The 72,089-nt window shown below is 40.4% G+C and overlaps 1 protein-coding gene across 1 annotated transcript; it reads right to left on the bottom strand.

Annotated features, from left to right (window-relative positions):
- Positions 1-30,103: 30,103 nt before the first annotated feature.
- On the bottom strand, positions 30,104-68,863 carry LOC127102536 (uncharacterized). Its single transcript, XM_051039894.1, has 4 exons — positions 66,251-68,863; positions 36,254-36,512; positions 35,751-36,085; positions 30,104-30,199 (listed from the first exon to the last, which is right to left on the bottom strand). Exons 1-4 carry the CDS (start codon positions 68,861-68,863, stop codon positions 30,104-30,106), a joined length of 3,303 nt encoding a protein of 1,100 aa, XP_050895851.1.
- Between the last annotated feature and the right edge of the window lie 3,226 nt (positions 68,864-72,089).

Raw genomic sequence — 72,089 nt, 5'->3', positions numbered from 1 at the left:
TCACAGAATCATATCATATCATGCCAAATAATAAATCACAGTATTAGCACACTCTACTAATACCTATACTGCTCAAAACAACGGGAAATGATCCCTACTATATCATACATCAGCTAATTTACATCACTCAGCTGAAACGACCAAAAACTGCACAACAACAGCTCAGAAAAATCCCACTTCTGCCCATACGCGTATGCCTCATGCCCATACGCGTATGGCCCATTTCCTAGCCAACCCATACGCGTATTGCCTGTCTCATACGCGTATCCTACGCATACCACCTCTCCCATACGCGTACCAACAGGGACAAAACTACGTTAGAATCATCGTCTTCTTCATCCATACGCGTATGCCTCACCCCATACGCGTACCAGGTCATCTCATACGCGTATGGCCTAGTGTCATACGCGTATGACCAGAAACCAATTTCCAGATCTGCTATGGGTTTCTCTGCTACGAGATTTCTCAGATCCAACCTCCCACAGTCCAATTTTTACACAGCATTCGTTCATATTATCTAATACAGATCATACCCATTCAATTTCACAATTTCTAACCTTATTACATCTAATTCCTACGAATTTTCTTCAGTTATACTCATATCTCACTCATCCAAAAGTTCATCAATTTCATCATGCATCATTCTGATTAGAGTTGATTCAATGGCTTATTACTACCCATTACATGTTAACCCATAATATCCATTAAACGACGAGAAACCCCCTTACCTGAGTTAATCCGGCAATCCTTTAGCTTCAAGCTTCTCCTTTTCTTCAACCCTTGTTCTCTTGCTCTTCCTTTTTTCCCTTTTCCACTTTTCTGTCGCTTCTCCCTTTTTACGTGAAAAAACCCTTTTACCAAAATGGGACTTTTTACTGATTCCAACTTTATATTCCAATAATAATAATTCCAATAATAATCCAATTATTTAATTAAATTAATAAATATACTATTAACTTAAATTAAATAATTATCATATTTTTATCGGGGTGTTACATGGGGCACCTATGTCCTTGTTGAAAGATGCTCAGAAGATTGTTGAAGAAGGTACTGTTGATCAGTGGGGTACATGGTAGAGGTCTCCGACAACAAGGGCAGAACCGGTTTGGGGTTCCAGAAAGGCTCATCAATTGCGAGATCTAAAGATATGCAGCTCAACTTCCATAGCGGAGTGTTCATTCATGGCAATGAACAACACTTAGCCGATGTGCTAGAGGATAGCGAAGAGGAAGACTGCACCAACTTTGTTACGCATGGAAAGACGTGCAACAATTGGACTGATGTTGATATTCCTTTTGTTTTGCATCGATCTAAGTAATTGCTTTTATATTTTAAATTCCTTCTCCTATGCCTAAGGGAGAAGTGAGCATTGTTTGGGCATTTTGAATTGATCATTAATAAAATTAATTCTATTCATCCATATCTTTGATGTTTATTTTGCTTTTTGCTTTATTCTGAAAATGGTAATCACAAAAAACATAAATAAACAATATAATTGTCCATCTGCATAATATTTGGTCACAAATTCACTTCTCTAAAATCAAACTACCAAATCATTATGCATGTTGGTTTCTAACCCCATTGAATACAATGATCCTTCTCCTTCTCCAAATTTTGAATTCCCTGTGTTTGAGGCCGAAGAGGAAAGTGATGTAGAAGTGAGTGATGAATTGACTCATCTTCTTGAGCAAGATGAAAAGATTTTTCAGCCGTTTGAAGAGCAGATTGAGCTAGTCAACTTGGGTTCCGAATATGATGTGAAGGAAGTCAAGATTGGGTCTCGACTGTGTCTAGATGCTAAGAAGGGGTTGATTGATCTTCTTCGAGAGTATTCAGATGTGTTTGCTTGGTCCTATCAAGACATGCCTGGTTTGGATTCTGAGATTGTGGAGCATAGATTGCTGTTGAAGCCAGAACGCCCGCCAGTCAAGCAGAAGTTGAGAAGAACGCATCCTGATATGGCTGTGAAGATCAAAGAGGAAGTGCAGAAGCATATTGATGCAGGTTTCCTTGTAACAGCTGAGTATCCGTAATGGGTGGCCAATATTGTGCCTATGTCGAAGAAAGATGGAAAAGTCCACATGTGTGTCGACTATAGAGAATTGAATAAAGCCAGTCTAAAAGATGATTTCCCTCTGCCACACATTGATGTGTTGGTAGACAATACTGCTAAATTCAAAGTCTTTTCGTTTATGGATGGATTTTCTGGATATAATCAAATCAAGATGGCACCCGGAGATATGGAGAAGATCACATTCATTACACCCTGGGGAACATTCTGTTATAGAGGGATGCCTTTCGGTGTAAAGAATGCTGGTGCAACTTACCAGAGAGCAACGACTACTCTTTTTCATAATATGATGCATAAAGAGATTGAAGTCTATGTCGATGACCTGATTGCTAAATCAATTGATGAAGAGGAACATGTTGAGCATTTGTTGAAGCTATTCCAGCGTTTGAGGAAGTATAAACTCCGTTTGAATCTCAATAAGTGTACTTTTGGTGTTCGTTCTGGTAAGTTGTTGGGCTTTATTGTCAGCGAGAAGGGTATTGAAGTTGATCCTGCCAAGGTCAAAGCAATACAAGAGATGCCTGCGCCCAAAACTGGGAAGCAAGTTAGAGGTTTTCTCGGCCGCTTGAATTATATTTCCAGATTCATTTCCCACATGACTGCCACATGTGCGCCTAAATTCAAGTTTCTTCAGAAGGATCAGTCTTGTGATTGGACCGAAGATTGCCAAAAAGCTTTTGACAGTATCAAAGAATATTTGCTTGAACCTCCGATTTTCTCTCCCCTTGTTGAAGGAAAACCATTGATCATGTATTTGACTGTGCTCGAAGATAGCGTGGGTTGTGTTCTTGGTCAGCAAGATGAGACTGGAAAGAAAGAATTTGCAATTTACTACCTCAGTAAGAAGTTCACCGAATGTGAGACTCAGTATTAGATGCTTGAGAAGACTTGTTGCGCATTGGCTTGGGCTTTTAAGCGTCTACGTTAGTATATGTTGAATCATACCACTTGGTTGATATCCAAAATGGATCCAATCAAGTATATATTTGAGAAGCCTGCTTTAACTAGGAGGATTTCCCGTTGGCATATGTTGTTGTCAGAGTATGATATCGAATACCAATCTCAGAAAGCAATCAAAGGTAGTATCTTGGCTGACCATTTGGCTCACCAACCAATTGAATATTACCAGTCAGCACAATATGACTTTCCTGATGAAGAGATTTTGTACTTGAAAATGAAAGATTTCAATGAACCATTGCTTGAAGAAGGGCCAGAACCTGGTTCCCGTTGGGGCATGGTGTTTGATGGAGCTGTTAATAAATATGGAAATGGCATTAGGGCAGTGATTATTACTCCTTAAGGCACACATCTACCATTTACAGCTAGATTGACTTTCAAGTGTACAAATAATATGGCAGAATATGAAGCTTGCATTATGGGGCTTGAAGAGGCCATGAATCTCAGGATCAAGTATTTAGATGTCTTTGGAGATTCCGCTTTGGTTGTGAATCAAATCCAAGGTGAATGGGAGATAAATCAACCCGGTTTAGTACCATATAGAGATTATGCGAGGAGGATTTCAACTTTCTTTACAAAGGTTGAGTTCCATCATATCCATCGAGATGAAAACCGGATAGCAGATGCTCTTGCAACGTTGGCATCAATGATTGTAGTGAAGTATTAGAATGAAGTTCCCAATTTATCTGTGATGTGTCTTGATAGGCCAACTCATGTGTTTGTTGTTGAAGAGATTAAAGACGAGAAGCAATGGTATTACGACATCAAATGTTTCCTCTAAAGTTAGATTTACCCGCCTGGGGCATCTTTGAAAGATAAGAAAACTTTGAGAAGATTAGCCGGAAATTTCTACTTGAATGGTGATATATTAAACAAGAGAAACTTCGACATGGTTTTGCTCAAATGCGTGGATAGACACGAAGCAGACTTGTTGATGACTGAAGTGCATGAAGGTTCCTTTGGTACTCATTCCAATGGACATGCAATGGTGAAAAAGATATTGCGAGCAGGTTACTATTGGTTGACAATGGAATCTGACTGTTTCAAATTTGTGAAGAAATGCCACAAGTGTCAAATTTATGCTGATAAGGTTCATGTTCCTCCGACACTATTGAATGTTATCTCTTCCCCCATGGCCCTTCTCCATGTGGGGAATTGATATGATTGGGATGATTGAGCCCAAAGCTTCGAATGGACATCGTTTCATTTTAGTGGCAATTGACTACTTCACAAAATGGGTTGAAGCGGTATCGTATGCAAATGTGACCAAGCAAGTTGTTGTAAGGTTTATCAAGAATCAGATCATATGCGGTTATGGTGTGCCAAGTAAGATCATTACTGATAATGGATCAAACTTGAATAACAATATGGTGGAAGCTCTTTGTAAAGACTTTAAGATTGCACATCATAATTCTTCTCCCTACAAGCCCCAGATGAATGGGGTTGTTGAAGCTGCGAATAAGAACATTAAGAAGATTATCCAGAAGATGGTTGTCACGTATAAGGATTGGCATGAGATGCTCCCTTTTGCTTTGCATGGGTATCGTACATCCATCCGCACTTCAACAGGGGCAACCCTTTTCTGTCTTGTTTATGGTATGGAAGCAGTTCTCCTCGTAGAGGTTGAGATTCCTTCATTGCGGGTGCTCATGGAAGCCAAGTTGATTGAGGCTGAATGGTGTCAGACTAGGTTTGATCAGCTAAATTTGATTGAAGAGAAAAGATTGACTACTATGTGTCATGATCAGTTGTATCAGCAAAGGATGAAGAAAGCTTTTGATAAGAAGGTCAGACCTCGGGTGTTCATAGAAGGTGACCTTGTGCTCAAGAAAATTTTGACGTTCAAGCCAGATTCTAGAGGAAAATGGACTTCTAATTATGAAGGCCCATATGTTGTTAAGAGAGCCTTTTCAGGCGACGCATTGATTCTTACAACAATGGATGGTGAAGAGTTCACTCGTCCTGTGAACGCAGATGCAGTCAAGAAATACTTCGCCTAAAAAAAATAAAAGAACAACTCGCTAAGTTGAAAACCCGAAAGGGCAACTTAGGCAAAAATGAGCGTCTCAGTGGATTGAAACCCCGAAAGGGCGATCCAGGCAAAAATTAGAGACATAAAACAGAAAGAATTTCTCGATAAGTTGAGTACCCCACCTTGGGGCAACTTATGCAAACATTAGAGATTATGGCAAGTAACTGCATTTTGCTGATCTTTAGGGATTTTGAAGACTTGTTTGAGCACAAGGGTTGACATCAGTTCGTCCCCAGTAGCGGTCAAGAGCACAGTGGATATCGAGAGTTGGTAAAAGGATTAAGAATCATTTGTATTCAATGTAACACTTTTCCATTGTAAATTACCATTTTAAACTTTGTAAAATCCACGGAGTCTTGTCATTTAGAGGGTACCATTCCATTAAATAAAGTTGAGCTTTTATCCAAATCATTTCTACTCTTATTTACTTCAGCCAATAGTTTTAAATTTTATTATGATAATTTTGAAATTAAATTTTTAAAGTCAAAATCAAGTGTTTTCTTAAATATATAAAAGCAAGAATTTTCAAAGCAAGTAAAAGGAATATCAACAACATTTCAATGGATAACAAGTCCTTAAGTGCGAAACATCAGAGGTTCCCTAAGCAGTTAACCTTTCGGGTATCCCAAGATATTTGTGTTCCTCGGCGAAGTGTTTGATCCTCAGTGGAATTCCTTTCCTCGTCCCCAGCTGATTTGGTTGATTCAGATACCCTGCGGCGTGTTGTTTTCCCCGACAAAGTTTCTGCCTTCCCCAGCGAAGTTCGTATTTCCTCAGCAGGGTTGATCTTCAAAGATGGTTGATCTTCCCCCAGTAGATCGCTTTGGTTTCCCCACCAATCACCATTAAACTTGCTCCCAGTCAGAGTTTCCTCTTGGTTTCTGAGCAACTTTTTATGATTTTTCTCTGTAGGGTTGTCTCCCATTTTTATGGTGTTGACCTAAAATTCCCCACAGATTGGATGTTCTGTCCTCAATAGATCTCCTCCTTCCCCGGCTAGGGTTAAGCCTTTGGGGTGTTGATCTCTCTGTTCTCCAGCAATTTTCTCCATATTTTATGGATTGACCGAGGATTGTACCGGTGGTTCAAATTCTTTACGACACCTTTGTATCCTTTGTGATCATTTTGTCAGCATAATCATCATATACACATATACATATACATTCATATAATTTCATAATTTGCATATCCTGCATCCTCATATTTTATTTGTTTGAGATTATTATTCTCTGTTATGGAAGTATTTTATCCCCATACCAAATCTGGTGTTTGTCCTCCTTCAATCGTAGAGTGTCAGCCCCTTAAGCAGAAAGACTTTAACGTTTCTCCGTTTCCCCACTGAGTCTGTTTCCTCGTGGATGGTTGTTATTTCAGTTTCCTCTTCGGTGGATTTTCTGGATGGAATTACTCCCCTTGAGTTATGTCCTCATTGGGTTGAGTCTTGATTAACTGTTTTCTTTCTAGCTCTTACCTAGATAGATACTTTGGTCCTCTAAGAGTCTATTACCTAGTAACTGGTAATATTCTTCTTAGTTTGCAGTTTGATACTTCTTGCCCAATACCCGACAAAAGTACCCTTATTTTTCTCCTTAGTAGAGTCCCCAGTGGATCTATTCCCCAGGAAGTATATCCTTGATATGTTCATCCTAACTGGTGACAGATATCTTTGTTTCCCCTGCCTGAGTCTATCCTGATATGTTCACTTTAACCAATGACGGATATTCTCATTTTTTGCTATTCTACCCAGTAAAAAGGTAGTTGTAATCCCTATATTGTTCCTCAGAGAGTTAATCCTTGATATGTTCATCTTAACTGATGACGGTTTTTCTTCTCCTTATGGTTTTCTACCTAGTAACCGGTAGTTGTAAATCCTATTTTGTCCCCTCGCAGAGTCTATCCTTGATATGTTCATCCTAACTAGTGACAGATTTTCTCTCCGACGGTTTTCTATCCAGCTTTCGATAGATCTAATTCCTACCCCTTTTGTTCAGTTGGTATATCCTTGATATGTTCATCCTAACTGATGACGGGTATCCTCCTTGGCATTTCCAAGCAAGTCTATCCTTGATATGTTCATCTTAACCGGTGACAAATTTTCTTCCCTGTTGAGTTTATCCTTGATATGTTCATCATAACTGATGACGGATACTCTCGCCCTTGCGGTCTTCTACCCAGTAACCGGTAGTTGTAAATCCTACTTTGTCCCCTCGCAGAGTCTATCCTTGATATCAGCCTAACCGGTGACAGATTTTCTCTCCGACGGTTTTCTATCCAGCTTTCGATAGATGTAATTCCTACCCCTTTTGTTCAGTTGGTATATCCTTGATATGTTCATCCTAACCGATGACGGGTATCCTCCTTGGCATTTCCAGGCAAGTCTATCCTTGATATGTTCATCTTAACCGGTGACTGATTTTCTTCCCTGTTGAGTTTATCCTTGACATGTTCATCATAACCGATGACGGATACTCTCACCATTGGTTTTCTACCCAGTAACTGGTAGTTGTAAATCCCATATTTTCTGCAATTTCCCCATCAAGGTTATTCTTACCTAGTAGCCGGTAATGAATTTCCTCTCCTAGAATCCTCAGCGAGTCATCCTTGATATGTTCATCTTAACCGATGACGGGTGTTCTCTCTGTCGGATATATATTATCTCCTTACCCAGTAACAGGTAGTAGATAATAGATTTCTGCTCCTCCTGTGTTGAAGTTTATTGCTTCCCCAATTGAGCTGAGTGTGCATTTTTCCTTAGTGAAATCGCTTTTCCCTCCATGATTCAAGTATTTCAGTTTCATCCTGACCTACTCGTATCTTCTGCAGATGTTGTTATTTCCCCGGCTGAGTCTTTCCATGTTTGTATGGATGTCCTCGCGTCCCCCAACAATTTTTAAGTCGTAGCCTGGCCTACGCATAACCCCTCTTACCCCCCCCCCAGAGTCTCTGTCTCCCTAGTGAGTTTTCCTTACAGAATGCATTGTGCTCCTACGGATTTTCGGTCTCTCTGATTCCTTTTTTCCTTTGTGGCAATATTTCCCATAGAGCATTAACTTTTACATTCATATCATATGCATCATGAGGTCTCTTAGGACCAAAATTTGTTTCTCTATGTTGTTATTTAAGCCCATTCTACTAAGTCGAGCCGAAGATTTTAACCTTCACCTCCTCAGTTAGAATGTCCTTAAATAGGGGCAGTTGTAAGACCCCAATTTTGACCCTATGATCCCTCATGCAATTTCATCATAAGCATTAGCATTGGGATCATATCTTGGCATTCTCCTTACCCATCCTTCATTGGGTTTGTTTTGGGAGAGATCACCAAGCACTTTGTGATTGTATCATACTTGTATTTTATTATTTCACTAACCAAAATATCAAAAATATGTCTTTGCATCTGCCTAACTCTTTTGTAGGAAGGGCATGATCTCCATTGATCTATCAAGTTCACATCTAGGGCTTGAGACCCTCAAGTACAAAGAGCACAACCAAGAATTGATCCAAGAATGGTTATGAGCATCATATATGAGTCTCAATATTCTCTACATGTTATATTGATCATGTTTTCTTCAAGAGTTTGAGGGTGATTTGCCTTGGAAAACCCTAGTTTGACTGGGTATCTTGAGTAACTTCTCCAACAAGCTATCTCACCAATTGATCAAATTTCTCAAGGGACACTTTAAAATTCATCATCTTATGAATATATGATCTACCATGAGCCTAGAAAGTCAAGAGAATTGAAAGTTAGCAAGTTGGTTGATGGTAGTTGGCCAGATGAATTCATTTGATCAAAACTGGGTCTCCCTGGACCCTATCTCCTACAATTTTCACCATATGAAAATTATTCCAAGAGAAAAATTACTCTAAATGACATTCCAAACAACTTTCATGTTGAGACATAAAGCTATTTTTTCTTGGAAAATCATTTTCTATGTTGAAACATTATAGGTCATTTTGTCTAAACCCTAATTTGAAAGTCAACTTCCCAAGGCCATAACTTGCTCATTTTTTAAGAGATGAAAGATTTCCAAGTTGCAAAATCAAATCCAATGTGTATAACTCAACTTTTATGTTTTGAGTGGGAGCTAATTCAACTTTTTTGAGCATGTGATATGAGGTTACATTATAGGTCACTTTTGACCTATACCATTGATCAAGTGATTTTTCCAAACTTCAAAAATGCATAAATCTATCCACCATTGATCAAGTGATCAAGTGATTTTGAATGTATTTGAGAGATATGCAACTTTTATGAAGACACTTTTCTCATTTTAAGCTCATATAAAAAGTTAAGCAAGGTGGAATATTGAGACATATGGCTTGACACTTAGAAAAAATTTGATATGTCAAAAATTTCCAAACTTCCACCTCAAATTTCTTCAAGTTACAAACTCCAAATGGAAAAGTGTTGAACATGAAAGTTATTCCTCTTGATCTCACCTTTCCAAAGAGCTCAAATTCATTCATTTTGGACAAGGAATGCATAGGCTGCGCATGGCATGAACATGGTGTCATCACTTGGCAAGGATCAAACTTCAAATCAAAATATACACTTGCCTTGCAATCCAAGACGAATTCAGACTATCTCACACTCATTTGTGGACTGATGGCAATGATTTTATGGGCCTATGCGTGCCCATGCACCCATGCATCATCAATGACCAAATTTGGAAAGTGAATTCAAGTTTGAAAAAACCAATGGATTCAGCTATAAATAGAGCCTCATATGCTCAGCATTTCACACACATTCGCGCCAACTTTGATCCCCTAACTCTAACCCTCACATTGCAAAGGATAAACCTGAGAAACTCACTTGAATTTGAGTTTGAATTTCCACTGTTTTGAAATTCAAATCTCTAGGAATCCACAACCTTTTGAGCATTCAATCCTTCCTCTACAAGCATTTGGAGTGAGATCAAGCACGAGCAAGAGCAAGATCAGTTGAATCCATACCTTCATTGAAGGTATTTTCCAGAAATTTTGATCACTTCGATCCTCTCTAGTTCTTGCTCAATTCTATTGATTCTTTGGTTGTCTGAAGTCCTACCAATGTAGGCAAGAAGATTGAGTTACTTAAAGGCCAAATTGAGACCAGATTCGAACTCAGTGTATCTCAAATTTCAACTCAAATTTCAACTCCATGTATCTCTAATTTCAACTCCATGTATCTCTCAATATACTTGGAGTTAGAGTGAATTGAGGCCAGATTCGAACTCAGTGCCATTTTTACTTTGAAATCATGTCCTTGTTTTTAATTTTGGTGATGGTTGAAGGTGGACCAAGCCGATGAGGTTCACCGGAGAAGAAGACCGGAGCTACAGCTCCGGCCATGCACTGGCATGTCTCATAGCCACATGATCATGTTATTTTGTTCTAATCTCACGCGTCCATTGTGATTACCAACTGTGTAGCACGCTGACTTGAGTCCATTGTGGATAACGCGTTTCTAGCCACTTGATATGCCACCTCAATTAATGAGGGAGATCAAGTGGTCCACGTTTTTCTGATATTTTAATTTTCATTTTAATTGCATTATTTTCAATAATTCATATTAAATTCAATATTGATCCAAAAAAATGGGACTTTCACCAAAAAATTTCAAATATTTTCCACTTTCATTTTTTGAATTAAAATTATTTTTTGGATCATTATTAATATTTTTCATGATTTAATTGATTTTTCATTTGTTTTTAATTGTTTAAAAATACTTTTAAATGTCCAAAAATTATGAACTTTTTTCTCCAAGGTCTTTTGACCTTGTTTGACCTATGATAAATCTCATGGCCATTTCTTTGGTGTTTTGATGAGGTTTTAGGAATTGGACAAACCATATTTAATTTAAATGCACTATTTTAGTATTTTAATTTGAATAAATGCCAAATAAATTTGTTGACCAATTGTGAAGACTTGTTTATATTTGACTCTTGTTGTTGTGCCTTGGTCAAGGTTGATTTGACTTTGTCAAATTAATATCATTGGATTTAGGGGATTGATGGAATGTACATTCCATCTCCCAAAATTAATGGATGATATTAATTTGGTAAAAGTCCTCCTTTGACCAATTTGTGTTTTGATCCATTCCCCTCCCATTTCATCTTATTCCCTTTCTTCATTCATTCATTCCATTTGGCCTATGATATCTCATAATCCTAAGGCTAGTTGATCGAAAAATTGACATGAGTATGGATGAGATTAGGCCATACCTTTTGCATATTCTTTTTTTGTGTGGTATGTTTCATAAGCATAGTCCATTATACTATGTCTCTAACATGCATTAACACCAAAATTTTATTGCCCGACCTCAAATAGTTGTCACTCCTACATAAGTCCAATTACGATTGATTAACATAGGGCTAAATTGGTGACATAAAAGGCATAAGTATTCTAGTTAGTGAGATTGTAAGTCTCCCCTCTTTCATGGTATTTTGTGGAAACTTGGCCTTTTTTCCTTCCTTTGGAAGATGTCTTGGTTCAAGGATCCATGCCTGTGATAAGTGGGTTGAGTGTTCTCCAAAGAATGACTTCAATTATAAAGCAAAAACAAAACAATACTAACTTCTAACACATTAACTACTAACTTTTAATTTCAAGCCCTTTACTTTAATGCCATTTAATTTTTGTTTCTATTCATTTTCCATTGTTCATATCATTCTAATTGTTTATGTTAATGCAATTTTCACTTTGTCCATTTGGACCATATTGTGTGATATATTTTGTTTGTGTATACTTTGCTTGTTTGTGTGGTATTTGACCATTAATGTACATAATAACAACAAAAGAAACCTAAAAAAATTTGTGTGGACTGTTGGTTTGATCTTGGACAAATGGACTTAGAATCTAGGCAACATTCCTATGCTAAAGGACTTGGCAAATGCCAACTTATTGAGAAACCAATTGCTTGCAATTTGAAACTTCATCTGATACATCATTCAAGATCCTTTTGATTTCATCTGCAACATGATCATTATGAAGTTGTTATTTTGAACCTGTGACTTGTGGAATTCATCTGTTACATGGGCTATTTTGGAGAAGATCATGGAATGGATAAGCTTGGATGTGGCCATCTTTATTTGATGCCTTGCTCTTCAAGATAATATAATTATGCATTTGTATGTTGCTTGATTCTAAAAGTCCAAGGGAATTCTGGGTTTCTATTGTCATTCTTGTCTAATGGATTGCTACCCATTTGGTCAGATCTTTTCAACTCTAAACTTTTAATTTTGTACATAGGATAGTCTTTTCATCTTCTCCCAATTTCTTTAATTTTAAAATCTCTCCCTCAATTTTTCAAAATCTTCATTGTGTGAACTACTTTTATTCTAAACTTTGACCACTTTGCCAAAAAAGGATAGAAACTTTGGCCTTATGTCATTGCATTTTCAAACTTCTTTTCTTAAATCAAACTTGTAAATAGACTTAACTATACTTGACTTAAACTTTCAAAAAGCCAAAAATAACTAACTCATTCAAACCATTTTTAGGCCTTTGTGCCTTTCAAACTTAATTTTTGTTAAAAATAATGCATCCACTTTGAAATTTGTATCACGAACTACGAGGTTTTGATCCCTCATTTTTTATGTTGGTACGTAGGCACAAACACAAATATATAATTAATGAATTCTTTTCTCATCCCCCCAATCTATTTGTTGTAAGCATCACTTCATACTAAGTACGTATGCATACAAAAAGGGCTCCCCAGGAGTACCTAGGACACTTTGGATGCTAACACCTTCCCTCTATGTAACCAACCCCCTTACCTGTAATCTCTGACATTTTATTAGTTTTGATTTGAAAACTTCTTACTTTTTGGGTTTTGTTCGTACTTTTTCCTTTTCCCTTGGAAACAATAAAAGCGTGGTGGCAACTCTTGTTATTTGATCTCTAGCTTGTCAATAGCTTGATGATCATGAATTTACCGCTACACAAATATCCTTATGCATTTGTACCAAGGATCTTAGGATAAAATGCACATCAAAAAGTTTAAACTCGCTAGGACAACCATCCACCATATTCATAGAAGAGTTCCCATGGGCGGGCAAAGGATTCGCTTTCACATTCGGCGCACGGTCCTCGAAGGACACCATTCCCCTCTTCATCAGCTTCTGAACCTCATACTTGAGCGGGCAACAGTCCTCTATATCATGTCCGGGTGCTCCTTGATAAAAAGCACAACCGAGCTCAGGCTTGTACCACCATGGAAGTGGTTCTGGAATCTGTGGCGGGTTTCTTAGTTGGATTAGGTTCTTGAGAACCAAGGACGGGTATAGTTCTGCATAAGACATAGGAATCAGGTCGAGAGAGACCTTTTTCCTCTCAAAGTTTTGTTGATGATGATTGTTGGTAGTATTGTTGTTGTTGTAGGTGTTTGTTCGTTGTTGCGGTTGTTGTTGTTGACATTGTGGTTGTTGAACCGGTGCTGATTGTTGATTAAAAAATACTGGGATAACAGAAGATACTTGATGACGATGTTGACGGGATGATTGATTCCTTCTGATCTGAGGCCTCCTCTACCTCCCACTGCTTATTGCATTCACTTCGTTGTCCTTTTTCTTGCTGAAACTGCTGTCATACCTCTTGCTCGTCGATGCCTCATCTTTCGACAAACGTCCCTCTCGGACTTCTTCCTCAAGCCTCATCCCCATGTTTACCATCTCGGTAAAGTAGCTGGGGGTGTAGCGGGGTTCGTTACCTTTAGATTTATTGACTAAATCAAAAGTAAGCATACAATTCGAGTCGCCACCGCACTTCTATTTATCCAAAGGAAAGGTTAGAAAGCGAACAAAAATCGAGAAGTTTTATCAAATCAAAAACTAATAAAAATGTCAGAGATCTGGGTAAGGGGGTTGGTTATGCAATGGGAAGGTTTTAAGCACCCAAAACATCCTTAGTACTCTAAGAGAGCCCTTTTTGCAAAGTTGTATGGTAGGTTGGTATTTGTGAAAATATTTGTGCAAACATGATTGGGGAGATGAGAAAAGAAGATACAAATTATTTACAATTTTGTTGTTTGAATGGATAAACCCATTGCCTACGTACCATCATAAAGGTAGGATCAAAACCTCGTAGTTCGGGGTAGAAATCTCAAAATATTGGTGAATTGATTTGACCAAAAGCCTTAAGGTCTTTTGTTATCAAAGGGAGAAAACTCAACCTAAACCAACAATCCACCATGTGAGGAGAGCTTCAACATACTAGTGAGGGATCTACCCTATAATAAGTATGGAAGACTTATAGTCTAATCACTAAGGATAAGGTGAGGTTTACATCAACCACTATGATAACTCAAACCTATGGCTAATGTTTATGAAAAAAGGTTTTAACAAAGGTGGTCATTGGAACCATAAAAATCACTTGAAGTAAGTTGTATTTACAAGTTAGAAGTATTTGCAAAATGGAGTCAAAGTTGACTTAAGATCAAATTCAAAATAAGTATTAATGAAAGAGTTTGAAAAATCAAAGGCATAATGCCTAGGTTTCTAGTTTGGAAAACAATGTCAATGTTTGCACAAAATGAGTTTGGCTTGGGTTAGCGTGGAGAGAAGAAGAGAAGGGCTAGTTCTAAACATGCAACGATGAGAGAAGAGATAAAACCCTTAGAGTTCCTTTATTGAGATCATAAAGATGATTCAAGATGCTCCTTTCCTTTGGACTTAGCAAGCAATAAGAAATCAAAACAATTAAACATTCAAGCTCCTAGGATCTCCATTTGGCTTGCCTTTCTCTTAACTTGGTTATTCATGACAATGGTCCTTCTAGCTATCTCAAGTTTGGAATCCCTATCACACAGGAACAAACAATCAAAAACTTCACAATGCAATAAGAGGAATGGACAAAGAGAGAGTTTAGATTAGGGGTCCTTTCAAGTCAACTTCAAGATGTAAGCATTCTAAAGGCATGAGGCCTAGTTGCTCTTGAACTCCATTAAGCATAGGTAAGGTCCTAATTCTAATTCCTTTCTCCTTTTGATATTGGGTTCACACAAACAAAGACAAAACAAGCACAAAGCACAATATATTTATATACAATAATAAGCTCAAATGAGCAAAAGGAAAATGGCATAACCGTAAACATGAGCTCAAATGAGCAAAGGGAAAAAACAATATGAATAAATGAGCAAGAAATTAAATTGAATTAAAGTAAATTGCAAGAATTAAATGCTTGAATTAAAATTTAGTAATTAGTAGTTAGTGTTAGTATGCCATGAGGCAATTTAGCGCTATGTTAAGCAATCGTAAGTGGACTAATGTAGTAGTCACACCTATCTGAGGCCGGTCAATAAAACTATAGGCAAATAAACACAAGTTAGAGATCATGACTAGTAAGCCAAGCTCCTACAACTTGCCATGCCAAAAAGAAAAAAAGAATGACCTTGTATGGATTTTAGGTTTTTTGCTTGACCAAGAAGCAACCTATCTTGGACACAAAGCAATTCACTTGATCTTTGATCAAGTTGAATTTGATTTGGATCAAAGAAGGTTAAGCCCCTCATATGTCAAGACTAACCACAAATCATTAACTCATTGGCCAAAAGAAAAAGAAGAAGATGAAGATGAAATGGAATGAATATAAAATGAGAATTCAAATGACATAATCAAAATAAAATGGTCAAATATGAATGGAATCAACATCAACCAATGATAAATAGAAGTGAAATGAAGATTAGAAGTCAAGAAAGGTCAAACATATTTTTGGTATTTTTTGGAATTAAAATAATACATAAAATAAAATGAACAAAATAAGGTCAAGCTTCAAATTCAATTCAAATCAACTTGGATAAGTCCAATCGAATCATCATAAGTCTAACATGGTCAAACAATGTTTGATAAATTTTCTCATCATTTTTTGAAAAGAGAAACTATTTTAAAATTAATTAAAAGCATTAAAATATAACACAAATGAATTAAAATCTCAAATAAATCTCAAATCAATTAAGAAATTGATGAGAATATTTTCATAGACTTATCATGATCCAAATGTGTTAAGAAAATATTTTTGGAATTTTTGAACATCAAAAAGTATTTAAAATGAATTAAAAACTATCAAAAACAAAATAATTCACAAAAAAATATTAAATGGAATTACAAAAATAATTAAAAATCAGATTATGAAACTAGATTTTAAAAGAATTTTTTTGCAATTGGTCCCATATTTTTGTGATTCCAAATAAAAGAGTTATGAATTTTTAAAGATAAAAGAACTAAAGATAATAAAACAGAAATTAAAAAAATCTGGAAAATCCACAGCGCTTGGATCATCATTCATTAATTGACGTGGATGATCCTAAGGCTCTCAGGCGCGCGCTCATTGTGTTCCACAGTCAACAACATCACATGTTGGATTTAAAACAGTCATAAAGAGCAAAGGCCAAGAATAGATCCTGTAATCACCATCCAACGGCTCAGAGTGGTTCCACGTGGGGACGGTGGTGGAAACCACCGTCTTCTCCGGTGAGCAAACGAATTCCGGCCACCAGTTGCAGGTTTTGCAACCTCAACCAAATCACACGTGCCTTATACCAAATTAAAGTTGGGGTGATGTACATCACCCCTGTAACCTTGGATTGTTCTCAAGATCTCTATAGAAGGAGAAATCTGAGATGGAAAATCCAGGTGTTCAATCTGAAATGCATCATTTCATGAAATTAAAGCCACCATTGGCTTGCCTCTCACACGAGGACTACAGAGAACCAAACAAACACAAGCATATCATAATATATGGTGAGATTCGAATCAAAATAGTTGAGATGTAAACCTTTGAAGTGCAGCTTTGGTGAGCACGATCCACTCCAATTCTTGCTTGCAGCTTGATCTTGAGGTATGGTATGAGTGCAAGGCTAAGGAATAAGTGTTGAAGATCAACTGATTTTGTTGAAATTCAAATTTGAAAAGAGAAATGAAAATTCAAAATTCCTTTGGTGTGAGGTTGGGTATGGATTCCAACAGAGTTTTAGGTGCCTTCAGGTTGATAATTGAATGAAGCAAGGTTCCTATTTATAGCTGAAAATGCAAGGCAGGGTGAATGGAATCCGTGTGCATGATCATTGGGTCCTCCATGCATGGGTATGTACAGGCGCATGTGAGGCCCAAAACCAATTGGAAATGCAAGCTGAAGTCACTTGGAGTTGAAATGGACGTGCATTCTGAGCTGCATTGGCTTGTACATCAAGTTACAAAGTGAAATGCATAATTGATCACAAATGTTCCCCTCTTCGAAAGTCCCATATGGAAAATCCAAACATAGGCATGTGAGTAATGGTTGGAAAGGTCTTGACATAAGGAACAAAAGTTATGTTGGATAAAAATCCATTTGGAGTTTGGAAATTTGTGAAAACTGGTCATGAAGTTTGATGTACAAAACATGCCTTTGAAAAATTTGTCAAAAGTGACCAACTTCAAGCCCTTCTATTTGAATGATGAAAGCTTATAATGGAAAAACCTCCAACATATAAGTTGTAAATATTTTCAAGATGATCAATTTGGAATTAAATTTTGCATCATTTGGATTTTGGATGAGAAAGTTATGGGCACTTGAAGTTGGACTTTTTCAAGACTCAATGGCTTTGGTCCAAAGTGACCTATAATGTTTTGTATTATCACATGTGTTTTTTTTAGGATTATGAAATTTTTTCCAACATAACATTTGAATTAGACATTTCAAACTTTCCAATGCAATTAGTCTCACCTAAAAATCATAAAAAATGAAGAAGTTAGGTCCTTGGGAAGTTGACCCAAAATTAGGGTTTCAATCAAAATGACCTATAATATTTTGAAATGAATGATGACCTTCCAAGTTTCAAATGAATTTTTGATGAACATGAAAGTTGTTCATATGGCACTTAAGAACATTTTTGTTATTGGGGTCATATTCATTTGACAAACACATTAAAAGTTAGGTCTCAGTGGATTTCAATTTAGTCAGATGATTTCACTGGTCAACTTCTCAAGTCCAAACTTCAAATCTTGATGAATGAATGATTAAGGATACTCACATAGGCTCATATATGCATAAAATGATGAATGAAAGAACTTCCCTTGATTAAATTTTATCATAGGTTGAGGTTGCTTCATGAGCAAGGCACAGTCAATGCACAATTGAATTAGGGTTTCCTTGGGAAACAATCCTCAAGCCCTTTGGTTTATCTTGATCAAATTGGCAAATTGAGATACTTGGGATATATATATATGATGATTGAGAGCTTTGTAAACCATTTTCATGCATGCTTTCATCTTCATCTAGCCACTTCATTGAGTATAAGAGCCTTCTAGGTGCCTTGGGTCACATGACTGCTTGAGCTTCAAAACAAAACAAGTTAGTGACATATTTTTGTGCTTTTGGTTAGTAGACAAAATAAGAAAAGCAATAATATACAATTCAAGCATGCTTGTTGGTTTCAAACCAAATCACACAAGTCCCAACCCAAGGGTTAAGGAGCCACACATGCTATGATCCTTGAGGCAATGCAATGAGCAATGATATGATGCCATGAGGGATCTTAGGGTCAAAATTAGGGTCTTACAGATGCCCCTATTTAAGGTCATTCTAGCCGGAGATATGAAGGTTAAAATCTTCGTCTCGACGAGGTAGAATGGGCTTAAATAATAACAAAGAGACGAATTTTGGTCCCTAAGAGACCTCATGATTCAAATGTATGCATGCAAAAGTTAATACTCTGTGGGGAATATATGGCCACAAAGAAAAAGAAATCAGAAGAAATTGGAAATCCAAAGGAGTAATGCGCTCACTAAGGAGACGAAGACTCTGGGAAAAAGAAGGGTAAAATGCGTGAGCAGGTCATGACTTGAAAACTTGCTGGGAGACACGAACAGATTCCATGAAAATAAAACAATGGAAAGACTCGAGCTGACGCAAAGATGCATGTATTGGGGAATATGCCAATACATCAAAACTATCCACGAAGGATACTTCGGATAAAAATTGGGACTTAGGTAGGGAAGTCCACAAAGGACCCAACTGAGGAGGAAAGAAACGAGATATTACCGATTACTGGGTAATAAACTCAAAGAGACATGTGATCAAATACACCGGTATAGGGGTGATAGAACAACACGCTCAGGGAGAAAGAATATCTAAGACCAGTATAAGGGTGAGAGATATCAATCATACAAAACATCTGAGGAGAACCTAAAAGGTATATCTCAACTCAGGAAAATCTGACTCCACAGGGGACAAACAATCATAATAAGGAATAAAAGAAAGGAACACCATGGATACCGGTTACTGGGCATATAATAGGTGACCAACCAGGCGTGAATTGGGAACATATATCCAAAACACTCATCATCCAAAAGGAGAGCTGACAAAGCAAACTCGATTTATAGGATGGACATTCGATTCCATAAGGAAAAATGAATCTTACTCAACTGGGGAAGAAAAAGACTTCGACTGAAGAGCGCATGAGATATATTATCTATTACCGTCAGAACGTAGATAACATACTCGCATGGAAGATTATCCACAACCGGTTACTGGGTTAATAAAGGATAAATCGACCGAAAAGAAAGGGCATTGGGATACCGGTTACTGGGTACAAAATGATGACCAATCCAAAGGAGAAACAATCATTACCAAAAAAAGGGTAAATGAAAGATGGCTCGCTGGGGATACATTGACAAAAGAAATGATCCAGGAGATATATCACCGGTTACTGGGTGATATACTCAAAAATGAAGGAATGTCAATATCGAATATTGGATAAAGATAACCAATAAAGAGGGGATTACATCTACCGGTTACTGGGTAGAAAACCACAGAAATAGGACTTACAACTACTGATTACTGGGTAGAAGGACATGACATCCGCTGGGGAGAGAATAAACAATTACTATTTTCTAAGTAATTGATCACCTGAACCACAGGGAAACTGCAGGGGAAATAACAAAACAGGAGTCAATCTAGGAACAAACTAGAGAGACACAATCAAACAAGACTCAACCCAATGAGGATATAACTCAGGGGAGTAATTCCATCTCAATACATAGTGAGGGAGGAAGCTGAAACAATAATCATCCACGAGGACATAACTCAGTGGGGAATATAGAAGGAAAGATAGACACTTTCTGCCTTTGGGGCTGACTCTAAACGGAGAGATCAGACACAAACATTTGCTTGGGGAAGAACATTTCACCAATAGCAGGAAATAACAAGCAAAGATATATGGAAAAAGATGCAACATGAATATCTGAATGATATGATTATGCATGTATATGCATGGTTTATGTATGATTAATGCTGACAAACAGACATATCTAACATAAACAGGTCCAAGAATCAATGGGCAGACATCTGGTATAACATCTCAAAAGAGAAGGCCAGGCCCACAGGAGAAAATCCAATATGGTGGGGAGCATCTAATACCAGGCAACACCAATCACCAGTTGGGGATCAGAGACCGCTGTTGGGGATAAGCAAAGGTCACAACTACCAAATACTGGGGATCTTCCAACAATTCTCGGGAACAGCTGAAGGAACATCTCTGCTACCGGGAGAAGGAACAAAAGATCCGATGTAGAGGACACTCTAACGGGGAGCTCAACACGGATAAGATTCTGTCATAGAAGAAACTCTACTGGGGAACTTATCAAGGGATGATTTGAAACTCTGAGGAACAACCACCAAACAGAAGTTCCAATAATCAACACACCTCCTCTTATCTGCTGGAGAGACATCTCTGATAAGGGGAGAGAGAACCAATGTTCCGCCGGGGAAGGACACAACACCTTCACCAACAACTCTGCTAGGAGGAAAATTTCCAAAAAGGAGGGGAAAACGATTATCAAGCTCTGATCATGCAACTCTACTAAGGAAGACTGAAGGCGATCATACCGGGGATAATCTGCTACGAGCAACCCTTACGGGGATGAGTTGTAGGCAACCTGCTGGGGAGAGACTACAAGCCTAACCTGCTGAAGATTTCCACTCATGCTGGGAATTCCTGCTCACTCTGCGGGAGATTTCCATTTACTGAGGGAAAAACAACTTCCTCGAAAATAGATAGCATATCAATTTTTATCGATCTATAAGGGATTTTAGGTCAGTCCACACAAGGGATGACAACCCAATAATTGATAAAACACAAATGCTAGACTCAGACTCACTGGGGATCTGAGGATGGAGGTGTACACATCTCCAAGAAGATCAAGGCCAAAACTCCAGATTCCTTGGGGACTTGATGATGTATCACCCTTCTCTACGCTCGCTGATGAGACAACCTGAAAGATGATGGAGAGAAAACAAATATGCTAGGAATATGAACAAATGTCTTACCCTTTTAGAAATCGTACTATCCTTGGGAGAGCATTGAAGATGTTCCACATATCTTTCCAGTCATTGTGAATGTTCACTTTGTTTAAAAACAGTTTTACAAAAACTTTATTTGTTGAAAACAATGATATTTATCAATTAAAACATGCAAACATTTGTTAAACGGAAACAAATAAGAGTGCAAAGAATTGGATAAAGGCTCAAATTTATTTGATGGAATGGTAGCCCGTAAATGACGAGACTCCATGGATCTTTACAAAATTGAAATTGGTGATATATATTGGAAAAAGGGCTACATTGAACATAATGACCGTTTCTCCACCAACTCTGAATCAAATGTATTTGAGGCTTCAGTTGACGAAGACTGAGCGAGAATTTTTTACAACCGACAGCAAAGTCTTGTCAGGATGCAGTTACTTGCCAAATCCCTAATTTTTGCCTAGATTGCCCCAGGGTGAGGTACTCAATCTAGCGGGATGTATATATTCATTTTTTTTCATATCTCTAACTTTTTCCTGGACCGGCCTTTCGGGTTTTTAATCCACTGAGACGCTCATTTTTGCCTAAGCCGCCCTTTCGGGTTTTCAAGTTAGCGAGCTATTCTGTTTTTATTTTAGGAGAAGTATTTCTTGACTGCATCTGAATTCACAGGACGAGTGAAATCCTCCCCATCCATAGTTGTAAGTATCAAAGCACCGCATGAAAAGGCTCTCTTAACAACATATGGACCTTCATGGTTTGGAGTCTACTTGCCCCTAGAATCGGGCGTGAAAGACAAAACTTTCTTGAGCACGAGGTCACCTTCTCGGAACACACGAGGCTTAACCTTCTTATCAAAGGCTTTCTTCATCCTTTGCTGATATAACTGACCATGGAACATGGCAGCCAATCTCTTCTCTTCAATCAAATTCAGTTGGTCATAACGACTCTGGACCCATTCAGCCTCAGTCAACTTGGCTTCCATCAAGACTCTCATTGATGGGATCTCAACCTCCACGGGGAGCACAACCTCCATGCCATATACAAGAGAGAAAGGGGTTTCCCCTGTTGAAGTGCGGATAGATGTACGATAGCCATGCAAAGCAAATGGAAGCATCTCTTGCCAATCTTTGTACATAACCACCATCTTCTGAATAATCTTCTTGATGTTCTTGCTAGCAGTTTCAACAACCCCATTCATCTTGGGTCTATAAGGAGAAGAATTATGATGTGCAATCTTGAACTCGCTACACAACTCTTTCATCATCTTGTTGTTCAAGTTAGATCCATTATCAATAATGATCTTGTCTTACACACTGTCGCATTACGCGAAAAACCGGCGGGAAACGAAGACAACAGAGCCGCCACTGTGCGTTATTTATCCCAAAAGAGGGAAAGGAAACGCTCGAAGTAAACCTGGAAAGAACATGGTCTCGAGACCAGAAAGAAATGGGATCGGGAGTCGGTTATGCGAAGGGAAGGTATTAGCACCCCTACGCATCCGTCGTACTCGACGGGATCCACGCACAAAAGGAAGGAATAAGGTTGCTAAAACTGCTCAAACATCAAACACTGGCTGAAAGAGACACAGAAAACAAAAGAAACTAAACTCGGCAGGATATCGCATCCTGGGCCTACGTAGTCTGTCAGGCACAGACATCAGAGTCGACGTAGTTCGGACAGGGGAAAGCGTGCTCGCTAGGATGTCGCATCCTATGCATACGTATCTTCTCGGACTAAAGAAGAATCAGAGCACTCGTAGCTCGGCTAACGCACGCCAAACAAAGCCACACAGGAAACCGACTGCCAATCGCTGGACTTACGTCAGACTCCACACAAATAGGCAAACATGGAGACCGAATGCCAATCGCTGGACTTACATCAGACTCCGAACCAACAAACACACACTGGAAACCAACTGCCAATCGCTGGACTTATGTCAGTCTCCAAACACACACAAAGGGGTTACAAAAGAAAAAGGGCGCCCGGAGAGATCAACTCATCTCCTGCCTACGTACCTCATCTGGTATGAGGATCAGGGCGACGTAGTTCCCCTACGCAGGGACAAAGGACTAGCCTAACCAGATACAAAGGGAGACACAAACTACTAGGGAGACTACGACTCGAGCCTAGAAGTTGTCATGCATCATAGCCCTATGTTAAGGTTTCTATCTAACTTGCACAGGGAGCAAGCGAAACCTAAACAACACAAGCAAAGCAATCATTCACAAATAGCACACACTATATACAAACAAAGTGGGCTCACATAGGGTTAAGCTTTAGTCAAGGGGTCATGTCAACCTCGACAAACAAGCCACTGTATCAGGGTGAAGTTAGCTCTTAACCCTAACATTGAGAGTTAGGGTGAAGCAGATGAAATAGGAGGTGAGGGGTGTGCCTCACAGCTCTTATCCCTGGCCTGGGAGAGCTTTTAGACATATGAAAGTGTGGGTTCAGAAAGTTGGAACCCTTCTACACTTATGACTGACTCAACATGGATCTTGGGTTAATATCCACAATGCATCAACACCAGTTGTGTGAGCAAAGGGATGACTCAACTGAATAGCAGGAGATGGACTACACATCTCTTGTGTCTGCCAATGCCTCTTCACTTAGGAGGTCTTTGATATGTACAGGGGACAAAGATAAACAAACACAAGCATTGCCTCTTAAGGAGGACTTCAGACAGGTGCCTGGCCACATAACAGGCCAGGTCTTCCAGACTACATGAAGTCAGTGGGTTATACCTCAAATTGGTTAAGCAACCAAGCAACAGCAAAAGCAAGTTCACAATGAACTATAGCAACTAATGTACCTGAAATCAATCTAACTCAGTCAGTACACAACTCAAACAATCAAACAAACAATCCAATAGTCAACAGTTAACTCTACAAAGTCAAACAGACAACAAGTGCAAGCTACAATGTGCAAGGCACAAGCTCAACTCAAATGAGCTAAATCACCTACAAAACAATTCAATGTTAATCAACATCAACCAAATAGGCAACTCAAACCAATGCATCAATTCCTCAAGGCCATATGCTTCTTGTCCTGAAAACAAAGCTCAAACATAAGCACCGACCACTAGGACAAGGCCTAGGGTCAAAGAGGGAGAAATAATTCAAAACAGAACATGAAAATTGACAAAAATCAAGCTCAATCAATTAAGAACAACATCCAAGTGGTCTCATGTCTCATCAACCAAGTTCATTTCACAAAGCACATAAGGCAAAGCATGCAAGTTGAAAGCTCATTGAAGCAACAGAATGAACAAATGCATATTAATTCAAAAATGGATCAATAAATCTCAAGAAAAATCATGGCTAAACAGAACACATCACATGATCATTTCACCAAAATTCAAGGCATTTGGACAACTAGAAGCATGGTAATCAAATTCATCAAGTCATGGTAAGCACAAACAAACTCAAATAGGGCACAAATTGATGCATCAACTTCACACAAGCTTAAAACAGAACCCAAACATGATAAAGACATCCAATCAAAGCCACCATAAAATTCAAAGTGTCTAGAATCACTATGCAAAATTTCAAGCTCATAGGGTAAACATCAAGCATTTCACAAATCATTTAAATTCATGACTATCAAAAAGTCCACAAATGACAAACCAGCAAAGAAAATCTCAAACAAATCAGGAATGCAGCCAAAAATTCTACAAAAATTCATGCTCAATCCTAACATCCAGAAGAAGCATCATGCAAAAAATCTCATCAATTGGCATTTAATTGGCATGGCAAATAAAATCATCAAGTTGAGCAAGAAATAGTGTGACACAAATTGTCACACCTTCATTAACCAGATCATAACTCAACAACCAGAAATGAGAAAAATACAAACTCTATACCAAAATGACCATTAGGATGTCTGTTTTAAGCACACAAAATTTCAAGAGTTTTGGATAGAAACTCATCATTTCACAATCAAAATGGCAAAGCATGTCAAGAAAACACATGTACACACAATCCCTAGCCAAAATTAAAATCCATGCATGCACAAATTCTGGAAAAATCATCAAAAAATTGTAGAGATCATGAGGAACATTATGCAAAAAATCCCAGGCCAATTGGATTATTAATCAATGAGTTATGATTTTTTGAATGGATGGAAAATTAAAAAAACCACATAAAAAATCATACATGAACATGGAGGAAATAAAAAAAAATGCTAAGACCTAAGGTGAAAATGTCCATCGCCCGGAATCGAAGTGAGGGAGAATTCAAAACCTGGCGTGCTATCAATGAAACGCCGCGTTTCATTTAAGCTGATGTGGCGGTGTGAAGCGCTTGTGGCCAATCGTTCTGCCACATTGTATACAAGTGGACCAATACATGGCTAAAAACAATGAAACGCATGCAGGCAAGGCTAAAACAGATCAAACACGATTCTGGAGATGGAACCCTAGGATCTTCATCATGTTCATACGATTTTTCCAGGTCAAGAACAAACATCCACCAAAATTCAAATCCAGCATATCATTAGATTCCTCTTTCAACATACAACATCATGCCAGGCTTAGATTTTGCTAATTCTTATTATCATGAATGGATCGAGCAAAATAACATTCACATGTCAAACTTAGAATCGATCTAACTTACTCAATTCTTAATGAAAATTAACGAGATAAAGCTCAGCACATTCAGGGATCAAAGATCTACAAAATGCATATCCTAATTTCAAGAATTTCAAGATTCGAATCCTAACCTTCAAAGAGATGCAGAACTGAAATCAGTGTTTTCAAGCCTTGCAAGGTAGAAACAGATGATCCTATGCTCTTGAATGAGTGAGTGGAAGAAGGATTTGATGTTAATCTTGCACGATTTTGCTGGAATCTTCACTCGCCATTAATGATGCAGCCTTCAACAGTTCCAAAAGCAGCTCGAAAATGGATGAATCTGGCTCCAATCTTGTTCAATTATGCTGGTGGATCAAGGATCGAGCAAGAACAATGCAAGGTTTTGGAGAAATTTGCAGAAAAATGGAGAGAGCAAGATATGAAGATTATGCAATTTGATCTAGATCTGAACCAAAATGAATGTTAATTGTGTTTCTGTTATGATTATCCTATATATATGGTGGACTAATGAAGCTCTTAATCATAATTAACCAAATGCAATTGGAATTAAGTGAAATGCAAGTGTTATGCAAATTGGAAATTCACCCTCATGTGCATGAAAGGGATGCTACAGTACACGGTTTTTGAGCCAAATCCACTTCAAATGTTGTTAGGAGGCAAATGCAAGTGAAAAAGTATAAAGCCAATGCCTATTTTTCAAATTAGATTTTTCCCTCCAAATTGCAAATGAAAAATGCCAAAATTTTGTAATGGAGATGCATGGTTTTTGATGTATGTTTTGGATAGCTCATGGCAAAATAAGAATGTTACAAAAAATCCCACTTCAATTGGCCTTTAGTTCAAAAGTTATGCATGCTTGAAGTTCAAATTGACTTGACAATGATTGATCCATATCTTTTCAACCACACATGAGAAATGGATGTTCTTGGACTTTTTGGAAAGGTGAGAGCAAGATCTTCAACTTTCATGTTGGACAAAATTCCATTTGAAGCTTGCTTGATGATGTAAACTTGAGGAGAAGACCTTTCCATTTTTGGCAATTCCAAATTACAGGTCACTTACTATTTTTGGAAACTTTTCATCTGACCTCAAATTCTTCATTGTTGATGTTTGCAATGTCAAATGAGACTTGTATGGACATGAATGAGGCCTCTCTAACCATCTCCCACCTTCAAATCCATGATTGAATGCACAGTTGACTTTGGTTGACTTTCCAGGGTTTCAGATGAAATGATCATTGACTGATGAACTTTGAACATCCAACCTTTGGCCAAACCACTTCAAAATGATCCCTAGGTCACATGAACACAATGAACCAACCTTAGGGCTTTGCTTCCATAGGAAATGCACTTGCTTGCTTGCACAACTGTATCTCCTGACCAGTCTTGACTGATGACTTGCACTATGCAAATGTTAATGCAAATGTTAATGACCTAAAAATGAAAATGGATGTACAAAATGGGAGGTGCAAATTTGAGGTGCTACAGCTGGCCCTATTCAATCAGCTGGGAACCCGAACGGATGAGAGCAACGGTTGTCAGACCTTCAGGGTAAACAGGGATTGAATACCGAAAGAACTGGAAAATTTGCACTCTGCAGGGATCCAAGAAAGGAAAATACACCAACGGATGCTTCCAATGGGATCTGATACTAGTTACTGAGCCAGTCAATATGTTCAACAATGACTCTACTGGGGACTTTGATTTTATTTCAGAAAAAGGAACCACATTTAAACGTCAATGGACGATGAATGAGAATAGAGAAATCACAACTAGACGCCAACGGACGACTAAGAAAAACTCGACGTTTATCGAAACCAACGGAGAGGTAACCAGGCATTAATGAATGACTGGAGAGAAATACATCTAGATGTCAACGGACAACTAGGAAAAACTCGACGTTTATCGAAACCAACGGAGAGGTAACCAGACATCAACGGATGAATGGGAAAGACTCGACCAGACGTCAACGGACGAACGGGAGAAGCTCGACGTTTATCGACACCAACGAAGAAGGAGACCAGACATCAACGGACGACGGATGAACTGGGAAAACTCGACCAGACGTCAATGGACGAAAGGGAGAAGCTCGACGTTTATCGACACCAACGGAGAAGGAGACCAGACATCAACGGACGACGGATGAACTGGGAAAACTCGACCAGACGTCAACGGACGAAAGGGAGAAGCTCGACGTTTATCGACACCAACGGAGAAGGAGATCAGACATCAACAGACGACGGATGAACTGGGAAGACTCGACCAGACGTCAACGGATGAAAGGGAGAAGCTCGACGTTTATCGACACCAACAGAGAAGGAGACCAGACATCAACGGACGACGGATGAACTGGGAAGACTCGACCAGACGTCAACGGACGAAAGGGAGAAGCTCGACGTTTATCGACACCAACGGAGAAGGAGACTTACTAGGGAAAAAGCTAATTACAACCAAACGTCAACGGACGATTGGGAAAAACTCAACGTTTATCGAAACCAACAGAGAGGTGAACAGACATCAACGGATGACCTGTGGGGAAAATACAACTAGATATCAGCGGATAACTAGGAAAAACTCGACGTTTATCGACACCAACGGAGAGGTGAACAAGACATCAACGGATGACCTGTGACAGAGATACAACTAGATATCAACGGATAACTAGGAAAAACTCGACGTTTATCGAAACCAACGGAGAGGTAACCAAACATCAACGGATGACGGATGAACTGGGATATAACTAGATATCAACGGATAACTAGGAAAAACTCGACGTTTATCGACACCAACGGAGAGCTGAAACTAAGGGGAAAGGTATCACTATATGTCAACGGACGAATAGGAAAAAACTAAACGTTTATCGAAACCAACGGAGAGGTAACCCTACTGGGGAAGAAAATACATCCAGTTGTCAACGGACAATCTAGGAAAAACTCGACGTTTATCGAAACCAACGGAGAGGTCAAACTCTTGCTTGGGGAAAATAAGGGTATCACGAACATCGAAAGATGATGTTTACCGACATCAAAAGAAGACCCGACATTATCCGATGACTGGGGGTAGGACTCGATGTTTACCGACACCGAAAGATGGTGTTTACCGACACCAAAGAAATAACACACGCGGGTGCTGACATGACACTTATTGGTATCACGACATGACATCTACATATGCCGAGGCAAGGCTACACACTTGCTGGGGATCTCACTGGGGAGAAACAAGCTTTCCGTTCGCGGGCGGGTGAGGAAATAAACCTCCTGGGGAATATCAATCCTGAATGCTGTCAGGAGCAACTGTAGCAAATGTGCTGTACAAACGTTGAACAAAGATCTGCCTCTGCCGGGGATATGGTCTGATTAGGTTCCAACACATGAATGCATATGTTTGAATTTTTCTATGGCGTAATGCTCCATACTGAATGGAAATGCTACACGATTTTGAGGATGCAATGATCACTACATGAAAAATGCAAAATGATGAACTCTGGCTGGGGAGCCAAATGATCAAATACTCCAACTCTGCGGGGAGACTCTGCTTGAGGAATACTCTGCAGGGAGAGCACCGACTTCTCACTCATGCTGGAGAATATAATACTGCTGCTAGGGAAAGGATCCCAATTCACTCGGGGACTCCGCTTGGGAAACAACCAAAACGACTCGCTGGGGACGAACCAAGACGACTTCGCTGAGGAAATTAAACAAGGCGACTTCGCTGGGGAGAGTTTCCAACATGTAGGATAAACTCTGCTTCGGGAAACAAACACTATTCCGCTGGGGAAAACTCCTATAGTCCACAGGTAAGATAAACTCTGCTGGAGATAATCTTCACCGGACCTGATCCACTCGGGGAACCTGCTGGGGAAAACCATCAACACAAACCCCTGCTCGGGAGATCTGCTAGGGAAAGCAACTCTGTTGGGGATAACATACCAGACTCTGTGCTGAGGAAAAGCATACTCTGGTGGGGAAAGTAGTACACCATACTCGGTGCTGGAGATACCACAACCCTGCTGGGGATAACAGTACTTCGAACCCGACTGCTGGGGAATGGAAATCCACTGACACATCCGCTGGGGATTCAACATCCCTCCAACCCAGTGGGAATCTCAACTGGGGAAATATTCGCTGGGGAATACACCCACTTCCAGACCTGCTGGGGATAGAACTGCTTAGATCTGCTGGGGATAGAAGGCACTATCCACAGACACCTCTGCAGGGGAGAATAGCTCTGAAAGCTCTCATACCTGCTTGGGAAATATCTGCTGTGGAATCGTCTTCACAGATGACAACCTGCAAAACAACACGACATATATGCCCCGGGAGTTGCATGGACAAGATACGCTCAAGTGTCCTCAACATTCAAAATGATTTTCAAATGTTTTATCTTTCTGCACGTTATTGTTTAGCCTTCATGTTTTTATATGCAATGTTTATCAAAAATTCGGACGTTTTTGCAAACAAAACAGTAAAATAAAAACAAGAGCTTTTTATCTGAATAACGACTTTTATTGATTGAAAATGGGCCTGAAAAGGCGAATACATCGGGAAGCAATTCCTAGAAAGAGGTAATTGCGCACAAAAGGAAAACATCTATCCTAATGGCAATGTGGACACGACATCCACTATTTCCCAATTCTGTTATAACTCACAGATCATCAGTTTTCCTCCCAAATTCCTTGCTTTCTGAGAAGAATGACTGGACCGATCACATCTTTCGAGATGGCAGACGACGAAGCGCGATGAAGTACAGATAAACTTAGACTGTAGTCTTCGCTTTAATCCCTCTTTTGGCTGGATCGCCCTTTCGGGTTTTCAATCCACCGGGATACCCATTTTTGCCTAAGCCGCCCTTGCGGGTTTTCAACTTACCGGGTGTACAAATTCTTTTCATTTTTTATCCCTAATTTTTGCCCGAACCTTTTCTTTCTGTTTTTTGGTTCGCCGGGATGCCCTTTTTTGCCTGGACTCTTTTATTCTTTTTGTCCAGCGGGTCAATTTATGCGAAGTATTTTTTGACTACATCTGAGTTAACAGGGGACGGGAAATCTTCACCATCCATAGTTGTAAGCATCAAGGCTCCACCGGAGAAGACCTTCTTTACAACATATGGACCTCCATAATTAGGAGTCCACTTGCCCCTGTTATCTGTACCGGGAGGAAGGATCCTCTTCAAAACTAGATCACCAGTTTGATAGCTTCGAGGACGCACTTTCTGATCAAAGGCTCTCTTCATCCTTCTCTGATACAACTGCCCATGGCACACAGCTGCTAGCCGTCTCTCTTCGATAAGGCTCAACTCATTAAACCTTGTTCTAATCCACTCGGCTTCATCAAGCTTGACATCCAACAAGACCCTCAGAGAAGGGATCTCCACTTCAACAGGTAGGACTGCTTCCATACCATACACAAGGGAGTACAGGGTTGCCCCGGTCGACGTACGTACTGAAGTACGGTACCCATGCAAAGCGAAAGGCAGCATCTCATGCCAATCCTTGTACGTCACGACCATTTTCTGCATAATCTTCTTAATATTCTTGTTTGCCGCCTCTACAGCACCATTCATCTTCGGTCTGTAAGGAGAAGAATTGTGATGTTCAATCTTGAAATATTTACACAGCTCTTTCATCATCTTGTTATTGAGATTCGAACCATTATCAGTAATGATTCTCTCAGGAACCCCATAACGACAGATGATTTCCTTCTTGATGAACCGGGCAACCACTTGTTTGGTAACATTAGCATAGGAAGCTGCTTCCACCCATTTGGTGAAGTAATCAATCGCAACCAAGATGAATCGATGTCCATTCGAAGCAGTAGGCTCAATCTTCCCAATCATATCAATCCCCCACATGGCAAACGGCCAAGGCGAATTCATGACATTCAGAGGGCTTGGTGGTACATGCACCTTATCAGCATAAATTTGACACTTATGGCACTTCCGAGCGTACTTGAAACAATCGGATTCCATAGTCATCCAGTAATAACCGGCTCTCAACAATTTCTTAGACATCGCATGACCACCAGCATGGGTACCAAACGAACCTTCATGCACTTCCTGCATCAACATGTCTGCTTCGTGTCTATCTACGCATCTGAGCAGAACCATGTCGAAGTTCCTCTTATACAACACATCATCCTGATTCAGATAAAAGCTTCCAGCTAGCCTTCTCAGGGTTTTCTTGTCATTCTTTGAAGCACCTTCAGGATACTCCTGGCTCTTGAGGAAGTTCTTGATATCATAGTACCACGGCTTCTCATCGACAATAGACTCGGCTGCAAACACATACGCAGGCCTCTCGAGTCGATTCACCGCAACATGTGGCACATGATTCCACCAATGAACTTTGATCATAGAGGACAAAGTAGCTAAGGCATCAGCCATCTGATTCTCGTCCCGGGGGACATGATACAACTTCACCTTCTTGAAGAACATCAGTATTCTTCTAGTGTAATCTCGATAAGGAATCAAATGCGGCTGATTGGTATTCCAATCTCCATTGACCTGATTGATCACTAGAGCGGAATCTCCATAAATGTCAAGAGTTTTGATCCTCAAATCGATGGCTTCTTCAATACCCATAATGCAAGCCTCATACTCAGCCTCGTTGTTGGTGACATCAAAAGTCAATCTAGCAGAAAAAGGTATATGAGCACCTTTTGGATTGATAAGCACTGCACCAACACCGTTACCATTCACATTCACAGCCCCATCAAACATCAATGTCCACTTTTCATCAGGATCCGGTCCTTCCTCGACAAGAGGCTCTTCACAGTCTTTCATCTTAAGATACATGATGTCTTCATCAGGGAATTCAAACATCATAGGCTGATAATCCTCAATCGGTTGTTCGGCAAGATAGTCTGACAGAATACTACCTTTGATGGCCTTCTGCGACGTGTACTGAATATCATATTCAGTTAAAATCATCTGCCAACGGGAAACACGTCCGGTGAGAGCCGGCTTCTCAAAGATGTATTTCACTGGATCCATCTTAGAAATCAACAAGGTAGTATGGTTCAACATATACTGCCTCAGTCGGCGAGCAGCCCAGGCCAAAGCACAACAAGTTTTCTCAAGCTGTGAATATTTGATTTCACAGTCGGTAAACTTTTTGCTAAGGTAGTATATGGCATGCTCTTTTTGACCAGACTCGTCATGCTGTCCCAATACACACCCCATCGAGTTCTCAGTCACTGACAGGTACATTATCAGCGGTCTCCCTGGAACTGGAGGAATAAGGATTGGAGGTTTCTGTAAATACTCTTTTATCTTGTCAAAAGCTTTCTGACAGTCATCATTCCACCTAATTGCTTGATTCTTTCTGAGCAATTTGAATATGGGTTCACACGTGGCAGTTAGGTGAGATACAAACCTTGCAATGTAGTTCAATCTCCCTAAAAACCCACGAACCTGCTTTTCTGTTTTCGGTTCAGGCATTTCTTGAATAGCTTTGACTTTTGCTGGATCAACCTCAATCCCTTTCTCATTGACAATGAAGCTTAACAACTTCCCAGATCTCACACCAAACGTACACTTGTTTGGATTCAGCCTCAGTTTGAATTTTCTCAATCTGTCAAACAACTTCTGCAAATTAACCAGGTGCTCCTCTTCTGTCTGCGACTTCGCAATCATATCATCCACGTACACTTCAATCTCTTTGTGCATCATGTCATGAAAGAGAGTCGTCATAGCCCTCTGATAGGTAGCACCGGCATTCTTCAGCCCAAATGGCATCACCTTATAGCAAAACGTGCCCCAAGGTGTAATGAATGTCGTCTTTTCCATGTCTTCTGGCGCCATCTTAATCTGATTATACCCAGAAAAACCATCCATGAAAGAGAAAACCGAGGATTGAGCCGTATTATCAACCAATACATCAATGTGAGGTAATGGGAAATCATCTTTCGGACTCGCTCTGTTCAAATCCCGGTAATCGACACACATTCTGACTTTGCCATCCTTCTTCGGCACGGGAACGGTGTTGGCCACCCACGGGGGATAAGTCGTCACTGACAAGAAACCCGCATCGAACTGCTTCTGAACCTGTTCCTTGATTTTAACAGCCATATCAGGACTCGTTCTACGAAGCTTCTGCTTGACTGAAGGACACTCTTCTCTGAGAGGTAGTCTATGCACCACAATATCAGTATCTAACCCAGGCATATCTTGATAAGACCAGGCGAATATCTCCACATACTCTCTCAGCATCTCAATCAACCTGCTCTTGACCTCTGTCTTCAAAGCAGCCCCGATCTTGATATCTCTTCTGGCGTCCTCAGTACCAAGATTAACAATCTCCAACTCCTCCTGATGAGGTTGGATGACCCTTTCCTCTTGCTTCAACAATCTAACCAATTCTTTCGGGAGCTCACAGTCTTCCTCACTCTCCTCTTCAGCTTGGTAGATGGGATTATTGAAATCATACTGAGCCATAACAGAACTGTTCATAGTGGATTCCGTGATATCACTTCTGCATGTTTAATGCTTTGTTTTAGAAAAAGAGTTCAAGAAAGTCACAAAAAACAAAAACATTGCCATTTTTATTGTTTTGAAAAATGAAAACAAAAATAGAAAGACAGGGATCACAAAATTGTTTGCAAAACGTCCTTTATTAATGATAATCATTGAAAAAACATGATGAGGCCCTACAATGAACCACTACGCCTTGGGCAGAATGTAGGGTTTTGTGCAGAATGAAAAAACAAACGAAAATTACTCTGTTTGAAGAGTAACTTGGACCACATCTTCCGCCATCCAATTGTTGATCTTCTCCCCTGGTGCACTTGGGCGAACCCAGTTGTCGAGATCACAATCACTGTCACAGTCTTCAACATCAGCTGCAAAGACGTCACCGTGATTCATCAGCCCAGCGCTGGTAAAGGTACTCGGACCTGCTGGCACACCCTGCTCCGCTTGCAAAGGTTGATAGCCAATACCAAACTTATCCTCTTTGTCAGGCAAATCTACCATCTTGCCCCAGCCTTCAGCCTTGCCAGAGTCAACAACCTCATTGGCCTGCTTGTATGAAGCAATCGAAGCACCTGGCTTTCTCTGATCAGCAAACGCCACCCGCTCGAGAGCAACAGTCTCGAATGCCTGGCATAAGGTTTCATGGATCTTGCCATCCACCTCTACATATTTGAACGAGGATAGGTGACTCACCAAGATATCTTCTTCGCCACACACAATCACAATCTGACCGTTCCAGACATATTTGAGCTTTTGGTGGAGAGTTGACGAAACTGCCCCTGCTGCATGGATCCAAGGACGTCCCAATAAACAACTGTACGCGGGCTGAATGTCCATAACATAGAAGATGATATCAAAGACCTCCGGACCTATCTTCACTGGCAAGGTGACTTCACCAAAAACAGAACGTTTGGATCCGTCAAATGCACGCACAATCAGGTCACTCGGAGTGAGCACAACCCCTTCCACATCAATCTTCTTCAAAATCTGCTTGGGCAACACATTCAGCGACGAGCCGGTGTCTACCAACACGTGAGACAAAACAGCACCCTTGCATTCCATGGTGATATGCAAGGCCTTATTATGATTACGACCCTCAGGCGTCAAGTCTAGGTCACTGAACCCTAAACCATGCCTGGTGCTCACGTTGGCGATCACACCATCCAGTTGGTTGACAGATATCTCTTGAGGCACGTAAGCCAGATTCAACATCTTCAGTAAGGCGTTACGATGTGCCTCAGAGCACAGCAGCAAAGAGAGTATCGAGATTTTGGACGGAGTCTGGTTAAGCTTATCTACAATCTTGTAGTCACTCTTCTTGATAATCTTCATGAACTCCTCCACATCCTTCTCAAATGAACCCTCAGGCACCTCCTTCTGAGCAGGTTCTTCGTCAACGACAGCCTGTTTGCCTTTAGCCTTGGCGAGAGCCTCGGCATTGTTATCTCTTAAAGGTTGCGGAGCAAACAGACGTCCACTGCGAGTAAAGCCTCCTAGTCCTCCGACATTGTCCACAACTGGACTTGCACTCACCACAGGAGCTCTACTGGGTACACTGATCGTCACCGGCGCTTGACTGCTCGGCCTTGTCTGACTCTCAGCCCTTCTGTTGTTACGGTAGGCGTTGTCATATCTCCACGGAACAGCCTGGCTATCAACATCCCTTCCGACCGGCGCAATGATTGTAGTTGGATTACTGACAATAACTGGTGCAGAAATGGTAACAGGCGTACCACTAGTTGCAGGCGCATTCATAACCCTCTAGCCACGTCCTTCAGACGGTTTGAAGTAGATAGTGACAGTTGACACTGAACCACGATCTCTAACAGCCCGACTGAATTGCAGACAACCCTCATCCATCAAACCCTGGATACCAGCCCTTAACTGATCACAGCCGTTCTCTAATTCAGCACAATCAACACAATTCTGATCACAGCCCGGGTAAACACCACCATTCAGCAAACGGCCCTTGACAACTAGCAAAGAAGTCTGAACATCTTCCACACGGACTACCAGATCTTCAGCTTCTGCCCCTTCAATGCTATTCACTCGGTGCGCACCATGCGGCGGCATAGGGTTGTTTACAACATTTGGCACAAGAGCAAAATTGATAGTCTTGACATCAATCAGGTCCTGGACTTTATGATGAAAAGCCCTGCAATTCTCAATGTGGTGCCCCGGCGCACCAGAGTGAAAGTCACAACGCACGTTGGCATCATACCCAGGTGGTATTTTTGTCAACGGCGCCATGGTCCTCAATTCAACAAACCCTAGTCTGAGCAACTCAGGTAGTAACTCAGCATAGGTCATCGGCAAAGGGTCGAAACGTCTATCAGGCATCCTCTGTCTTGGCTGATACGGACGTTGCTGTTGTTGTTGTTGTTGCGGTTGTTGAACCCTCTGTTGTTGCGGTTGTTGACGTTGTTGAGGTGCAGGAATTGTCACTACAGCAACCTGGCGATACTGATTTCTGTTCGGATTTCTGCGGTGTTGAACAACATTAGTTTCACCCTCTCTCCGCCGAGGTGCCCCAGCAAACGGTTTCTTCGAAGATGAGGACCCAACATCCTGAATCTTACTAGCTTTAATCAGGCTCTCTGTCCTCTCCCCACAGATAACCACATCCGAAAAACTACCGAATGGGCAACTTCCCATCCGGTCCATGAAGACACCCTGTAGAGTACCGATGAACATGTCAGTTAACTCCCTCTCCAGCATAGGGGGTTGAACTCTCGCAGCCAATTCACGCCACCTCTGGGCGTACTCCTTGAAGCTTTCTCCGGATTTCTAACAAAGACTCTGCAGCTGAGTCCGGCTCGGCGCCATGTCCATGTTGTGCTTGTACTGCCTCAAGAAGGCCTCACCTAGATCCCTCCAGCAACGGATAGAATCTCTCTTCAGCTCCATATACCAATCCAAGGAAGCCCCAGATAAGCTATCTTGGAAAAAATACATCCACATCTTTTCATCATCAGTGTAAGCAGAGATCTTCCGATAATACGCCTGCACGTGGGTCCGAGGACAGGATGTACCATTGTATTTGTCAAAAGACGGTGCTTTGAATTTGTAAGGGATCCTCAACCCCTCTACCAGCCCCATGTTGGTCACATCGAAACCCAAGGAATTCTGACATTCCATGGCTCTTATCTTTTCAGCAAGGGCGTCCACCTTACGATCCCTATCCTCAACTCTCCCAGCAACTTCATCATCTTCACTCAGCAATGTGAACATGTCCTCTTGTCTATCAACAATTGGAGCAGGATGACGAACTGGAGCTCGGGTAGCTCTGGCATTGACAGTCTCTGCAGCAAGAGGCTGTCCGTTGATTCTGATCCCTCTTAACTCATCACCCACAGCATAGTCATTGGCGGGAGCGACAGCAGCAATATTCTCATGAACAGGTACACCCACTGGTGAAGCACGGCTGGGCGGTGGAAGTACAACTTCCTGTCTCTGAACCAAGGCTCGAAGCTCCTCCTGACCTTGCGCAACCCCTTGCATCATCGTCATAAACTGGGCCATGTTTGCCCTCATCTCAGCCAATTCCGTCTGAACTTGATCCATGCTTCTCTGATGATTAAGTCTGGTTGAGTAGCGATGCGGTCTTCGATCAGCTATCCTGCCTGACACAGGAACCCGAGTGAGAAGTCGCGAACAAGAGCACCTGTTATGCAAAATGATATGAGTATGATGCTAATGCATATGATGCACATGGTATGTTCATTTCTCAGGCATTCAAAGAGCCTGATTCATCTTCAAAAGATGGCAACCTGCAGCAAGAACAACACAGAAGCACAGGATAAATCATACACAAGAGCAATGAGTACAGAGTGAAACCAACAACCTCATCTATATATGAGCAACATGGATCATACAACAATGTCAACAAAGATCCAACAAAGTACAATAATGAATCCCACCCAACAAGCCTAGGGGTGATTCTCAACATACACATCAGAAATACAAGCTAAGACAAACGACTTCCAGGAATGAGCGTCTTCAAGTAGTGACACTGGTCTATCAGCAGGTCACACTCTGAACATTCTGGCAAGGGAGTAAACTTCTCCTTCAACTGTCTTCTAAGCTCCACAACTTTTACTCCAAGTTGATTCTCTGATGCATGTCTCAAGTCAACTTCCTTCTTCAACTGGATATCTTTGTCTCTGAGTTGCTTCTCTAATTCCCTGATCTTCTTCTGATAACTAGCTTCAGCTCTCTGCAATCTCAAACACTCTCGGTGTTCTGCATTCAGCAAGTTCTCCATCTCTTCATAAGATCTCTTCTTGCTCCTTACTCTACCAGCATCTACACTCTGGATGTCCCTGAGTTGGTGAGTCAGGTTCAATCTATCAGTTTTGGCTTGGTACAACTCCATCTGGGCATCTTGCTCTTTCTCCTTCAACCTGCGATTCTCCATCAGGGCTTGCTTGTACTGCTCAGCAGGTACACTCTCAGCAAGGATCAAAGGTGGTTGCACTTGCAAAGGATTCATCCTATCATAGGGTAGCAACAAAGTTTCCACTCTCTTCTTGACCCACTCAGTGTAATCAGGCATAGCAACGACAAACTTCTTCCCTAAGACAGATCCATCCTTAACACCAATAGTCTTCCAAGCTCTTCCTATCTGCTCCAATCTAGCCGGGTCACTCTGCTTCTCAAAATACACACTTTCAGCTATCTCAGCATCAAGTGGTCTTCCCTTCATCACAAACCCCAACTGGCGAAGAGAAAGAACTGGGTTGTAATTGATGCAACCCTTAGTCCCTACAAGTGGCACATTCCGGAATTCTCCACAACTCATAATAACATCGCGCACATCCATCTGGTATGACTGCCATCTGATATCATATGAAGTAAGAGACATAACCCTCTGAGTCCACCTATGAGTTCTCTGAGCATCCACAAAAGGTCCACTGGCTAGCAGGAGAGACAAGAACCATCTGAGCAAAAGTGGCAGGCAACATCTGATAGCTCCACCCTTACCATGCCTACTGTGAATAGCATAGTAAGTGTCAGCTAACAAAGTAGGAACTGGGTTTCCTCCAAGGAAGATGATGACTGCAGCATAGTCCACAAAGTCGGGCATACTCGGGAACAAGACAATCCCATAGATCATGATGGCTAGCTGGGCATGAAAAGCTTCCCAATTCCCCTTCTCTGCTTCTTCTCTGGCAATCCTCAACAGAAACTTCAAAGGCAGACCCATGACATCCCCATTGGACCTCCAATTATCACTGACTTCTTTGATACCCACATGGAGAGCTCTGGCAACAACTCTGAAATCAACCTCCTTAGGCACATCCAAGAAAGGAACCTGATGCTGAACCGGGACACTCAACAGAATAGAGTACTCCTCAAGAGTAGGCGCCAACTAATAATCCTGAAAGGTGAAGCAACGAAGCTCTGGGTCGTAAAACTGAAGAAGAGTGTGCAACGGCACTGGGTCAACTACCATCTTCAACAGTGTCAGAATATCTCCATACTGATCAACAAACCCCTTCTGATTACCACTGGTCACAAGGTTACTCAACTCTATCAGAGACGTCAAAGGCTCACGGTGAAAGCTGTAGGAACAAGTCTTCCGCTTCGGCTCCGGGACTGTTGCCATATCTATCAGTGAATAGACTCTGGAATGTACCTGAGAAATGATATGCATGCAGAGATTAGCTTTTTTTTTTCTTTTTTTTTAATTCTTTTTTTTTGTGCGTTTCTTTTGAAAATAAACATGCTATGATGCAAATGATGCAGACAAGACTGGCAGGCTGTGCATCTCGGAACACAGGATCGAAGCTTCGACTTGAACTCAGAACCACAATTCATCTGAAACCCAAAGTCATCTGATAAACTGTCATCTGAACCCAATCTGAGGAACCAAGTCACCAACAGGACCACACGTCACCAACAAGTCACCGACAAGTCACCAACTGTACCTGTAATAATGATCATTCCCTCCCCACTCACGGGTGTCATCTAGGCCAGGGTAAGGTCGAGAGAAACGCATCATAAATAACCTTTCGCAGAATATCATCATATACACACCCGAAGTTTGTAACGATAATATCCCACCAGGGTCTGAACTGCTCGTGATATCAATTTTCCGCTAAGTGCCGCATACCACCCGCTTCCCATGAATCACTCTATTCCTAGGTTTCCTAGATTTCACTCATAGCCTGGGTATTGGGCCTTTTACCTCGAGTAACTCCCACCCCAAACAGAGAAACACAGCACAACCAGCACAGATGAATATGAATGAATGCAAACATTAATGCACACATAAATGCAAACAATAAATGAATGAATGCAATAAATAAAGCAGCAAACAGCAACCAAAACCCTAACCTAGAGAGCGCTAGGAGAGACTCGCTTAGCGAAGATGGACCAGCAAGAGGTCAACTTCTCTATTCCCCAGCAGAGTCGCCAACTGTCGCATTACGCGAAAAACCGGCGGAAAACGAAGACAACAGAGCCGCCACCGTGCGTTATTTATCCCAAAAGAGGGAAAGGAAACGCTCGAAGTAAACCTGGAAAGAACATGGTCTCGCGACCAAAAAGAAATGGGATCGGGAGTCGGTTATGCGAAGGGAAGGTATTAGCACCCCTACGCATCCGTCGTACTCGACGGGATCCACGCACAAAAGGAAGGAATAAGGTTGCTAAAACTGCTCAAACATCAAACACTGGCTGAAAGAGACACAGAAAACAAAAGAAACTAAACTCGGCAGGATATCGCATCCTGGGCCTACGTAGTCTGTCAGGCACAGACATCAGAGTCGACGTAGTTCAGACAGGGGAAAGCGTGCTCGCTAGGATGTCGCATCCTATGCATACGTATCTTCTCGGACTAAAGAAGAATCAGAGCACTCGTAGCTCGGCTAACGCACGCCAAACAAAGCCACACAGGAAACCGACTGCCAATCGCTGGACTTACGTCAGACTCCACACAAATAGGCAAACATGGAGACCGAATGCCAATCGCTGGACTTACATCAGACTCCGAACCAACAAACACACACTGGAAACCAACTGTCAATCGCTGGACTTATGTCAGTCTCCAAACACACATAAAGGGGTTACAAAAGAAAAAGGGCGCCCGGAGAGATCAACTCATCTCCTGCCTACGTACCTCATCTGGTATGAGGATCAGGGCGACGTAGTTCCCCTACGCAGGGACAAAGGACTAGCCTAACTGTCATACCCCAAAATTTTCCCATTGATCTTGCAAAACATTTCTCGGAGCACTCCAACTTTAAAGGAACAAAGGCCCAGCTCACAAGGGGCCCAATCCAGAAAATGACCCAAATTGGCCTGCTCGCTAGGCGAGCAAATCCTTCGCCTAGCGAAGCTTGCGAATACCAGAATTGTTGGGCTTCATTCTGAGCCCATTAGGTCACAAAATTGCCTGCTCGCTAGGCGAGCAAATCCTTCGCCTAGCGAACCTTCGCCACAACGCTCGCCTAGCGAAGCTTGCGAATATAAGAATTTTCGGGCTTCATTCTGAGCCCATTAGGTCATCACAATCACTATAAATACAGACACTTCAGTCACGAAAATGGACAGAGGAAGAGGGAAGGAAACCCTGGCATAGAAACCCTGTCGGCCCAGAGAATTCAGAGTAAAGGAACCCTGAAGGCAGCTCATCCGCTTCGAAGTGACCGCCGCCCAACTCAATCCGATACCTAGAGTGATCAGTCCCTTTCGACATTGCAACTGCAAACAGGTTTGCGCATCATTACTGTTTTATGCTTCCAATCGGTAATCTTTACATACATAATGCATCATGATTAAATTTTTGGATATGTATTTTGATTTCACATGTGAATTTAAATATGCCTGAATATCCTGAATGTTTGTCCATGCTATTCCTGTAATTAAATGCCATAAGGTTCAAGGTTCCGGAGATGGTGCTGTTGTCAAACTCAAAACCCGTAGCCGCTCGCTAGCACATCGCTAAGCGAGCCTGTAGCGAGTACTCGCTAAGCCTTCGCTAGGCGAGGCAGGGGCGAACGTAGCAGTGGCTGTTTTTTTTCTTTTTTTGGTTTTGTCTTATGTTTGTCTTATTATAATCACGCATTATTTGGCCATGTAACTGCTGTGTTTATTTTGTGGTGCAATTTTCAATTGCACCTTATCTCGGTGTTCTAACCCGTGTGCTGAATTGTGTAAAGGCTTACATATTCCCGAAGAGACGGCCGGCTAGGTATTCCACTTTATTTGTGGGATACCCTTATGGAGATGGATTCTGAATTACTTAATTTTAATGTGGAGATACATCCTAAATTATCTAGCTGATTTTAATGTATTGATTTCATCGACTTTAATGTGGACCTAATTACTTAATCGATTACGGCCATCTAATTAATTGTAAAACTTTGTCTTTAAATAAGTGATCTTGGACCTCTCTTTGTTACCCTACGACTACGGTATTACGGTCATGTCCCGCGAGTGTGGGGATACACTTAGTAAAGACCCTTCGATTAAATCATCATGTCCCTCTAAAATAAATCATAGTCCCTCGGATGTTGCCTTCGAATGTATGATTTTGTCCCTCGATGACCCTTCGGTGCAGCCTACGGTTAAATGATGATCGTCCCTCCGAATGCTAAGGTATCCTTACAAACGTTGCTTTCAATGACCAATCGATGACCCTTAAATCCAAAAGGACAAGACTACTTACTTCTCAATAGTAAGGACAGTTTTACCCTCATAAGGATAGGAAATGCCTATAAAGACCCTAGGAAGGTATAACTCTTAATTGCTTACTCACGACTTAAAATACTTTTCACACCTCACACCTTTCAAAAACATCTTTTAGAAAATCACCACTTGGTATACTTCATACGAGAATCATTACCGAGTTATATTTTTCTAAACAACTTTCAAACCCAAATGAGATAACCACTTTGTATACATTCATACGAGAATCATTACAAAGTTAAATTCTCTTTTTCAAAACATTTTCTAAACAATTCACGAACACTTTTTCAGACAATGAAAATGATATAAGTGATCAAGCAATTAAGAGCCCATGGATAACCATGGATACAAAGGGTGCTAACACCTTCCCTTTGTATAATGTACCTCCCGAACCTAAGAATCTAAATTAAGGTCTTTCCTGTTCTTTTCCACCTTTCCTTATTGGATAAAAGAAAAGTCGGTGGCGACTCTTGCTAACTGCGACATTGCGATTAAAACACATTAAAGTCAGTTCACCGTATGACAGAACTGGCGACTCCACTGGGGACCCTTAAAAAGAGAGGTTACCTTAAAAACAAGATCACTTATTCAAATTGTTTGATTTACTTTTAAGGGATTGCCTGGGTATTTTATGCTTGAGTGAAAGATCCTACACCCGGATCTAGCGTACCTTAGGTAAGTAGCAATAGATCATCGCGACTATCCGGCGTATACTGGAATGGTTTAAATGATGGCTACGGTTAATGTGACACTTTGGATGTCCTGATGTTCCTCATGTTTACTTGAGGAAAAATTTGGCTTCCGCGTGGTGTCATCAAAACATTAACCAGACCTTTAGAACCCTAATTGACTCATTCTAGCCATTAGAAAGTAGTGAGATAACTGACTTCGGTTCCGACTGGGGTTGGTTGAGACTCGATACTACACTCTTTGAGACTGGACTTTAGGGAAGCTTCGGTCAACCACTTGGTGTTGCACTGAAGTGGACTTAAAGGAAGGTCAATGATTTGAGATCCTTCTAGAACCCGGTTACTATTCTAGGACAGGTTGAACCAACCAAACTTCAGTGGGGAGGGTACTTACCTATGGAACTCATGCAAGCCTTAAAACTCAGGAATGATGGTTGTGTGACTTGCTTGTGCTTGTTATTTACTTAACATCATAACATCATAACATCATGACATCGTGACATTGTACTAACCATTTCAAGGACTTTAAACCTTGAAAACATTTCATACATTGCATAGCATAACATCACATTGCATAACAGGTATTCTAAAGGATCTATATTCTCACGATCTTCGTTGCGAACAGGAAAATGGCTCTCGAACAAATTGTCAAAGATCTCCAGGCTCAGAATGCTCAACTCCAGGAGATGATCTTGAACTTATCCAAGGGGCAGGAAGAACTGAAGGCTCTCTTGCTCGAGAAGAAGAAAGACAAGAAACCTGTGAGTTACATCAACCCGGGAAGAAGGCTTAAAGGACAGGCTGCAAGAGTCAAGATTAGAATTCCGAAGGATCAAGAAGAGGAAACAGAAAATGATTCGGAAAATGAGAATGCTAATCCTTTCAACCATGAGGACGACGATGAAGATTATGAAAATGAACTGTACTCTCCAAAAGAGGATAAGTATAACTTGCTGGAAGAACGCATGCTAGCTATGGAGGGTCAAAAGACGCCCAGTCTGGATTTCGAAAGCTTAGGTCTGGTCTCTGATGTGGTCATTCCCCGCAAATTCAAGGTCCCTGCTTTCACTAAGTATGATGGTGCATCTTGTCCTCAGATGCATCTGAGAGCTTACGTGAGAAAGATTCAGCCATATACCACTGATAGGAAGCTATGGATCCATTTCTTCCAAGAGAGTCTGTTTGGCACACAGTTGGAATGGTATTATCAGCTCGAGAGCTCTGACATCCGCACCTGGACTGATTTAGCAACAGCTTTCTATAAACAGTACCAGTATAACTCTGAACTAGCGCCTACTCGGCTACAGTTGCAGAATATGACTATGGGATCCAAAGAAAGCTTCAAAGAATATGCCCAAAAATGGAGAGATTTGGCTGGCAGAGTCAAACCTCCTCTGACTGACAGAGAGTTAGTAGATATGTTCATGAGCACACTGACTGGCCCATTCTACAGCCATCTATTGAGGAGTTCCTCATTGGGTTTCACTGAACTTATATTAACAAGTGAACATGTTGAAAGCGGCATTCGAAGTGGAAAGATACAGGCGGCTACCTCTGATCCTCCGGAGACTCCTAATGTCATCATTGCTCCTCTGCCTAACCATGACGAGACTGTCAATGCTGTGGAAGAGGCTGATAACGATTGTGACTTGGATAGCTGGATTTTCCCAACAATTGACGACGGACTCAATAATTGGAAAGCTGAAGACACTATCCCGATTTCCTTTAGTCAGGAGTAATTGTTATTGCTATTTTAGTGTGTCAAGGCATTGTGTCTATGCCCGGGGCACAATAGCTAATTTTTCATGGGTTTTGTCATTTTCATAAGCATATTCATATTCAATAAATCAATGGACCTTTTTGCATTCAAATATTGCGCTCTTTATCTTTCTTGTTATTTTTCAAACAAGCTATGTTTTCTTGCACACACTCACGTAACAATTTGCCGATCCATATCCACTCTGGATCCTGTTGGTAATAACTCTGCTACTGTTCATTATGACTTTGAAAATCCGATCTACCAAGCCGAAGATGGAAGTGAGGAAGATTGGGAAGTACCTGGAGAGCTTGCCAGACTACTGCAAGAAGAAAAGACTATTCAGCCGCATGGGGCATCGATCGGAATCGTAAATCTGGACCACGTCGCCCGGTTTATCTCCCATTTAACTGCTACCTGCGAATCCATCTCCAAATTACCGAGACAAAATCAAGAAGTATCTCCAAGAACCTCCAATTCTGATGCCACCAGTTGAAGGAAGACCTCTAATCATGTATTTGACCGTGTTAGAAGATTCAATGGGGTGTGTGCTGGGGCAACATGACGAGTCTGGTCGAAAAGAGCATGCAATATACCACCTTAGCAAAAAGGTACCGACTGTGAAACAAGATACTCACCGCTCGAGAAAGCTTGCTGTGCTTTGGCCTGGGCTGCTCGCCGACTAAGACAGTATATGTTGAATCGTACCGCTTTATTGATTTCTAAGATGGATCTTATCAAATACACATTTGCGAAATCTGCTGTCTCCTGAAAGAGCTATCACTGATAATGGTGCTAATTTGAACAACCAGATGATTACTGAACTCTGCACGCAGTTCAAGATAAAACACCATAATTCCGAAGGGGCGACTTGGTAATAAAGCGTATCATTCTACCACAAGGTGACTCTAGAGGCAAATGGACTCCCACATACGAAGGGCCATTTGTAGTTAAGAAGGTATTCTCTGGTAGAGCCATGATGCTTGTTACAGTGGATGACGAAGAGTCCCCGCATCCCGTGAACACGGATATAGTTAAAAAATACTACGCATGTACACCCGGCAAGTCGAAAACCTGAAAAGGCGGCTTGGGCAAAAAAGGGTATCCTGGTGGACTGAAAACCTGAAAAGGCGGTCCAGGCAAAAATTAGGGATTAAAGCGTATGACTATGTCCCGTTCTCGGTCAGCTTCACCCGAGTCAAAGGGACTGAACAAGCCAATCACTTCTATCCGACAGCAAGAGATAAGATGCTTGAAGACATAATGACAGTAGCAGAATTAGAATCAATAGGACTTTTTCTGCATAGCTTTCTCTTCGTTTTCTTGGCAATTTCCTCTTACTAGGATTTCTGTCTCCTTGTACACAAAATTGCCTGTCCATAGGCCCTCTTTCAAAATCAATACAATTTCATTTCCAAAAAAAAAATGCTTTCGTTTTACTTTCTCTGTTTTGCTTGCATAAACGTCCATTGATTTAATTTGAATTGATATATGCATTTGAATATGATCGATGTTTATCAAAATACATGCATAAAACGGAAATAGCAATTACAAAAGACTTCAGGATCAAGGAGAAGGTCTAACCATGCTTTCCAATGAATCCGTTGCTAGTTCTATTCCCCAACAAAAACCAGCTATTTCCCAGAAGAGATTGGCATCACCAGACAGACTGGTCATCTCTTCCATCCCAGCCAGGCTCTGTTGAGTGTTTCCGCCATCAGACAGAAATCAAGTATCCCCAGCTAAGAAAGGATCACCGATACCAGTATCCCCAACCAAAAGACTGAGATTTATTTCCCCAGTAGAGTCCTCGGGAATAACTTTTCAGACGCATAATTCATTCATTACATCATTTCACGGCATACGCATGCATACATTGTTCGCATTCACAAGCATAAAACATCTCATACATCATGACATGGCATGAAGCTAACTTTATTTTTCAGGTTAATTATCCTCCTGATACAGTCAAAACAAAGGTTCATTCAGACGGACACCCTTATCGGTTACATTCGAGATTCAACTATATCTTTCATATATACTCCATGTCAACATTCATTCTGACATCCTCCTAACGATGGCATCTATAAGCCCATCCCAGACATTTGCTGCAAATACAACATATACGAATATTATCAGATACAGCCTAACGTACGGTTCATTCTGATTCAGCCCGACATATGACTCCTTCAATTCAGGTGCGATCTGACGTACGATCCATTCTGACCTTCAACTACTCCCATACGGTCACATGTACGACCCAGTTGGACCTTCAAATCCTCAGATGCTACCTAGTGTACGGTACATTTCTAAAGTGTAGTCTAGCATATGACTACCCCCTTTTATCATCAGATTCAGCCTAATGGGCGGCTCATTCTGCTCAGATACGGTCTAATGTACGACCCAGTTAGACCTTCATCTCCTCAGATGCTACCTAGTGTACGGTACATTTCTGAAGTGTAGTCTAGCATATGACTACCCCCTTTTATCATCAGATTCAGCCTAATGGACGGCTCATTCTGCTCAGATACGGTCTAATGTACGACCCAGTTAGACCTTCATCTCCTCAGATGCTACCTAGTGTACGGTACATTTCTGAAGTGTAGTCTAGCATATGACTACCCCCTTTTATCATCAGATTCAGCCTAATGGACGGCTCATTCTGCTCAGATACGGTCTAATGTACGACCCAGTTAGACCTTCATCTCCTCAGATGCTACCCAGTGTACGGTACATTTCTGAAGTGTAGTCTAGCATATGACTACCCCCTTTTATCATCAGATTTAGCCTAACGGACGGCTCATCCTGCAACTCCAATACGGTCTAGCATAAAACCCATTTGGATCTTCAACTCAGATACGATCTAGCATACGATCCGGTCTGATCTTCTATCCCCAGTGAAATCACCCGCTTAATGGAGGTCTCATTTTGCAACTCAGAGACGATCAAGCGTACGATCCATTCTGATCTTTCCTCCCCAGCGAAGTCATCCGCCTAATGAGCAACTCACTATGCTATTCAGATACGGTCTAGCGTATGATCCATTCTGATCCCTTATCCCCAGCAGCGTATAACACACTCTGACTCCCCAGCGAAGTCGACCGCCTAATGGATGACTCACTACACGGTCTAGCGTATGACCCGGTATGACACCCATGTCTTCAGATATCGTCTAACGTACGACACAATTTGAAGCTCTTATCATCAAACTTCCTGGATGGCATCTTTAAGCCCATCTCCATCAAGACTAATTGACAAGTGCAAATTTTTGGGGCATTCTAGTGATCAATAATCTTCCACCTCCAGACCATGAATGGCATACTTGCCATCCTAACTCTCTCGTTTCAAGAATATTGAACAGGGGCAGCTGTCATACCCCAAAATTTGCCCATTGATCTTGCAAAACATTTCTCGGAGCACTCCAACTTTAAAGGAACAAAGGCCCAGCTCACAAGGGGCCCAATCCAGAAAATGACCCAAATTGGCCTGCTCGCTAGGCGAGCAAATCCTTCGCCTAGCGAAGCTTGCGAATACCAGAATTGTTGGGCTTCATTCTGAGCCCATTAGGTCACAAAATTGCCTGCTCGCTAGGCGAGCAAATCCTTCGCCTAGCGAACCTTCGCCACAACGCTCGCCTAGCGAAGCTTGCGAATATAAGAATTTTCGGGCTTCATTCTGAGCCCATTAGGTCATCACAATCACTATAAATACAGACACTTCAGTCACGAAAATGGACAGAGGAAGAGGGAAGGAAACCCTGGCATAGAAACCCTGTCGGCCCAGAGAATTCAGAGTAAAGGAACCCTGAAGGCAGCTCATCCGCTTCGAAGTGACCGCCGCCCAACTCAATCCGATACCTAGAGTGATCAGTCCCTTTCGACATTGCAACTGCAAACAGGTTTGCGCATCATTACTGTTTTATGCTTCCAATCGGTAATCTTTACATACATAATGCATCATGATAAATTTTTGGATATGTATTTTGATTTCACATGTGAATTTAAATATGCCTGAATATCCTGAATGTTTGTCCATGCTATTCCTGTAATTAAATGCCATAAGGTTCAAGGTTCCGGAGATGGTGCTGTTGTCAAACTCAAAACCCGTAGCCGCTCGCTAGCACATCGCTAAGCGAGCCTGTAGCGAGTACTCGCTAAGCCTTCGCTAGGCGAGGCAGGGGCGAACGTAGCAGTGGCTGTTTTTTTTTCTTTTTTGGTTTTGTCTTATGTTTGTCTTATTATAATCACGCATTATTTGGCCATGTAACTGCTGTGTTTATTTTGTGGTGCAATTTTCAATTGCACCTTATCTCGGTGTTCTAACCCGTGTGCTGAATTGTGTAAAGGCTTACATATTCCCGAAGAGACGGCCGGCTAGGTATTCCACTTTATTTGTGGGATACCCTTATGGAGATGGATTCTGAATTACTTAATTTTAATGTGGAGATACATCCTAAATTATCTAGCTGATTTTAATGTATTGATTTCATCGACTTTAATGTGGACCTAATTACTTAATCGATTATGGCCATCTAATTAATTGTAAAACTTTGTCTTTAAATAAGTGATCTTGGACCTCTCTTTGTTACCCTACGACTACGGTATTACGGTCATGTCCCGCGAGTGTGGGGATACACTTAGTAAAGACCCTTCGATTAAATCATCATGTCCCTCTAAAATAAATCATAGTCCCTCGGATGTTGCCTTCGAATGTATGATTTTGTCCCTCGATGACCCTTCGGTGTAGCCTACGGTTAAATGATGATCGTCCCTCCGAATGCTAAGGTATCCTTACAAATGTTGCTTTCAATGACCAATCGATGACCCTACGATGACCCTTAAATCCAAAAGGACAAGACTACTTACTTCTCAATAGTAAGGACAGTTTTACCCTCATAAGGATAGGAAATGCCTATAAAGACCCTAGGAAGGTATAACTCTTAATTGCTTACTCACGACTTAAAATACTTTTCACACCTCACACCTTTCAAAAACATCTTTTAGAAAATCACCACTTGGTATACATTCATACGAGAATCATTACCGAGTTATATTTTTCTAAACAACTTTCAAACCCAAATGAGATAACCACTTTGTATACATTCATACGAGAATCATTACAAAGTTAAATTCTCTTTTTCAAAACATTTTCTAAACAATTCACGAACACTTTTTCAGACAATGAAAATGATATAAGTGATCAAGCAATTAAGAGCCCATGGATAACCATGGATACAAAGGGTGCTAACACCTTCCCTTTGTATAATGTACCTCCCGAACCTAAGAATCTAAATTAAGGTCTTTCCTGTTCTTTTCCACCTTTCCTTATTGGATAAAAGAAAAGTCGGTGGCGACTCTTGCTAACCGCGACATTGCGATTAAAACACATTAAAGTCAGTTCACCGTATGACACTAACCAAATACAAAGGGAGACACAAACTACTAGGGAGACTACGACTCGAGCCTAGAAGTTGTCATGCATCATAGCCCATGTTAAGGTTTCTATCTAACTTGCACAGGGAGCAAGCAAAACCTAAACAGCACAAGCAAAGCAATCATTCACAAATAGCACACATTATATACAAACAAAGTGGGCTCACACAGGGTTAAGCTTTAGTCAAGGGGTCATGTCAACCTCGACAAACAAGCCACTGTATCAGGGTGAAGTTAGCTCTTAACCCTAACATTGAGAGTTAGGGTGAAGCAGATGAAATAGGAGGTGAGGGGTGTGCCTCACAGCTCTTATCCCTGGCCTGGGAGAGCTTTTAGACATATGAAAGTGTGGGTTCAGAAAGTTGGAACCCTTCTACACTTATGACTGACTCAACATGGATCTTGGGTTAATATCCACAATGCATCAACACCAATTGTGTGAGCAAAGGGATGACTCAACTGAATAGCAGGAGATGGACTACACATCTCTTGTGTCGGCCAATGCCTCTTCACTTAGGAGGTCTTTGATATGTACAGGGGACAAAGATAAACAAACACAAGCATTGCCTCTTAAGGAGGACTTCAGACAGGTGCCTGGCCACATAACAGGCCAGGTCTTCCAGACTACATGAAGTCAGTGGGTTATACCTCAAATTGGTTAAGCAACCAAGCAACAACAAAAGCAAGTTCACAATGAACTATAGCAACTAATGTACCTGAAATCAATCTAACTCAGTCAGTACACAACTCAAACAATCAAACAAACAATCCAATAGTTAACAGTTAACTGTACAAAGTCAAACAGACAACAAGTGCAAGCTACAATGTGCAAGGCACAAGCTCAACTCAATTGAGCTAAATCACCTACAAAACAATTCAATGTTAATCAACATCAACCAAATAGGCAACTCAAACCAATGCATCAATTCCTCAAGGCCATATGCTTCTTGTCCTGAAAACAAAGCTCAAACATAAGCACCGACCACTAGGACAAGGCCTAGGGTCAAAGAGGGAGAAATAATTCAAAACAGAACATGAAAATTGACAAAAATCAAGCTCAATCAATTAAGAACAACATCCAAGTGGTCTCATGTCCATATCATCAACCAAGTTCATTTCACAAAGCACATAAGGCAAAGCATGCAACTTGAAAGCTCATTGAAGCAACAGAATGAACAAATGCATATTAATTCAAAAATGGCTCAATAAATCTCAAGAAAAATCACGGCTGAACAGAACACATCACATGATCATTCCACCAAAATTCAAGGCATTTGGACAAGTAGAAGCATGGTAATCAAATTCATCAAGTCATGGTAAGCACAAACAAACTCAAATAGGGCACAAATTGATGCATCAACTTCACACAAGCCTAAAACAGAACCCAAACATGATAAAGACATCCTATCAAAGCCACCATAAACTTCAAAGTGTCTAGAATCACTATGCAAAATTTCAAGCTCATAGGGTAAACATCAAGCATTTAACAAATCATTTAAATTCATGACTATCAAAAAGTCCACAAATGACAAACCAGCAAAGAAAATCTCAAACAAATCAGGAATGCATCCAAAAATTCTACAAAAATTCATGCTTAATCCTAACTTCCAGAAGAAGCATCATGCAAAAAATCTCATCAATTGGCATTTAATTGGCATGGCATATAAAATCATCAAGTTGAGCAAGAAATGGTGTGACACACATTGTCACACCTTCATTAACCAGATCATAACTCAACAACCAGAAATGAGAAAAATACAAACTCTATACCAAAATGACCATTAGGATGTCTGTTTTAAGCACACAAAATTTCAAGAGTTTTGGATAGAAACTCATCATTTCACAATCAAAATGGCAAAGCATGTCAAGAAAACACATGTACACACAATCCCTAGCCAAAATTAAAATCCATGCGTGCACAAATTCTGGAAAAATCATCAAAAAATAGTAGAGATCATGAGGAACATTATGCAAAAAATCCTAGGCCAATTGGATTATTAATCAATGAGTTATGATTTTTTGAATGGATGGAAAATTAAAAAAACCACATAAACAATCATACATGAACATGGAGGAAATAAAAAAAAATGCTAAGACCTAAGGTGAAAATGTCCATCGCTCGGAATCGAAGTGAGGGAGAATTCAAAACCTGGCGCGCTATCAATGAAACGCCGCGTTTCATTTAAGCTGATGTGGCGGTGTGAAGCGCTTGTGGCCAATCGTTCTGCCACATTGTATACAAGTGGACCAATACATGGCTAAAAACAATGAAACGCATGCAGGCAAGGCTAAAACAGACCAAACACGATTCTGGAGATGGAACCCTAGGATCTTCATCATGTTCATACGATTTTTCCAGGTCAAGAACAAACATCCACCAAAATTCAAATCCAGCATATCATTAGATTCCTCTTTCAACATACAACATCATGCCAGGCTTAGATTTTGCTAATTCTTATTATCATGAATGGATCGAGCAAAATAACATTCACATGTCAAACTTAGAATCGATCTAACTTACTCAATTCTTAATGAAAATTAACGAGATAAAGCTCAACACACTCAGGGATCAAAGATCTACAAAATGCATATCCTAATTTCAAGAATTTCAAGATTCGAATCCTAACCTTCAAAGAGATGCAGAACTGAAATCAGTGTTTTCAAGCCTTGCAAGGTAGAAACAGATGATCCTATGCTCTTGAATGAGTGAGTGGAAGAAGGATTTGATGTTAATCTTGCACGATTTTGCTGGAATCTTCACTTGCCATTAATGATGCAGCCTTCAACAGTTCCAAAAACAGCTCGAAAATGGATGAATCTGGCTCCAATCTTGTTCAATTATGCTGGTGGATCAAGGATCGAGCAAGAACAATGCAAGGTTTTGGAGAAATTTGCAGAAAAATGGAGAGAGCAAGATATGAAGATTATGCAATTTGATCTAGATCTGAACCAAAATGAATGTTAATTGTGTTTCTGTTATAATTATCCTATATATATGGTGGACTAATGAAGCTCTTAATCATAATTAACCAAATGCAATTGGAATTAAGTGAAATGCAAGTGTTATGCAAATTGGAAATTCACCCTCATGTGCATGAAAGGGATGCTACAGTACACGGTTTTTGAGCCAAATCCACTTCAAATGTTGTTAAGAGGCAAATGCAAGTGAAAAAGTATAAAGCCAATGCCTATTTTTCAAATTAGATTTTTCCCTCCAAATTGCAAATGAAAAATGCCAAAATTTTGTAATGGAGATGCATGGTTTTTGATGTATGTTTTGGATAGCTCATGGCAAAATAAGAATGTTACAAAAAATCCCACTTCAATTGGCCTTTAGTTCAAAAGTTATGCATGCTTGAAGTTCAAATTGACTTGACAATGATTGATCCATATCTTTTCAACCACACATGAGAAATGGATGTTCTTGGACTTTTTGGAAAGGTGAGAGCAAGATCTTCATCTTTCATGTTGGACAAAATTCCATTTGAAGCTTGCTTGATGATGTAAACTTGAGGAGAAGACCTTTCCATTTTTGGCAATTCCAAATTACAGGTCACTTACTATTTTTGGAAACTTTTCATCTGACCTCAAATTCTTCATTGTTGATGTTTGCAATGTCAAATGAGACTTGTAAGGACATGAATGAGGCCTCTCTAACCATCTCCCACCTTCAAATCCATGATTGAATGCACAGTTGACTTTGGTTGACTTTCCAGGGTTTCAGATGAAATGATCATTGACTGATGAACTTTGAACATCCAACCTTTGGCCAAACCACTTCAAAATGATCCCTAGGTCACATGAACACAATGAACCAACCTTAGGGCTTTGCTTCCATAGGAAATGCACTTGCTTGCTTGCACAACTGTATCTCCTGACCAGTCTTGACTGATGACTTGCACTAGGCAAATGTTAATGCAAATGTTAATGTCCTAAAAATGAAAATGGATGTACAAAATGGGAGGTGCAAATTTGAGGTGCTACAGACACCATAACAGCATATGAGTTGATTCTTGATAAACTTCACAACCACTTGCCTGGTCACATTTTCATATGATGCCGCTTCAACCCACTTGGTGAAGTAATCAATTGCTAAATAAAAATGTGACCGTTTGCCGCCTTTGGCTCTATCATGCCAATCATATCAATTCCCCCACATGGAGAAAGGCCATGGTGAGGAAATAACATTCAGAAGTGTCGAGGGAATATGAATCTTATCCGCATAAAGCTGACACTTATGGCATTTCTTCACATATTTGCAGTAGTCATACTCCATTGTCAGCCAATAGTAGCATGCTCTTAACATCTTCTTTGCTATGGCATATCCATTGGAATGAGTACCAAATGAACCCTCATGGACTTCAGTCATTAACAGGTTTGCTTCGTGTCTATCCACGCATCTGAGTAGAACCATGTCAAAATTCCTCTTATAAAGCACATTACTGTTAAGGTAGAAACTGCCAGATAATCTTCTCAATGTCTTCTTGTCTTTAACAGATGCCCCAGGCGGGTAAATCTGACTTTGGAGAAAGCACTTGATATCATAATACCATGGCTTATCATCTTTCACTTCTTCAACTGCAAATACATGAGCTGGTCTATCCAACCACATCACAGGGATTTTGGGGACTTCATTCCAGAATTTCACCATAATCATTGAAGCAAGTGTAGCAAGAGCATCTGCCATCTGATTCTCATCTCGAGGAATGTGATGGAAGTCAACCTCAGTAAAGAAAGTTGAAATCCTCCTTGCATAATCTCTGTATGGGATGAGGCCGGGCTGATTCGTCTCCCATTCACCCTTAATCTGATTAACCACAAGGGCCGAATCACCATAAACATCAAGATGCTTGATCCTAAGATTAATACACTCTTCCAAACCCATAATACATGCCTTATATTCCGCCATATTATTCGTGCATTTGAAAGTTAGCCTTGCTGTAAAAGGAAAATGTGTGCCCTGAGGAGTAATAATCGCTGCCCCAATACCATTTCCATACTGATTAACAGCGCCATCGAACACCATACTCCATCGGGAACCAGGCTTTGGCCCTTCATCGAGCGTAGGCTCATCACAATCTTTCATTTTCAAATACAGAATATTCTCATCAGGGAAGTGTCGCGGCGAGATTTTTCACGAGATTAAGTATTGATTGAACTTAACCCGTTTGAAAAATATTTTAAATGCAAGAGTCGCCACCGTCTTTTATTTTATCCAAAAAGAGGAAGGGAAAAATAACGATAAATCCCTTTAGAGTTACGGGTTCGGGGGTTGGTTATGCAAAGGGAAGGTATTAGCACCCTCTACATCTGTGGTACTCCACAAGAACCTTTTTACTTATGTTTATGTGAATGCTTTGCTTTTTTCGCTTTGATCGTTTGATTGGGGAGATGAGAAAAGAACTTGATTTTATTGTTTTTGGACTCGATAAAGTCGTAGACTTCATGCCTACGTATCTCCAAGGCGCAATGGAGAAATCAGAATCCACGTAGTTCTCCCAAAAGAAAAGGGGAAAGTCTGTTTTGTTGATTTTAGATTGGCGTGTCTTGCCATCTCTTGCTCGACCTAGGCGGGAGGCTTCGAGACTGACACGTCCTTTTGAAAATGTTTTTAAACTGAAAAGCCAAAGCTGGCAAAAGATTTGAATGAGCCTAAACCCTGAAACAATACATAAATGGGCTCATTATAAGGAAGCCCAAGAGTAAGCTTGTGAGTGTGTGAAAAGGGTTTCTTAAACGGCGACCGTTGGAATCGCATCGGGTTTCTCTTTTTTGGAATTTTCGATTTTTTAACATAAAACCTGAACAATATGATTAAACACACAATACGGAAAATAAAAAATGCGAGAAAGTAAATTATTACAACACAGTTAGCTATGAATAGTTAGTATTACGAATAGTTAGTGGAGTTAATCGAGCTGAAACTGAAACGAAACGGTTAGTAACAACATAAACAAATATAAAAAAACAATATAAACATTTACTTTAGACAAAATAAACATTTGATATAAATAAACATTTAATTAAAATAAACATTTAAACAAATAATTAATTTAACTAACATTTAAATAAAACATATATGCAAAATAATAAAAGATAAACAATATTTAGTAAACAAAAGTAATATATATACATATATATATATATATATATAATATATATATATTATATATATATATATATATATATATATATTATATATATATAATATATATATATATATATATATATATATTATATTTTATATTTTAGACAATAAATATATAGTAGACAAAAATAATATATATGTACATTTAGACAAATAATATATAATAGACAAAAATAATATATATTATATATATATATATATATATATATATATATATATATTTAGATATATAATATTTAAAACACATGTCGGCAAGCCGGAACTTTGCCGATTTCAGAGATAAGTGAAGAATATTACCTTGTGTGAAGAGGATGAACTTCTGATCGTCCAAATGATCGACCGAAAGCTGGAAACCGTCACCGACGCAGTGCTGGCTGCCTTCGTGAGTACCTGACTTCAACGTCGCTTTTGATCGGTGAAACGACGCCGGAATGAAATGAACCTTGGATATTTGTGACCTGGACTCAACGAACTTCAAAGATATGAAATCGGTTTTGTGTTTCGGTGAATAATCGGGACGATTTTGGTTACCGAAAATGAAGAACAAGTGAAATACGGTAACCTTTTGGAAAAATATTTCTTTTCAATTCTCTGTTTCTCTCACCACACGTTTTTTCCTTACTGATCCCCTCTTTTTTTTTTCTTACTAACCACATCTATATATATATATTTAGATTACTTAAACAATAAGAAACCTAAAAAATATCTAACATAAATTAATAATATATATTTAGATTACTTAAACAACAAGAAACCTAAAAAATATCTAACATAAATTAATAATATATATTAGATTACTTAAACAATAAGAAACCTAAAAAATATCTAACATAAATTAATAATATATTTAGATTACTTAAACAATAAGAAACCTAAAAATATCTAACATAAATTAATAATATATATTTAGATTACTTAAACAATAAGAAACCTAAAAAATATCTAACATAAATAATAATATAATTTATATATTATATAATAATATAATAATAAACTAATATAATATTAATCCTAATTAAATAAACTAATAACAACTAAACACAATTAATATTAAGCACAAATAATATTAAACGGCACACGATTAAAATACGATAAAATCGAGCGACACGAACGCGATAAAACGATGACAATTTGCACAGCAAAACAGACAAATTGATAAAACCAATAAACCAGTAAACCGGTAAACCAGTAAAATCAACAACACGACTCAAACAGACTCGATTAAATCACACGGCACAACACGTAATTAAATAAACAACCCTAGGCAATAATAAAATCAACACGACATTACGAAAACGCTGACAAACACAATCACAAATAATCGGACAATACGAAAACTCTAATATATTCGAAATACAGTCAAAATACCGACAAACAAACAATTAAATAGATAAAAACGCACAAAACCTAATCGAAGCGATGCCACGCACAACAGAGATAAGCGAGATAAATACGAGGCAACGATATCGGCCAGGTTTTGCTAAAACAACGAAATACAACACGGTAAGCAACGAAAACACACAAAACCTAATCAAACCAGTTGTCACGCGAAGTTTAAGAAATTGAGATGAATACAAGACAACGAGATTAATCAAGATGTGGTCAACAAAGCCAAAGTCAAATTTTGGGGTGCGACAGATGCCCCTATTTAATTAACTTAGGCCAGATAGCCGGAGGCTATCGAATGGCGTAAGGTAATTAAATATGACAAACGCCACAAAATTTGACCGCAAATGCATGTATGCATGATGCAAAAGACAGACAGACACAGAGATACAGGAGTGCAAACTCTACTGGGGAAGGACATACACCGACTCAATGCATGAAGGTAAACACTGAGAATACTCAGCTGGGGAAGATTCACTACCTATTCATAGATGGAAAATAGGAGGAAAAGAGATATCGACTCAATGTTGACGATACATCACTATCTCATAGATAAAAGTGGGAAAAGATCAATATAACAAGAGTACTGATGTGACAGTACATTACCAACTCAAAGATGGAGGTAACAAAAAAGATGAATACCAACTCGAGGATGAAGGTATAACAAGGGCATAATAAGAATCAAACTGCGTTAACTCATGGTTGACAGCTCACTACCCACTCATCGATGAGGTAAACAGGACATGCCAACTCAAAGTTGAAGGCAAGCTTCAAAAGATTGATAATAACACTGCTAGAGAAATCAAATTCCAACTCATTGATGATGGTGTAGATGAAGAATCAGATCTAAGGATCATTGTGCAGACTTACAGTTGAATGCACACTACCAACTCATTGATGAGGTAGACAGAGAAATGCCGACTCAAAGTTGAAGGCAACCACCGATTCATTGACAAAGGTGTTTAAAAGAATTTAGAACATATTCTCCTGGAGATGTTTATCATTACCGACTCAAAGATGACGGTGGAAGGACAAAATGTACCTAACTCATAGATGAAGGTACTCCATCAACTCAAAGACGAAGATGGAATCAGAAGTTATCTGTGCAGACTCAAAGATGAAAGCACACTATCAGTTCAACAAGGATCAAACATACCCTACTCATAGATGAAGGTACTCCATCAACTCAAAGACGAAGATGGAATCACAGGAAAATGTGCGAACTCAAAGATGAATGCATACTACCAGCTCATAGATGAGGGCTCACTATGTACCTAAATCATAGATGAAGGTACTCCATCAACTCAAAGACGGAGATGGAAACATAAGAAAGTTGTGCTGACTCAAAGACGAAAGCACGTTACCAGCTCAAAGATGAAGGTAACAGGATAAAGTGTACCTAACTCATAGATGAAGGCATTCCATCAACTCAAAGACGAAGATGGAATCAAAAGAAACCTGTGCAAGCTTAAAGATGAATGCACACTACCAGCTCATAGATGACGGTACTTCACCAACTCAAAGACGAAGGTGGAATCAAAAGAAATCTTGCTAACTCAAAGATGAATGCATATTACCAGCTCAAAGTTGCAGGTACTTCACCAACTCAAAGACGAAGGTGGAATCAAAAGGAATCTGTGCTAAACTCAAAGACGAAAGCACGCTACCAGCTCAAAGTTGCAGGTAGAACCATGGAACTTTCTGTGAGGATGTTATCAACTCATAGATGGAGATAGTAATTAATTTATCCGAGGGATAACAAAGGTTACCACTCATGGATGTAGGTAACTCAAGTTTGTAATGGGTACCAACTCAAAGATGAAGGTATAAAGGACTTGGACACAATATCTGTCATGTCTGTTTTACTGAATGAGAGTCACAAAGACTATATTGTTGCCTTCTTTTACTGGCGATTTCTAAGCTTTATCTGGAGACACGAGGTTCAAACTAGGATAGAACTAGAATGAAACGGTCAAACAAGACTTCAACTGAAGAGGAATGAACTCATCAGGATTTACAACTGAAACAACCATCTTCCACGAGGCATAGATCTCTGTGGGGAACATGACCAATAAAAGGTATTTTGCTGCTTATGAGGATACTCTATATGGAGAGATTGACTCAACCCACAATATAAACAAGGAAACAAGGTGCATATGAATGCAAGCATGATATGTCATAGATATGCATGAATATTTAGTAATGAATGCATGATGGACAGACAAAACTAGGAATAACTAAAAATGTTAACAGCTGCATAAGGACTTGCTGGAGATTTGCACTGAGACTCGCTGGGGAGTAGTACAAAGACTTGCTGGGGAATTGGTACAAGAGCACCATATCCAGGTTTCTTTAAAAGTCTGTCTCTGCTGAGGATTCCGTAGAAGAATGGAGATGCCTTCTACTTCAAAATGCAGGAGATTCCCTGTGGTTCTTGAATTTGTGAGGTATATGAGGATTGGACCTTTCTGAGGACTCCGTTGGGGATACAAGGTGTTATCCTCTGGAAATAAGATGATATTGTAAGAGAAGTCCTGCAATTCTTGAATTTGCTGATAATGCAGAAGGGATTATTCTTCTGGAAGACTCCGCTGGGGATAAAGTCCGCTGGGGATAGGTGGTATCTTTCCAGGGAATAAGAATATAGGGGAAATCTATCCTTGATTTTTTTGCTTTAATTATCATGGAGACTTTCTGTATCTGAAGACTCTGCAGGGGATTATGGTGTCTGATATCTGGTTACGAGATCTTTCCTCTAGGAGACTCTGCCGGGGAACAGTGATGTCTGACCTTTGAATATAAATGAGAATTCAGGAGAAATCCTGCAATTCTTGAATTTGCTTAAAATGCATAACCTACTCTTCTTTTACTACCAAACATTACTGAGGAGGAGACATATCCTTCTATTGAATGGACAGAGAACAACAGGAGATTCCCTGTAGTTTCTGAATATCAACTTTCTTCACTCGCTGAGGGATGGAGACCTCTGTATTACTCCTGCTCAGGGAAATCAAATCTTCCTTCTCATCCTCTGCTGGGGACATTGCTGATCCCGCCTTAATAAATTACTGGGGAAATACCTGTAGTAATCCCATAGGCCAAATCTGTAACTTAAAACCTGGATCAAAGTCTTCATGATCAATTAACCGGGGAGTCTTCATGATCAATTAAACTGGGGAGTCTTCATGATCAATTAACTGGGGAGTCTTCATGCCCCAAGTGAAGGGAATAAACTTCTTGAAATATTTCTTGCATGATCTCTTGAGGAAAAATAGGAAGCATAGCTGGGGATATCCAGAATCACAACCTCTGCTGGAGAAATATTACTGCCAAGACACCTGTGGAGATTTTTTCATCATATACATATAAGGATAGTAATATGAACATGTCTAGTTGGAATCACATGATTTCAGAATTACTGGGACCACATGTCTCAATCCTTTTATTGATGTCCACAAATCAAAATAAATAATCTTTATATTTTTCAAAAACTGTTTTTAATTCAAAACTTTTGTTTCAAAACATATCTGTCAAAGTAAAAGAACTTTCGTAAATTGAAATGAAAATTAAGAGTGCCAAGAAATATAGAAAGGCTCAAATTGATTTGATAGGATGGTAATCAGCCAACAGCGTGATTCCATAGATCTTTACAAATTGGAAAATGGTAATTTCGTGGAAAAAGGGTACGTTGAACTACAATGACATCATTCTCTCTTCCACTTTTGACCTGTATTGCAGCCTTGAGAAAGTTGGAGAACTGTTGAAAATATTCTGATACTTCAATGATCTTATCTCTGTTATGCAGTTACTTGCCTGAAATCCCTAACTTTTTCCTAGATTGCCCTTTCGGGTTTTCAATCTACCGGGATAATATTCTCTTTGTTTTTTTATGTCTCTAATTTCTGCTTGGACCGCCCTTTCAGGTTTTCAGTCCACCGAGACGCTCATTTTTGCCTAAGCCGCCCTTTCGGGTTTTCAACTTAGCGAGCTGTTCTTTTCATTTTTTAGGCGAAGTATTTCTTGACTGCATCTGTATTCACGGGACGTGGAAGCTCTTCACCATCCATGTTTGTAAGAATTAAAGCACCGCCTGAGAAGGCTTTCTTGACAACATAGGGTCCTTCATAGTTAGGAGTCCACTTGCCCCTAGAATCATTGTGAAATAGTATCATCTTCTTGAGCACAAGGTCACCCTCTTTGAATTCTCTCGGCTTAACCTTCCTATCAAATGCCTGCTTCATTCTCTTTTGATATAACTGTCCATGGCACAAGGCAGTCATTCTTTTTTCTTCAATCAAATTCAACTGATCGTATCTGCTTTGACACCATTCAGCCTCTGACAACTGAGTTTCCATTAGTATCCTCATTGATGGAATTTCAACCTCTATTGGTAACACAGCTTCCATACCGTATACAAGTGAAAATGGGGTTGCCCCAGTTGAAGTACGGACTGATGTTCTATATCCGTGTAGTGCAAAAGGCAGCATTTCATGCCAATCTTTGTAGGTAACAACCATCTTTTGAATGATCTTCTTGATATTCTTATTTGCAGCTTCAACTGCCCCATTCATCTTGGGGCGGTAAGGAGAAGAGTTGTGATGCTCGATCCTGAAACTTTCACATAATTCATCCATCATTTTGTTGTTCAGATTGGAGCCATTGTCAGTGATGATCTTGTTTGGAATGCCATATCGGCAAATGAGATTATTTTTGATGAATCTGACCACCACTTGCTTTGTCACCTTTGCATACGAAGCTGCTTCCACCCATTTGGTGAAGTAATCAATTGCCACGAGAATGAAACGGTGTCCGTTGGAAGCTTTGGGTTCAATCATACCGATCATGTCAATGCCCCACATTGAGAATGGCCAAGGAGCAGAAATCACATTCAAAAAGGTTGGTGGTACATGAACCTTATCAGCGTAGATCTGACATTTGTGACACTTCTTTACAAATTTGCAGCAATCTGATTCCATGGTCAACCAGTAGTAACCAGCTCTCAACATCTTTCTTGACATAGAGTGGCCGTTTGCATGAGTACCAAAGGACCCTTCGTGAACTTCTTTCATCAACATTTCTGCTTCCTTTTTGTCAACACATCTGAGTAAGACCATGTCATAATTCCTCTTATAGAGCACATTCTGATTAAGGAAGAAACTGCCTGACAATCTTCTCAAAGTCTTTTTATCTTTTTCTGTTGCTCTAAGAGGATACTCCTGAGTCTGAAGGAAATGCTTGATATCGTGGTACCAAGGTTTATCATCAAAACTGGCCTCAGCTGTAAACACATGTGCTGGTCTATCAAGTCGCTTGATCACAATTCTGGGTACTTCGTTTGGAAAACCCACTTGATACATTGAAGACAACGTAGCTAGAGCATCCGCCATATGATTCTCATCCCGAGGAATGTGATGCAATTCAACCTTGGTGAAGAAAGTCAACAATCTTCTTGCATAGTCTTTGTATGGGATCAAGCCAGGGTGGCGTGTTTCCCATTCTCCTTTGATCTGATTGATAACTAACGCTGAGTCACCATAAACAGTAAGATTTTTGATGCGGAGGTCAATGGCTTCTTCAAGACCCATGATACAGGCTTCATATTCAGCAATGTTGTTTGTACATTCAAAGCAAATTCTTGCCGTGAAAGGAATATGAGAACCTTCTGGAGTGATAATGACTGCACCTACTCCATGTCCATAAACGTTGGAAGCTCCATCAAATACTAAACCCCATTGAGAATCTGGTTCAGGCCCTTCTTCAGGAAGTGGCTCTTTACAATCTCTGGATTTTAGGAACATGACATCTTCATCAGGAAACTCATCCTCATTATCATCGTGATCTTCAACGGGTTGGTGAGCAAGGTACTCAGCCAACACACTGCTCTTGATAGCTTTCTGGGTATGATACTCAATGTCGTATTCTGATAACAGCATCTGCCATCTTGCAATCTTACCAGTGAGTGCAGGCTTCTCAAAAATGTACTTGATTGGATCCATTTTGGATATCAACCAAGTGGTGTGACTTAACATATACTGCCTCAATCTCTTAGCAGCCCAAGCCAATGCACAACATGTCTTCTCGAGTAAGGAGTATCGTGATTCACAGTCAGTAAATTTCTTGCTTAAGTAGTAAATGGCATGCTCTTTCTTTCCAGTTTCGTCTTGTTGACCCAGAATACAACCCATAGAATTCTCAAGCACTGTCAAATACATAACCAACGGTCTTCCAGCAACAGGTGGTAACAAGATAGGAGGCTCCATGAGGTACTTTTTGATACTGTCAAATGCTTTATGACAATCCTCTGTCTAAACACAATTCTGACTCTTTCTCAGCAATTTGAAGATGGGTTCACAAGTGGCAGTCATGTGAGAAATAAACCGGGATATGTAATTCAATCGTCCTAGAAAACCTCTCACTTGCCTTTCTGTTTTTGGTGCGGGCATCTCTTGGATAGCTTTTACTTTATCTGGATCAACTTCAATGCCTTTTTGGCTGACAATGAAGCCCAAGAGTTTACCTGACCTGACGCCAAATGTGCATTTGTTCGGATTGAGGCGAAGACGGAACTTCCTCAATCGTTGAAACAGCTTCAATAGATCTACTAAGTGACCTTCTTCTGAATGAGACTTCGCGATAATGTCATCCACATAAACCTCAATCTCTTTGTGCATCATGTCGTGAAAGAGCGTTGTCATGGCTCGCTGGTAAGTAGCACCTGCGCTCTTCAACCCAAACGGCATTACTTGATAACAGAATGTTCCCCATGGTGTTATGAAGGTAGTTTTTTCCATGTCTTCGGGAGCCATTTTGATCTGGTTATACCCGGAGAATCCGTCCATGAAGGAGAATATGTCAAACTTTGCTGTATTGTCTACCAACATGTCAATGTGAGGCAGGGGGAAATCATCCTTTGGGCTTGCTCTATTTAAGTCACGATAGTCGACACACATTCGTACCTTCCCGTCCTTCTTAGGAACTGGCACAATATTTGCTATCCACTCTGGATACACTGAAGTGGCAAGAAAACCAACATCGATTTGCTTCAGAACTTCTTCTTTAATTTTGACGGCCATATCTGGATGTGTTCTTCTTAATTTCTGTTTGACCGGTGGACATTCTGGCTTCAAAGGTAGCTTGTGCTCTACGATGCCAGTGTCGAGACCAGGCATATCTTGATAAGACCAAGCAAACACATCTACATACTCTTTCAACAGGCTGATCAATTGCTCCTTGACCTGTGGGGATAACAATGCTCCAATTTTTGACTTCTTTCACATTTTCTTCCGAACCCAAGTTGACTGTTTCCAAAGGCTCCTTGTATGGCTGAATAGTGTCTTCTTCATTTTCAAGCTGGCGGGCGACCTCTTCTGGAATCTCATCCCACTCTTCCTCTTCAGCTTCGAATACAGAATGTTCAAAGTTGGGAGAGGGCATGATGTCATTGTGTTCAACGGGTTTAAGTAACCTGTACAAACAATTGTTTTTAGAGGACTGACCATGACATGCAAAAATATGTTCTTTTTAAGGTTTTTTTTTTGTGTTACCATTTTCCGAAAAAGCTGAAAAGATAAAAGGACACAAGTGTATAGGAACACAAAAGATCTTTTTCATGGATAGTACGTTTTTGACAAAAGTGCCCATTTTACAAAATTAATGCTTCGCGCTTTGGGCTAAAGCGGAAGGTTTTTGAAAACTGAAAAGCTTAATTACTTTGATATGTGGACACAATGTGGGATGTCAACTGCGGTCCAGTTCTTCATAACTACTCCTGGTGTCACAAATCTGGGGCCTTCGTCTTCTGTCTTTCCCTCAAAAGTATCCTCCTTAACTGCTACCATGTTGATAAACCCACCGCTGTGAAAGATATCTTTGAAAGGTCGCACCACTGAAGTCTGCACTTGTTTTCCATCAACAAAGCCTAATCCTGCATGGTTAACGTTTTCTGGCAACTCTATCACCTTGCCCCACATTTCTGTAGGACCTGTCTTGACAATCTGCTGGGCGTCTTTGAATGACGCGATTGAACCTTCACTTTTCTTGTAATCATCGATGGTCAGGGCCTGAAATGGAGTTTGAACAGCCGTCTCGTCTACTTCTATCACACTAAACGATGAAAGGTGGCTAATCAGCATAGCCTGCTCCCCATTAACCGTCACTATTTGCCCATTCTTGACAAACTTTAACTTTTGGTGTAACGTGGATGTAATGGCACCCGCCTCGTGAATCCATGGGCGTCCGAGCAGACAGCTATAAGTTGGCACTATGTCCATAACCTGGAAAGTGATCTGGAATACGTGTGGTCCAATACCAATAGGCAAATCAACTTCTCCAATGACTGTTTTCCTTGATCCATCGAACGCTTTCACAATAATTCCACTGTGCCACATTTGCACCCCTTTGTACTTTAGCTTCAACAAGGTAGACTTGGGCATGACATTCAGAGATGAACCGGTGTCAATTAGGATATTAGACAAAGAATCCCCTTGACAATTGGCTGAGATATGGAGAGCGAAGTTGTGATTCTTTCCTTCTTCTGGCAGTTCTTCATCACAAAAGCCTAAGCCATTGCACGAAGTGATGCTGCCTACAACATTGTTGAACTGCTCTGCTGTTATATCCTGTTCTACAAAGGCTTGATCAAGCACCTTCAGTAGTGCTTCTCTGTGGACAGCTGAATTCAATAATAAGGACAGGATCGAGATTTTTGACGGTGTCTGTAGCAACTGATCTACCACTTTGTAGTCACTGAGCTTGATAATTCTAAGTAGTTCATCTGTTTCTTTATCAAGGGTTGAATTGCTTGTTTGCCCTTCTGCTTCTCTTGTCACTGGTACCACGACTACTGGATCTTTCTCAACATTTCTACTTGGGATAACCGGCGGAGCGAACACGCGGCCACTGCGCGTCATTCGGCTATTTGCTGCGATATTGGTAACTGAGGCTAAGGTTTTAATCTCGACCTCTTTACCGTTCTCAATAATAGTTGCTGCATAGCGGTAGGGGACCGCTTTATCTGAAGTGTAAGGCATTGGGCCCGGAGGGCAAATCACCACTGGCTCCCTCGGATGATAAGCTATCTCTACTTTCTCTGGAATGTTGAAGCAAGGAATGATGACATTCACCTCTTGTTCTTGTGATTCTGGAGAACTCACTTGTCTAGAAACCTGAATCAAACCCTGATCAAGGACGCCTTGCAAATCATCTTGAATCTTTCTACAACCTCTTGAATTGACTGAACATGTACCACAGATCTGGTGGTCATGTTGGAATAGACCATGAGCACATAAAACAGAATGAATTTCAACCAAAGACTGCCGAATCTCCTCTATCTTCGTAACACGTTGTTCATTGAGACAAACTTCTATATTGTTCACTGATGAAGGACCATGACTTGGCATTGGATTGTCCTTCACATTGGGACCCATGCTCTTGAAGGTCAGGATACCTGCTCTTGTCAACTTCTGTACTTCCAACTTTAAAGCAAAACAGTTGTCTAAGTCATGACCTGGAGCATTCTGATGAAAGGGACAAGATACCTCTGGCTTGTACCACCAAGGTAGCACTTCTGGTACAGGAGGTCGTGGTCGTGGTTGCACAAGGTTTTTAGTGATCAAAGCTGGATACAATTCTGCATATGACATTGGAATTGGATCAAAATTGGTTCTTCTTTGCTGCTGTGGTGGACGTTGTTGTAACTGATGTTGATGTTGTTGAGGTTGATGTTGTTGCTGATACTGAGTATTCTGTTGGAAGCGGTTGGTACGCTGCTGAGGGTATTGGACTTGAACTGGAGCGGAAGTGATTACTGGAGTCACGGATGCTATATGTTGGTGTTGGGGATGGTAAGGATAATTGATCCTTCTTGGATGATTATAGGACACAACATTAGTTTCTTGTTCCTTCTTTTTCATAAAACCGCCGTACCTCTTTGCCCCGCTTGAAGATGAACTTCCTTCTCTGACTAGACGCCCTTCTCGAACTGCTTCCTCTAAACGGACTCCCATGTTTACCATGTCAGTAAAGTCTGTAGGAGCGCTTGCAATCATCCTCTCGTAATAAAAAGTATCAAGAGTCTTTAAGAACACTTTCGTCATCTCCTTTTCTTCCATAGGTGGAACAACCTGTGCTGCAATTTCGCGCCACCTTTGCGCGTATTCACGGAATGTCTCCTTTTCTCTTTGTTGCATGGACCTCAACTGATCTCGGTCTGGCACATTATCAAGGTTGTATTTGTAATTTTTGATAAAGGCCTCGCCTAAATCGTTGAAAGTCTTGATCTGAGAACTGTCTAATCCCATATACCAGCGTAAAGCTGCACCGGTAAGGCTGTCTTGAAAACAATGAATGAGCATCCTTTGGTCGTTGGTGTACATTGACATCTTTCGCACGTACGTAACCAAATGGGTCTGTGGACAAGAACTTCCTTTGTACTTTTCAAATTCTGGTAGTTTAAATTTTGCTGGCATCCTTACGTCTGGAACCAAACACATATCATTTACATCTCTGCCAAACAGTTCTTTCCCACGAAGAGCTTTTATCTCTTTTTGTAATTCCGCAAACTGATCCTGGAATTCATCCATTCTATCATTAAGACCAGGATCCTCACTTGGGGTAGGGCCGTGATAGACAGGTTCTCCTAGGTGAGGAGTATAGTGAACAACGGGAGGCACATTAGTGAAGACAGGAGCATTTGGTGGAACGAACTCTTGTTGATATCTATCTTGATTAAGATCCCTGGGTATTTCCCAAGGACGGGATGCTGTGATGGTAACAGAAGTGACTGGGACAGCGTTGATTTCTGAAGCGATGACTGTAGTGACGGGTGCTGCTGTTGTCTGATTCTGAATTTGAGGTTGATTCTGTGCCGAAGTCTGTCCTGAATTATGAACTTGAGCCCTAGCCTGGGCTTCCTCTGCTTGTAGACGGGCGGTTAACATTTGGTTGCGCATCTCTGCTGCCTGTGCTTGCGCCTGGATCTGTGCATCTTGTGCTTCGGCAACCTGAGCTTGTGCTGTTTGAAGTTGAGCAGCTTGGGCTGCTTGGTTTGCTATCAATGTCTCGACCATAGCAGAAAGGCGGTCAACCTGAGCTTTCAATTCTCGGTTCTCGTTATCTGTTATCTCCATTCTTCTTTTGTAGTTGGCTCTTGTGTTGTAATTATGCGTCAGCTTGAAATGGATCTGCTGGCGGGAAGCAACTGTTAGAAGACTAGACCGAGACAGACAACCTGTATGCACGTGATGCATGGATATGCAAAATGAATGATTTTCCAAGGAACTCTAAGTGAAGGAAAAGATAGAATTGCAAACATTTTTGATAACAAAACAAAGTTATCAACCCAAAATACAACCAAGAAAACCATTTAAGGACATGTGTCATTAGGACGAGCATAAACAAGTAGGAGTTGTCCTTCAAGTCTCTCAATTCTTTCTTCATAGGCCTTCTGCATAAAAGCTTTCTCCTTCACCAAACTGTCCACAAGACCTTTCCATGCACCTGAGGACTGTGGAATCTGGGAGTAATCTGTTGTGCCTGAGGAAAATAAATCCTCTTGCACCCTTGGACGTTTACCTGCACGATCTTCTCCACTCTGCTCCTTTAACTGTCTCTGAAGTTCTTCATTTTCCATTTCGAGCACCTGGGCCTTATCCTTCCAAGCGTCTCTCTCTTTCTCGACCCTCTCCAAGGTGGCTTGGAGTTCTTCTTTGTCATCTAGCGGAAGGTAGGGGGTCTTCAACGGAGCGGGTTTGATAGGATCATGATGTGGGTATGGCATTTTCAACTGTATAGCTTTGGCTCTGATCCACTGGAGGTACGGCTCATAGGGAGGTACAATCTTTCTTACCCAATTCAAGTCTCCCTTTGCGACAAACACGATGCCAAGCTCTTACTACTCTCTCTTTCATGGTAGGGTCCTCCTCGTTATCCCTCAAGAAAATACCTTCTAAAAGAATGTAAGGAGGCTTGTCCTTCATAGGGTAACCGAGTTGTCTCCTAGCAAGTACTGGATTATAAGAAATGATTCCCTTTGTGCCCATGAGGGGCACATTGGGGAACTCCCCGCAGCTATCAATGATCTTCACATCGTCTAAAACTCTACTATACCATGCAATATCTGACTGGGTAAGAGACATAATCCTCTGTGACCACTGAAGTCCTGACTTGCTGTAAGACCCCAATTTTAGCCCTAAGATCCCTCATAGCCCATATCATGTCATATCATGGCCTCAAGGATCTTTGCATACCCTAGCTTCCCTCCTAGTGGGTGGGTTATCTTGTGTGTTTGGTTCTTGATCACCAAGCATGTATTGCATTTGTATATCATTGCTTTTCATCTGTCTATTAACCAAAGATACAAAAATATTGTCATCTAACCATGTTACTTGCAGATGAAGCCAGCTAGGTCAAATCATTCAAATCAGCTATTGAACAGTGGATGGTGGCCATTCTTGAAGAATTTGGGCACCATGATCATTCATCAAGAGTTCATATGAGTTGTGACATCATTTTGAATCAAGATATCAAGTGGTAGGGGCTTGGAATTCATCAGAACATGGTTCAGTCAACCAAAACCCTAACAAAGTCAACTGAAGTCAACTGTGGTCAACTGTGCATTTAATCAGTGATTTGATGGTGGGAATTGGTTTGAGAGGTCTCATTCATGTCCATATAAGCCTCATATAACATGTCAAACATCCACAGTGAAGAATTTGAAGTCAGGCAAGAAATTTCCAAAAATAGAAAGTTGACCTGTAATTGGAATTTGCCAAAAATGGAAAGTGCTTCTCCTCAAAATTACATCATCATACAAGCTTCAAATGAATTTTTGTCCAACATGAAAGTTGAAGATCTTGTTCTCCCATTTCCAAAAAGTCTAAGAACACTCATTTCTCATGTGTGGTTGGCAAGTTATGATCAAATCATTCTCAAACAATTTTGAACTTCAAAGTGAGATATCTTCCAAACCATTTGGCCAAATTGAGTGAGGTTTTTTGCTACAAGTCATATTTGATGTGCTCTATCCAAATCCTTCATCACAATTCACCAAAAATCAACCAATCAAAATGGCCTTTTTCAAGTGGCTTGAATTTAAAATGAGGGAGGTGAAAAATGACCTTTCAATTTAACCATTTCCAATACATTCTACCAATTGAAAATGTTCAGAAAAACTCATTTGGGATGTGTTGCCTAAGCCCATTTCGCACTGTAGCACATGCACCTTGCCATTTGAGTAAAATTCACAAATTAACCATAACACTTCATTTAAGTTAATTCCAATTACCACTTCCCTAACCAAACTTAAGCAATGTTAAACAGAGTATATATTTCACTTTTCTGCTGAGAAAACCCTAGCCACTATTCACCAAACCAGAGCCAAATTCATTTTTCTCTCAAACTCTCTCACTTTTTCATCTTAACTTTTTCTGAAAATATTCAAGGAACTTGTGCTACTATCCATTGATTCATCATTCACCAACCTTGTTGAAGCTTTTGCAAGGGTAAGATCACGACTGTAAAGCCTTTCTCCATCACTGTTCCATTAAGCTTCATCCATGGCAGCTTTGTGGTTGAGCTAAATCGTACCAGCTGAGCTTCAAGTCTTGC

Source organism: Lathyrus oleraceus, chromosome 7, assembly GCF_024323335.1.
Source record: "Lathyrus oleraceus cultivar Zhongwan6 chromosome 7, CAAS_Psat_ZW6_1.0, whole genome shotgun sequence".
Lineage (NCBI taxonomy): Eukaryota > Viridiplantae > Streptophyta > Magnoliopsida > Fabales > Fabaceae > Lathyrus > Lathyrus oleraceus.
Note: the sequence above shows the minus strand (reverse complement) of the source record. Positions and strands in the feature narration are given on the sequence as shown.

Excerpts from the sequence above, each read along its gene's own strand:
- LOC127102536 (XM_051039894.1), bottom strand. The coding sequence starts at position 68,863 with ATGTCAATGTACACCAACGACCAAAGGATGCTCATTCATTGTTTTCAA. Across the intron at positions 36,086-36,253 it reads CTGTGATCAGTTAAGGGCTG|TTATTGTCAGTAATCCAACT; the intron begins GTATCCAGGGTT and ends TTTCTGCACCAG. Across the intron at positions 30,200-35,750 it reads AAGAACCTGCTCAGAAGGAG|GTTGTCATCTGTGAAGACGA; the intron begins GTGCCTGAGGGT and ends GTTGTTTTGCAG.